At 42.5% G+C, this 60,966-nt stretch overlaps 3 protein-coding genes and 1 non-coding gene across 5 annotated transcripts; 3 read left to right on the plus strand and 1 right to left on the minus strand.

Moving 5' to 3' along the window:
* Positions 1 to 13,904: 13,904 nt before the first annotated feature.
* Positions 13,905 to 16,311, plus strand: LOC109903804 (40S ribosomal protein S27). 2 transcript variants are annotated; one of them, XM_020500763.2, is made up of 4 exons: positions 13,905 to 14,004; positions 14,746 to 14,854; positions 15,118 to 15,228; positions 16,056 to 16,311. In XM_020500763.2, the coding sequence occupies exons 1-4, from the start codon at positions 13,999 to 14,001 to the stop codon at positions 16,082 to 16,084; spliced, it is 255 nt and encodes an 84-aa protein (XP_020356352.1). In that variant the 5' UTR covers positions 13,905 to 13,998; the 3' UTR covers positions 16,085 to 16,311. The 2 variants fall into 2 exon arrangements, with proteins under 2 accessions (XP_020356352.1, XP_031644324.1); XM_031788464.1 differs by having other exon boundaries at positions 13,974 to 14,004; positions 14,721 to 14,854.
* On the plus strand, positions 15,673 to 15,805 carry LOC116353521 (small nucleolar RNA SNORA35). Its single transcript, XR_004202955.1, has one exon. It is a non-coding gene; the product is annotated as a small nucleolar RNA SNORA35 (small nucleolar RNA).
* On the minus strand, positions 16,193 to 26,799 carry LOC109904485 (small conductance calcium-activated potassium channel protein 2-like). The gene is made up of 9 exons (XM_020501714.2): positions 25,973 to 26,799; positions 25,364 to 25,459; positions 24,779 to 25,060; positions 23,909 to 24,030; positions 19,043 to 19,184; positions 18,297 to 18,407; positions 17,939 to 18,066; positions 17,615 to 17,684; positions 16,193 to 17,310 (listed from the first exon to the last, which is right to left on the minus strand). The coding sequence occupies exons 1-9, from the start codon at positions 26,786 to 26,788 to the stop codon at positions 17,080 to 17,082; spliced, it is 1,998 nt and encodes a 665-aa protein (XP_020357303.2). The 5' UTR covers positions 26,789 to 26,799; the 3' UTR covers positions 16,193 to 17,079.
* Positions 26,800 to 31,848: 5,049 nt separating this feature from the next.
* Positions 31,849 to 53,480, plus strand: LOC109903136 (neuronal acetylcholine receptor subunit alpha-7). The gene is made up of 10 exons (XM_020499765.2): positions 31,849 to 32,248; positions 34,477 to 34,616; positions 34,821 to 34,865; positions 35,524 to 35,633; positions 35,749 to 35,828; positions 45,776 to 45,943; positions 46,083 to 46,277; positions 48,039 to 48,125; positions 48,469 to 48,578; positions 52,000 to 53,480. Exons 1-10 carry the CDS (start codon positions 32,089 to 32,091, stop codon positions 52,729 to 52,731), a joined length of 1,827 nt encoding a protein of 608 aa, XP_020355354.1. The 5' UTR covers positions 31,849 to 32,088; the 3' UTR covers positions 52,732 to 53,480.
* Positions 53,481 to 60,966: the final 7,486 nt, after the last annotated feature.

Raw genomic sequence — 60,966 nt, forward strand, 5'->3', positions numbered from 1 at the left:
GAGTTCAGTGTGTCAAATCGGATGGCCTGTTGTCTGGAGCTCTGGCAGTCTCTATGGTTATGCCACAGGGTTAAATTCTCAGGCCGACTATTTTCTCTGTATACATCAATGATGTCGCTCTTGCTGCTGGTGATTCGCTGATCCACCTCCACGCAGGTGACACCATTTTGTATACTTCTGGCCCTTCTTTGGACACTGTGTTAACAAAACTCCAGACGAGCTTCAATGCCATACAACTCCTGGGGTATGGCCTCCAACTGCTCTTAAATGTAAGTAAAACTAAATGCATGCTCTTCAACCGATCGCTGCCTACACCTGCCCGCCCGTCTAGCATCACTACTCTAGATGGTTCTGACTTCTATGTGGACAACTACAAATACCTAGGTGTCTGGTTAGACTGTAAACTCTCATTCCAGACTCACATCAAGCATCTCCAATCCAAAGTTGAATCTAGAATCGGCTTCCTATTTTGCAACAAAGCATCCTTCACTCATGCTGCCAAACATACCCTCTTAAAACTGACTATCCTACCGATCCTTGACTTTAGCGATGTCATTTACAAAATAGCCTCCAACACTCTACTCAGCAAATTGGATGCAGTCTATCAGTGCCATCCGTTTTGTCACCAAAGCCCCATATACTACCCACCACTGCGACCTGTATGCTCACGTTGGCTGGCCCTCGCTTCATATTTGTCACTAAACCCACCAGATACAGGTCATCTATAAGTCTTTGCTAGGTAAAGCCCCGCCTTATCTCCGCTCACTGGTCACCATAGCAGCACCCACCTGTAGCATGCGCTCCAGCAGGTATATTTCACTGGTCACCCCCAAAGCCAACTCCTCCTTTTGGCCACCTTTCCTTCCTGTTCTCTCCTGCCAATGACTAGAACGAATTGCAAAAATCACTGAAGCTGGAGACTCATATCTCCCTCATTAACTTTAAGCATCAGCTGTCAGAGCAGCTTACAGATCATTGCATCTGTACATAGCCCATCTGTAAATAGCCCACCCAACTACCTCATTCCCATATTTTTTTTTTTGCTCCTTTGCAAAAAGGTATCTCTACTTGCACATTCATCTTCTGCTCATCTATCACTCCAGTGGTTAATTGCTAAATTGTAATTATTTCGCCACTATGGCCTATTTATTGCCTTACCTCCCTAATCTTACTTCATTTGCACACACTGTATATAGACTTTTTTACTGTGCTGTTGACAGTACGTTTGTTTATTCCATGTGTAACTCTGTTTTGTTTGTGTCACACTGCTTTGATTTATCTTGACCAGGTCGCAGTTGTAAATGAGAACTTGTTCTCAACTGGCCTACCTGGTTAAATAATGGTGAAATAAATAAATCAAATGAACTTTTTAGTGTATTTGCTATTTGCAGTGTATTTGCTTCACAGCTTTCTCCCTCTGTGTCATGTCCTTACAGAACACCAACAAACTCTTAACACTTCCCCAATCCCCAATCAACTCTTTTATCACAGCCGTATCACAGCCGTCAACCTTATCAGACTCATTGCCCCTACTCCCCCTTCCTTCCTAAACTTCAGAATAACTTTATGCTCCTCCTCACCTCCATGCCCCCCTCATGTCTTATCTTGCCCTTCTTCGACACATTGTACCTCTGAACTGCCTCTAGTGTTAGAAAATATGTTTCTCTCCTCAAACTTATTTTTCTGCCTCCTCTCTACCTCCATAGACCTCTCGCTCCCCTTCAAACCCCTACTCCCTTTCTCTCCACTTTCTTTTTCTTTTTCTTACTCCATCCTTTATTTGTACTACTATGCTCCATACTTGCTTCACTTTCTTTTCCATCACTATCTCCTACCATCTCTAACCCAGTCACAGCACAGCTGTGCCAAACCGTCACAACACCGAGTAAAGTTTGTCTGTTTTTCTTCAAATTCCCACTGCTCACACAATGTCGCCTCAAAAACCCGCCTCTCTATTCCACACAAAATAATTCAGTATTTCAGTCTATGATTGCCATGTGAGTGTATAAAATTCAGAAAGTAAATTGACACACATGTACCAAAAAACAACGTTTCTATATTTAAATCTAAAATATTGCCAGATTGGTTTTCATGCCATAAGGTGTTCATTATTGTAAATTGTAACATATCCCTTGATGGTATTTGTAAGTTCAACATTATTCATGGTTGTATTCAACCACACGGGTGTACTAATGAACTGTGATTTTTTTAAATGAAAACATGCCAGCCAGACAAGCCTGTGTATGAATCAAATGTATTTGCATATGAATGAGTGGAAATTAGCTGACTTTGTGATCTGAAAGGTAAGTGGCGTTAATGTGTGTGTGGGGGGGGTATCAAAATGATATAATTTTTTAACCCGATGCCTGTTTATTCATAAAAAGCAGAAGATGGAAAATAACAATTGCAATGGCTAGCCTATGCAAAACATTAGGAAAACAAAAGCTTATTAATAGGAATACATTTAGCCTAATTGGTAACAAATATGATGTGGGGAAAAGTCAGGATCCTAGTCAGGGTATTGTTTGTCAAATCCAAAATAAATATAGGTCTTCATGTGTATCAAATTTGTAGGCGATTGTGGGCTAAATCAGTGACAAACAGCCTGAAATGTTCAGGCTTCATCATGATCTGTGATCAAAACAGGCTGGGTTGTTTTCAGTTCCGTTTAGGCTAAGGTTATGCGTAAGAACGCAACTGCAAATGAATAGCCTGACTCAATGGGACTCTTGAATAAATACGTTTTTATCTGTTAAGCTGTTTGGTCTATGCATAGACCCATACCGATTCTATCTTCTTGGTATTTTGTGGTAGGCATAGCCTACCACTAATTTTCTAAATTGCAGAGCATTTAATAAACCATCCACAGATTTCTGTGATGTTGAGGCTGAGCAAGACCTTCGATGGGCTAGTAGGCTATGCAGATATGACTGTTATAGCCTAGATCGCTTTATAAAATCTGAACCGTTGTTTTTTCTAAGGCTAAGCAAACAAGGGGTAGCATATGCTTTATGCTACTCTCTATAACACAGGTTAGGCCTATGTCCTCACATACCACCCTCATTTCAAGCGCTGCTGTTAAACATAAGACATCTCCACAGAAATGTATAGCCTAAGGATTGCATGGTGACAGTGACTGTGTCTGTTAAACCTGGGAATCAAGGGGGAAAAAATAGGTACAATCATGACATCAGTGATTTTCAGGTTAGAGAAAGATGCCAGAGTTTCTGAAAAAATGTTTTTATATATTTTTATTTCAGTCTGAGCTCCGAATTTACTAGCCTAATAATTTTTGTATTGAGGTGATATGCCTATTTTAGCTAAATCTACAAATGAAATTGATTAGATTACTCTAGCAATTAAAAAAAATAAAAATCTAAATCATGTACATATAGACATTTAAGGCGATCACGGTGGATCTTTAATAATAAACTAAACATGAGACGCCTAACACATGTAGACGTTTTGAAGGCGTCGGTGCTAAGGTCGTTCATAATAAACTTACAAGTGAAGTGTCAGTGCTACGTTACGTGAACACGTCGTCCTTAGACTGTCAATGGACCCAAGTTTTTTTCCGATGTTAATTCACAGTATTTTATGGCGCTAGGAAGATGTTAGGTGACTTCGTGAGAGGTATCAGTAGATTTACAAGGCTTAATTCTGGTGCTTAACACCAGAATTAACCCCCATACAGGACCTTTGCCTTCCTAGCACACGTGACCTCCCTTTAACCAGTAAGCGCCACACAAAAAGCTAGAGGAAGTGGAGACACTTCAAGCTGAGGAGTAAGTTTCATACATCCCCATGTGCTACATTCACCTCTCAAATTTAATCAACAGCGACCCCAGTATTGAGCTTAGCGCAACTGTAGATCCGGCTCACAGCACCACTGTACGGGTTGTCAGAATTAATAGCTTGTACTGCTAAGACTGACTCCTTTTGAAGTTGCCATCATGGCCCTTCATTGGGCTGTGCATTGTATAGTTCTGCCCTGCTCCCTTGTGGGAGTTCGTTTCAGTTAGTTTCCTGTGTAAATCCATGGTTAATTTACAGTATAACTGTCATATTGTCAATGTGGCTTACTATTCTAATAGCAGTTTATTATGTTACGTCAATGTAATATTGTTTATTGCTATAACCTGACATTTACTAATTATAATTCCTCTTCATTCTGTACTTTCAGAAAACCACACAAACAGACATTTAGAACCCCCTGTGAATATAATTTCTAATGGACTTTTTCAACATTTTGTTATGTTACTGCCTTATTTTAAAATGTATTAAATAAATAAAAGTCCTTTACTGGACTTCCGAGTGGCGCAGTGGTCTAAGGCATCACTACATACTCTGGTTCGATTCCAGGCTGTATCACAACCAGCTGTGATTGGGAGTCCCATAGGGCAGTGTCAATGTAAATATTCCAGGTGGCCATTTGATTAATTGTTCAGCAGTCTTATGGCTTGGGGGTAGAAGCTGATTCTAGCCATCCCGGATCCGGGATCGTGAATACAGCCTCAAGCTCATTACCATAACGCAACGTTAACTATTCATGAAAATCGCAAATGAAATGAAATTAATATGCTAGCTCTCAAGCTTAGCCTTTTGTTAACAACACTGTCATCTCAGATTTTCAAAATATGTTTCTCAACCATAGCAAAACAAGCATTTGTGTAACAGCTAGCGCAGCTAGCGTAGCATTTAGCGTTAGCATCAGCAGGCAACATTTTCACAAAAACCAGAAAATCATTCAAATAAAATCATTTACCTTCGAAGAACTTCAGATGTTTTCAATGAGGAGACTCTCAGTTAGATAGCAAATGCTCAGTTTTTCCTGAAAGATTATTTGTTTAGGAGAAATCGCTCCGTTTGGTGCGTCACGTTTGGCTACCAAAAAAAAAACTAAAATTAACTCCATAATATCGACTGAAACATGGTAAACGTTGTTTAGAATCAATCCTCAAGTTGTTTTTCACATATCTCTTCATGATATATCATTCGTTGAAAGCCTCCTCTCTACTCTCAATCACTGGATGACTGCGTGCAGCTTGTAGATTACGCACCAATTTAGACAAAGGACACCGGGCGGACCCCTGGTAAATGTAGTCTCTTATGGCCAATCTTCCAATGATATGCCTACAAATACGTCACAATGCTGCAGACACCTTGGAGAAACGATAGAAAGGGCAGGCTCATTCCCGGCGCATTCACAGCCATATAAGGAGACAATGGAATACAGAGCCTCAAAAATTCTGCCCATTTCCTGGTTGAAGTTTCATCTTGATTTCGCCTGTAGCATGAGTTCCGTGGCACTCACAGATAATGTCTTTGCAGTTTTGGAAACGTTAGTGTTTTCTTTCCAAAGCTGTCAATTATATGCATAGTTGAGCATCTTTTAGTGACAAAATATTGCGCTTAAAACGGGCACGTTTTTTTATCCATAAATTAAAAGAGCGCCCCCTATATCCAAGAAGTTAAGGAGCCTTTTGGACCTAGACTTGAAGCTCCGGTACCGCTTGCCATGTGGTAGCTGAGAGAACAGTCTATGACTTGGGTGACTGGAGTCTTTGGCAATTTTTGGGGGCTTTCCTCTGACACTGCCTAGTATGTACAGTACCAGTCAAAAGTTTGGACACACCTGCTCATTCAAAACTATGAAATAACACATTTCAGACATCAAATATGAAATAACACATATGGAATAATGTAGTAACCAAAAAAGTGTTAAACAAATCTAAATATATTTCATAAATAGCTTCAAAGTAGCCACCCTTTGCTTTGATGACAGCTTTGTACACTCTTGGGTAGTCACATGGAATGCATTTCAATTAACAGGTGTGCCTTGTTAAAAGTACATTTGTGGAATTTCTTTCCTTCGTAATGCGTTTGAGAAGAAGATGGCCCTATTTGGTAAAAGACCAAGTCCATATTATGGCAAGAACAACTCAAATAAGCAAAGAGAAATGACAGTTCATCATTCATTTAAGACATGAAGGTCAGTCAATCTGGAAATTTTCAATAACTTTTAAAGTTTCTTCAAGTGCAGTCGCAAAAACCATCAAGCGCTATGATGAAACTGGATCTCATGAGGACCGCCACAGGAAAGGAAGACCCAGAGTTACCTCTGCTGCAGAGGATAAGTTCATTAGAGTTACCAGCCTCAGAAATTGCAGCCCAAATAAATGCTTCAGAGTTCAAGTAACAGACACATCCCAACATCCACTGTTCAATGTGAATCAGGCCTTCATGGTTGAATTGCTGCAAAGAAACCACTACTAAAGGACACGAATATGAAGTAGAGACTTGCTTGGGCCAAGAAGCACGAGCAATGGACATTAGACCTATGGAAATGTGTCATTTGGTCTGATGAGTCCAAATGTGATATTTTTGGTTCCAACCGCCGTGTCTTTGTAAGACGCAGAGCAGGTGAACGGATGATCTCCGCATGTGTGTTTCCCACGGTGAAAGATGGAAGAGTTGTGATGGTGTGGTGGTGTCCAAACTTTTGACTGGTACTGTAGGTCCTGGATGTCAGGAAGCTTGGCCCCAGGGATGTACTGGGCTGTACGTACTACCCTCTGTAGCGCCTTATGTTCGGAGGTAGAACTTTTTGAGGATCTGGGGACCCATGCCAAATCTTTTCAGTCTCCTGAGGGGGAAAGGTGTTGTCGTGCCCTCTTCGTGACTGTCTTGGTGTGTTTGGACCATCATAGTTTGTTGGTGATGTGGACACCAAGGAACTTGAAACTCTCGACCCGCTCCACTACAGCCCGGTCGATGTAAATGGGGGCCTGTTCGGCCCTCCTTTTCCTGTGGTCCACGATCAACTCCTTTGTCTTGCACACATTGAGGGAGAGGTTGTTGTCCTTGCACCACACTGCCATGTCTCTGACCTCCTCCCTATAGGCTCATTGTTGTCAGTGATCAGGCCTACCACTGTTGTGACGTTAGCAAACTTAATGAGGGTGTTAGAGTCGTGCTTGGCTACGCAGCTGTGGGTGAACAGGGAGTACAGGAGGGGACTAAGCACACACCCCTGAGAGGCCCCAGTGTTGAGGATCAGCGTGGCAGATGTGTTGTTGAGTTGATTTTATTTTTACAGGGACAGTGCACATTAATCAACATTTCAGTAAAAGTGCAGGTTTTAGCCAGCCGGCTCATTTTCAACCGCAGTCCCTGGGCAGGTTGCCTACCCTTACCTCCTGGGGGCGGCCTGTCAGGAAGTCCAGGATCCAGTTGCAGAGGGAGGTGTTTAGACCCAGGGTCCTTAGCTTAGTGATGAGCTTTGTGGGCACTATGGTGATGAACGCTGAGCTGTCGTCAACAGCATTCTCATTTAGGTGTTTCTTTTGTACAGGTGGGAAAGGGCAGTGTAGAGCGCGATTGATATTGCTTCATTTGTGTATCTCTTGGGGCGGTATGCGAATTGGAGTGGGATTTAGATTCTAGTTTTAGGAACAGAACACTGTATTGACAGATTCTAGTTTTAGGAACAGAACACTGTATTGAGATGTATTATATTGAAACGTTTCATCGATTTGAATTTATGCAGAATGTCGGCCAACAAAGTGTCAATACAATTGTCATTGATTGATTGACAGATTACACCCGTATTCAATTAAGGTAGATATTTAGCCGTTTCATCGATTTGATCATATGCAGAATGTCGGCCAACAAAGTGTTTATCTAACCTGCTATCCCGGTTTACCAAACACCAAATGAAAATATGGTTTTGGCTTAGTGTACAGACTTTACGTCTGTCCCCTCGCCCCAACCTGGGCGCGAACCAGGGACGCTCTGCACACATCAACAGTCAGCCTCGAAGCATCGTTACCCATCGCTCCACAAAATCCGCGGTCCTTGCAGAGCAAGGGGAACCACTACCAGCGTGCACCACCGCTAACTAGCTAGCCATTTCGCATCGGCTACATACACAAATGGTTGTATAATGCCTTCTGTGAATATATCATCAACATTTGTCATTTTTGTGTGATTAGGAAACATCTTGAGGATTTCAGAAATGCCTCATATGTTGATATATTGGATAGATGTAGAAAGAGATTACAGAAGACGGAAATGCAAAGTGTTCCACCACATAGATTTGCCGTTTTAATACATTTTCATATTTAGGGATGAACACAGAACAATCAGTGTCACAATCACTCATTGTGATGTATGATCACTCACAATCAGAGCCATGTACTCTCAGTGGAAAGTTTATTAGGTACACCCATCTAGTGGGTCTCCAGAACAGCCTGCATTCTTCGTGGCATGGAAACATTGCTCAAACCATTCCACACACCATTACACCACCGCCACCAGCCTGTACCGTTGACACCAGGCAGGATGGGGCCATGGATTCATGCTGCTTACGCCAAATTCTGACTCTGCCATCAGCATGCTGCTCCAGGAATCATGATTTGTCGGACCAGGCGATGCTTTTCCACTGCTCAATTGTCCAGTGTTGGTGATTGCATGCCCACTGGAGCCACATCTTGTTTTTAGGTGATAGGAGTTGAACCCAGTGTGGTCATCTGCTACAATAGCCCATCCGCCATTATTTGCCTGTTTGTGGCCCGCCTGGTAGCCTGCATGATTCTTACCATTCTCCTTCGACCTCTCATCAATGAGTAGTTTCGCCCATAGGACTGACGCTGACTGGATGTTTTTTATTTGTCACGCCATTCTCGGTAAACCCTAGACACTGTTGTGGATGAAAAGCTCAGGAGAGTGGACGTTTCTCAGATGCTGGAACCGGCGCGCCCAGCAACAACTATCATACCATGCTCAAAGTCGCTTAGGTCACTCGTTTCGCCCAATCTAACATTCAGTCGAACAGTATCTGAATGCCTCAATGTCTGTCTGGCTGCTTTATATAACATGGCTCACTGTCTATAGGAGCAAACCATTTTTGTGTACCTAATAAACTGGCCACTGAGTGTATATAAAGAGTTAGGCGCATAGCCATTGCTAAGTGATAATTAACGCTTCCGAGTTGTGCTGTTTATATCTGATAGTTTTCTAAACATATGAAGATGTCAGATATACAATTTGTTGACACTACAACACAGTAAAGACTTGGATATAAATCAATGAATTAAATTCACTGCTCTTTTTTGCTTGTTTACAGCGGTTCATTTCATAGGGAACTGTCGGCAGCACTCTATTGTTACATCACCAACATTTCAAGAATAAAGTTGTATATTTATTTATTTCACCTTTATTTAACCAGGTAGGCTAGTTGAGAACAAGTTCTCATTTGCAACTGCGACCTGGCCAAGATAAAGCGTAGCAATTCGACACATACAACAACACAGAGTTACACATGGAATAAACAAAACATACAGTCAATAATACAGTAGAAAATAAAAAGTCTATATACAGTGAGTGCAAATGAGGTAAGTTAAGGAAATAAATAGGCCATGGTGGCAAAGTAATTACAATATAGCAATTAAACACTGGAATGGTAGATCGGCAGAAGATGAATGTGCAGGTAGAGATACTGGGGTGCAAAGGAGCAAAATAAATAAATAAATTCCAGATGGGCTGTTTACAGATGGGCTATGTACAGGTGCAGTGATCTGTAAGCTGCTCTGACAGCTGGTGCTTAAAGCTAGTGAGGGAGATGTGAGTCTCCAGCTTCAGAGATTTTTGCAATTCGTTCCAGTCATGGGCAGCAGAGAACTGGAAGGAAAGACGACCAAAGGAGGAGTTGGTTTTGGGGGTGACCAGTGAGATATACCTGCTGAAGCGCGTGCTACGAGTGGGTGCTGCTACGGTGACCAGTGAGCTGAGATAAGGCGGGGCTTTACCTAGCAGAGACTTGTAGATAACCTGTAACCAGTGGGTTTGGCGATGAGTATGAAGCGAGGGCCAACCAACGAGAGCGTACAGGTCGCAATGGTGGGTAGTGTATGGGGCTTTGGTGACAAAACGGACGGCATTGTGATAGACTGCATCCAGTTCGTTGAGTAGAGTGTTGGAGGCTATTTTATAGATGACATCACCGAAGTCGAGGATTGGTAGGATGGTCAGTTTTACAAGGGTATGTTTGGCAGCATGAGTGAAGGATGCTTTGCTGTGATATAGGAAGCCGATTCTAGATTTAATTTTGGATTGGAGATGCTTAATGTGAGTCTGGAAGGAGAGTTTACAGTCTAACCAGACACCCAGGTATTTGTAGTTGTCCACGTATTCTAAGTCAGAGCCGTCCAGAGTAGTGATGCTGGACGGGCGAGCAGGTGCAGGCAGTCATCGATTGAATAGCATGCATTTAGTTTTACTTGCGTTTAAGAGCAGTTGGAGGCCACGGAAGGAGAGTTGTATGGCATTGAAGCTCGTCTGGAGGTTGGTTAACACAGTGTCCAAGGCGGGGCCAGAAGTATACAGAATGGTGTCGTCTGCGTAGAGGTGGATCAGAGAATCACCAGCAGCAAGAGCAACATCATTGATGCATACAGAAAATAAAGTCAACCAAAGAATTTAACCCTGTGGCACACCCATAGAGACTGTCAGAGGTCCAGACAACAGGCCCTCCGATTTGACACAATGAACTCTATCAGAGAAGTAGTTGGTAAACCAGGCGAGGCAATCATTTGAGAAACCAAGGCTGTCGAGTCTGCCAATAAGAATGTTATGATTGACAGCCGAAAGCCTTGGCCAGGTCGATGAATACGGTTGCACAGTAATGTCTCTTATCGATGGCGGTTATCATGTCGTTTAGAACCTTGAGCGTGGCTGAGGTGCACCATGACCAGGTCTGAAACCAGATTGCTTAGGTGCACCATGACCAGGTCTGAAACCAGATTGCTTAGCGGAGAAGGTATGGTGGGATTCTAAATGGTCAGTAATCTGTTTGTTAACTTGGCTTTCGAAGACCTTAGAAAGACAGGGTAGGATAGATATAGGTCTGTAGCAGTTTGGGTCTAGAATGTCACCCCCTTTGAAGAGGGGGATGACCGCGGCAGCTTTCCAATCTTTGGGAATCTCAGACAATACGAAAGAGAGGTTGAACAGGCTAGTAATAGGGGTTGCAACAATTTTGGCAGATAATTTTAGAAAGAGAGGATCCAGATTGTCTAGCCCGGCTGTTTTGTAGGGGTCCAGATTTTGCAGCTCTTTCAGAACATCAGCTATCTGGATTTGGGTGAAGGAAAAATGGTGGGGGCTTTGGCGGGTTGCTGTTGAGGGTGCCTGGCAGTTGACCGGGGTAGGGGTAGCCATGTGGAAAGCATGGCCAGCCGTAGAGAAACACTGGTGACAGTGTTTCCTAGCCTCAGAGCAGTGGGCAGCTGGGAGGAGGTGCTCTTATTCTCCATGGACTTTACAGTGTCCCAGAACTTTTTTGAATTAGTACTACAGTATATGGGCGCTAGCCATCCTAAAACCTGGCCTAACTCTCTCTATACACTGTATATGTCTCTGCTCACATCATTATTGGATTGTGATGTGTTCTGTAATCCATGCGACTGGGGATATGACATCTCTAGAGAAATCTGATAAAAGACAATACACCTGTTGGCTAAATATCTACCTTAATTGAATACGGGTGCAATCTGTCAATCAATCTATAGCGGTGTTCAAAAACCCATGCTAACATACTGTATACTACATGATATTAGTTCATTTTAGTTTTCTAAACGAACGGTATAATTTCAGTTGAGCATACTAGCCTGTCTACCGGAAGTTGATGCTGTTGCTATGCAACCTCTTGCTAGCTTGTTAGCATAACAAATTACTAGCTAGGCAATTTACGACTTTGAGTGTGTTATTAAATTCAATCTGGAGTGTCAGAGTGCACTTTGGACGTCCGTAAACCCATAGCTTTGTCAGATTGTCGGTTCATAAATTCAGATAGCACACTGGACGCTTTGGCCAATAAGTATGGTTGATCCGAGCGTTCAACGGCAGTCAAGCACTCAAGCTAACTGGCTAACGTTGGTTAGCTACTTCCAGACACAATTGAGAGAACACCTCACTCTGACCATTTTTCCTGCCCTAGGCATAGGTGGTCAGGCTGTTTTCATGTTATCCAGAGCGTTGGTGACATTAGCTGTGCTGCTGGCAACAATTTAATTAAGCTTTTTTATGCCAAGGTTTACTGACCATATATTCCGTTTACTGACCAGCCATATTCAACTGGTGTTGAGCGTTGGTAAATTCATCAGTTATTCGGCGCTCTGGCACTCAGACTAGAGTGCCATTAACTCCATTGAAAATCAAAACAACTATACATACCACTTAGCTAAGCATGATGTGAATAATCAAGTCAATAAAAGTTGGGTAGTTAGTTAGATAGCAGATAGTTAATATACTGCCTGGCAAGTTGGATGTATTAGTAGCCAACTAACATTAGGGGCGGCGGGCAGTCTAGTGGTTAGCGCATTGGGACAGCAACTGAAAGTTTGCTGGATCAAATCCCCGCCCTGTCATGGTAAAAATGTTATTTCACCCCTGAACAAGGCAGCTAAACCACTGTTCTCCAGTACGCTGTCATTGTAACTAAGAATTTGTTCTTAACTGACTTGCCTAGTTAAATAAATGTATATTTTTTATTATTTAGGTAACTAGTACATACTGCTGTGACGCTAGTGCGTAAGGATAGCGTCGCTAACACGTAACGTAACCTATTTGAAGAGTTATTTTATTACTTTTTTTTATTTATTTTTATTTTTTATTTATTTTATTTATTATTAACAACAAATCAATACATAAAGCACATGAGGGAACACAAGCATACATAGATTACAAATAATAGACAATCGAGCTAGGGGGTACAATATCACATTACAATTACACAAGGACCTTAAGGGACAAGCATATACTTACAATTCTAACAGCTTTTTTGTTAGTAGAGCATTTAACCGTCTTAAAATACAGTTCAATTTCTTTTTGTAGGGTACGAAAATGTGGTTTTCTGTTTGTAAATTTACATTTGTGTATATGAAATTTGGCCTAAAGAATAATGAAATTAATTACATAAAAATGATTCCGCTTATTTCTATTGTATGTAAAGAATCCAAACAGTACATCTCTCCACAATAGTGTAAAATCTTCATAAATGTGTTCAATTATAAACCTACTGATGTCTTGCCACAGTTTTCTTACATGCATACAATGCCAAAAAAGATGCACAACTGTTTCTGGGTGGTCATTACAAAAGGAGCAATTTGAGTTGATGTTTTCCTTAAACTTCTTCATATAGTGGTTGGCAGGATATTATTTATGAATAATTTTAAAGGAAATTTCCTTAATTTTGTTAACAAGTAGGTATGTTTGTGGCAACATCCAAACTTTTTTCCAACAGATATTATCAATAAATCCATTCCAATAAGGCATGACATAAGGTATAGATACAACATCCTGCTGAAACAAGGATCGTATCGCTCTGTTGTTGAATGGACCAAAAGAGAAACAAATCTTTCCTACTGATGAGTCAACAGGGTCAATAGAAGGTAGGCTCTGAGGGTCAGGTCTTGACATGTTCCTGAATAACATAGCAACACCTGAGGGAATGGAGTTATTTTATTACATTGCTTAACATTTTCTTAACATTTGTCATAACTAGTTTAAGAAATCAATTTGTATCCACTCTCGTTGGACTTCAGCTGCATATTTTCTGCCATTTTCTTAAACTCTGAAAACGTTGTGAAGCCACGCCCATTTCTGAAGAATTGTCTTATGGGCCTTAAAAGTACGGAAATAGTGTCTACCTCGTGTATACTTCGTATTTTTGCGAATTACGTATGACATCCTGGAACTTTTGGCATACTAACTATATCCATACTATGATCGATAACTATACTAGATACTCAATTCACGTCCGAAATAGTACGGTTAGTATGAGTATTCGAACACAGTTTACGTGTTTTGACCTTACAAATATGTCCACCAACCTCCTCTAATTCACTCACTTCCTGCCGGTGCACAAAATGAGTTTCAATATGAACCCCCTGTTTCCGGCAATGCCTCCTTTCCGGCAGCGGCTATTTCCTCGCCAACATGCCAGTGAGTACTGGAGCCTGACATAATTGCGAATTTAACCGTTCATATGGGGCTTTAGATGCCAATACTGGAGTCAGTAATGCATAATAATGCGAGTACTGACTGTTGTGTGTTTTAGCTCTGTCGGCCTATTCAGTGCCGAGGTGTTGCTATTACAATCATTCACATACTCGCGCATTGTGATACAAGATGGCGGCCTGCATATCGCAAACATGGAGAAAGAGTCACCTGAAAATGGAACATTGTCTAAATATATACGCGCAACAGCGGTCGCTGTTAAACATACAGTTGACGTGTGTACTAGTAGATTTATGTAGTGCCAGTTACTGCTCAAATCCCAAGTGAACATGTTATTATTTTGCCTCGGAACAAGGGTCAGCGTTGACTTTACGTAATCCAGTGAGCAAGAGTTGTGGTAGCTATAAGGTTTTGGATCGCAAATTCATTACAGTTCCTTGGCAGTATCACTCGCAGCAATTTTCCTATTTTGATGTCAATTTCAACAAAGCTTGAGTGGTTGATATGTGATTCGATTTCAATGTAATTCAACTGGCTGTGAGCCAACACCCATTGTGGGTTGTGTATCTGACATAACTATTGGCTGATACCGCGATGTAGCTTTCTCTGGATAGGGGGGTCTGCTATTGACAAATGTTAAATGCACGGTCTGTCACTTGTAAACAGTAGTCCTAACTAATCAAGCTAAATAACGTTTTAAGCTGTCTTTTGTCCACTCTTCTGCAGCTCGCAAAAGACTTGTTGCACCCATCCCCTGAGGAGGAGAAGAGGAGCCACAAGAAGAAGCGTCTCGTCCAGAGCCCTAACTCCTATTTTATGGATGTTAAGTGCCCAGGTAGATCCAGCTCTTTCCTTCATTGGACTCATGTTTGAAGGGGCCACCTTGTCTATCTGAATGCAGTAGCTAAATGATTCAGTACTTACAACATTGTATTCATTAGGAAGCAAATGGGGAGGGGCCTATTAGTATTTGTCCAATAAGAAACACTCGTTTCAGTTTCTTTGCTGCTATGTACACTATGAATACACCCCCAGACACTAATGATGTTGGTCTTCAGATTGTGTGTTTAATATTTTGTATTTTTCTGTTTCCCTCAGGATGCTACAAGATCACAACTGTGTTCAGCCACGCCCAGACGGTTGTGCTGTGTGTGGGTTGCTCCACAGTTCTATGTCAGCCCACTGGCGGCAAAGCACGTCTCACAGAGGGTCAGTAGTCTCAGCATTCTGTCTCCCCCTGGGTTTTCCAACTCATGTTGGAGAGTGGATAGTCTCTAATTTAATATCTGTGGAAAAACTCACAGTAGTAACAGTTAAGTACAGCATGTCAATATTTATTGATGTAGTTGGTCCTATTAAATTTTTAATTGTACCTTTATTTTACTAGGCAAGTCAGTTAAGAACAAATTCTTATTTTCAATGACGGCCTAGGAACAATGGGTTAACTGCCTGTTCAGGGGCAGAACGACAGATTTGTACCTTGTCAGCTCGGGGATTCGAACTTGCAACCTTTCGGTTACTAGTCCAACACACCACTACGCTACCCTATGTTAATGAATAGTAATTTGACTGGATGATATTGGCACAGATTAATTCAGACTTGTCACATTCACTGTAGATGTTAATGGCTCATATCTTTATCAAATGACCTAACTGCACTGTCAAGTGACTGGACTGCCACCCCAATGGTTGTACTGTCTCATTCCAGTGCCAGATGATACATCTCAGTTTGCAGAAGGGTAGGGCTAGACCACTGGCTCTCTCCTTTCGAAGGCTGAGAACAAGATGCAAGTTATGCTATGGTGCTACTTATTATTTAGGTGTTGCAGTACACTGGATTCCAACATTGCTTTAGCAGATCTTAAATTATTGTTTTGGCAGTGAATGCTTTCGTGCCATGTAGACTGTTTAGCACTAGATGCTGTAAATATGCAACCAAATGAATGAACACTGTCCCGCTACTCTCTAGTCATTCAGATTGTAGTGGTAATGGCCCCATTGTCTGTGGCCTGACTGTCCTTTTCTCTTTCCATCAGGGTGCTCATTCAGGAGGAAGCAGCATTAGTTGTACTCCCGATGCCCTGGTAGAGATGTAAGGGAGGGGTTGGACAGGTTGATTTCAGCGACTCCAGCCTTGACACAGCAGTCCCTGCATCCAAGAAACAGCGGATCGATCTAGAAGTGCCCATGACGTCTGGACGCCAGATGGGAGTACTCTGTGATAGTCCACTTTGTTGCTGTAACTCAACCCTCCAACCAGTCTCTTAATAAAATATTGTTTTGGCTAAAGAATTGGGGTGGTTTGAACTTTTGTTCCCTTTTCCATATTTGCCTATGATGGCATGGAAACACTGTTCTATAGCACAGTTGCCTGACTTCATTGCAGACGTATGCCAGAAATTACAACGCCGGGATCCGTATTTAAGATATCTGCTGAACACATGATTAAGCAATCTGATTCCCAATTGTACGACGTGGCACGCAACACCTGCGCATGTAGTTGGGCAGGAACTCGACCACTGGCATGTGTTCATAGCCTGTTACAGTAAAGCGAGTGTTTGTTTTTTCAAGAAAATACATAAGGAGCCATATGTAATTAACTGACTCGTGACAAGAAAGATGTAACTTTATTAATGTTTACTGTAAATTATACAATTCAGTAAAACAGATTTGGTTATTACTGGACATGGTTTTATACTGTACACCACATACTATCATGACAATACATTAGTTACGACGCGCAGAACATTCAGTGCACATGCTGGCTAACAACACATTTTTTGTTTAATTCAGAGAATGTTAAAATCAAGACTAGTATCACCAAGGTTTTTTTTGGGCCAGTATGGGTCACTTATCAGTACTGCATATAGTCTGGATGTTGGCTCATCGTAATTCAAATAAAAATATAATCCATCCCTTATTGCTTTGACACATTCTTTACGTACACTTTGAACAGTTATTCCTATAAAGTATCTTTTGAAGATCCTCGTCCCAACTTTTGCCCATCAATTTCTTTCTACCTTTCCCTGTAACAATACACATTGCATACCTCTTGCCATCTTACCTATCCTGTCCTGCCATGCTCCATGTCACTGCCTGCTCCTCTCTCTCCCTGAGCAGGTGGCGGATGGAAGCATTTTGTGTGGCGAGGGTGCTAGAGAGGAGGGGCATTAGGGTCCTAAAGCCTTCTCTCAGCTCCTCCACATTCTGCTGCAGACTGTTTGTGTGTTTTTCCAGGTCCCCTCGGCATCCACTCACCTCTGACAGCACGTCATACATCAGATTCTGCATCTACATGGGGGAAAAGGTGCAGAGTGGTCTGAGAATGTGATAATGTTTAGAAGATTGTCGATTGCTCCCTTCTCTAGAATATTGGTCATATTTGGTTGTTGCAACAGTAGTGGCCTAGCCTGGACTCAGATCTGTTTGTGCTACCATGTCAACTCCTCATCACTCATTTGGCATGACAGGGAGTTGACATGATAGCACAAACAGATCTGGGTCCAGGCTAGTAGTGGCCTCTAGAATATTGGTCATATTTGGTTGTTGCAACAGTAGTGGGTGAACCTAATGGGTAACCGTGCCTGTCTCTCACCTTGCAGAGATCCACCAGCGTGTTGGCCTGGTCAGCCAATTTCCTCCTTTCCATCTTCACATCACGCAGCCTGGGGTGAACACAGAGGAAGAAGATTTCTAACTTTCAGACATAATCACAGGACAGGTAAAACAAATTGAAAATATAATTCATGATAAACAGAGAATGACCATTTCTGTATTACAGTCGAGGCTTTCACAAGTTCTAGAGTTCTGACACCCCTGTGCATGTGGTGTAAAGTGTAACCTCATTGGCTTTTCAGAGGGGAATATCTAAGCTGATTGGTGGGTTACTTGGGGAAGTGTGTTTTGAATGGTGCTTTACCGGTGGATTGCCAGCAGCAGCTTCCTCTGGTGCATGCGCACTCTGCAGTGGTCCCTCTCCCTGGCCAGCTTGGTGTGTTTGTAGATCATCCAGGTCTCTCTCAGTACATTTGCTGCAGCAATTTTTATCTGGAAGAGAACAATTGCTTCCTTATCCAACACTCAGTTTTCAATGTGTGCATCCCAAATGGCACCCTTTTACCGGTGCACTATATAGGGAATAGGTTGCCATTTGTGAGACAGTCCATGATTCATACAACTTTACAGGTCAACGTTGAATGTCTCACATATGTTAAGTCAAGGTTCCAAAGACCACTATTGAATACATTCACATGTTAATTAAGTCAGGTGAGTTTTACCCCTTTTGTAAAGTGGGAATCCATCATGAAGTTGTGGACGTGTTTCTCTGCCCTGGTCAGCTCCAGTTTCCTGGCAACCACGGCAACCACCAGCACTGTGCAACCAGCCCCCTTGTGTGTGTATGACAGAGAGAGAAATAAACAAAACAAAAAAGGTTAAAGGCCCAGCGAAATCAAAATCTAGATGTTCCTGTTTTATTTCCACACTAGGAGTTGGAATAGAACTATGAAATTGTGAAAATTATGATAATGCCCTTTTAGTGTAGGAGCTATTTGAAAAGACCACCTGAAATATTAGCCTGTTTTGGTGGGATGGAGTTTTGGCCTACCCGGTGACACCACCAGGCGGTAAATGAGTTAATAGACCAATAAGAAAGAGATTTCCAAACCAATAACAGCTAGTTTTCAGTTTTCCCCTCCCCACTCAGACTACTGCCAGACAGTCCTAGCAAAATTCTTGCTTGGGATATTGGTCTTGCTAAGAAGTCATTTTTGTTAATTTTTCACTATTTTAATTGAGAACAATCACAGTAGGGTACTTTATTGTTAACCAGAAATGATTTGATATTGAGATAAAAATGGCTGCATTGGGTCTTTAAGGAAAATAACACAGTATGCTAATGACCACAATTACAATGATTCCCACCATCTTCTCTTTTAAAGATTTCATCAAATTATTCCAAGGCACCGGCAACAAGCCAACTCAGCTGTGCGATTGCCTTTCCTATTTCGCCGAAGCTGCTTACCATGATCCCAGTGAGTAGACAGATGCTGCGGCCACAGTAGGTGTGGGGAACAACATCCCCATAACCAATGGACAAGAAGGTGACCGAGACCATCCACAGGGCCTCCATGTAGTTACTGCTCAGGTCCTTATAGTTGTGGTGTCTAGAGGACAAGGGAGGGATGATGGTTCAGCTTTTCCTCTGTCTTGTCCACTCTTACCATATTAACATTTAACAAAAAACTTGTTTCTGTCTAGGAGTGTGATATTTGACTGTATTTTTGATATGACTGACTGAACTTATGATGGGCCCATCTGATATTAGTCACAGTACAGGTTGGTCCAAGTCATATACAGTGGGGCAAAAAAGTATTTAGTCAGCCACCAATTGTGCAAGTTCTCTCACTTAAAAAGATGAGAGAGGCCTGTAATTTTCATCATAGGTACACTTCAACTATGACAGACAAAATGAGAAAAAAAATCCAGAAAATCACATTGTAGGATTTTTAATGAATTTATTTGCAAATTATGGTGGAACAAGATATTTGTGGCGTGGTTGAAATACGATTTTTAATGACTCCAACCTAAGTGTATGTAAACTTCTGACTTCAACTGTATGTATTCATTTACTCAGTACTTTGTTGAATTACCTTTGGCAGAAATGACAGCCTCGAGTCTTCTTGGATATGACGCTACAAGCTTGGCGCACCTGTATTTGAGGAGCTTCTCCTATTGTTCTCTGCAGATCCTCTCAAGCTCTGTCCGGTTGGAAGGTGCACAGCTGCACAGCTATTTTCAGGTCTCTCCAGAGATGTTAGATCGGGTTCAAGTCTGGGCTCTGGCTGGGCCACTCAAGGACATTGTCTTGGCTGTGTGCTTAGTGTCGTTGTCCTGTTGGAAGGGGAACCTTCGCCCAAGTCTGAGGTCCTGAGCACTCTGGAGCAGGATTTCATCAAGGATCACTGTACTTTGCTCCGTTCATCTTTCCCTTCGATCCTGACTAGTCTCCCAATCCCTGCCACTGAAAACATCACCACAGCATGATGCTGCCACCACCATGCTTCACCGTAGGGATAGTATTGGGCAGGTGATGAGCCGTGACTGGTTGCCTCCAGATGTGACTCTTATTCCATTTTCTCTACATCTAAAGGCACAACCTAGAATCAAGCCAATGTCTTAAGTAGTTGAACATGTTATTACTCCAACCTCGTGAAAGTGACAAACTAACATGTTTTCATTTTTGTCAAAAACAACTTTGATTTGATGGCCTTTGTGAAATATATTTTCCATAACCACAAATATTGTATTTTCAGCCATTTGAAGCTGGTGTACAAAACCAAAATAAATAGTGCACATAGAACAGATCTACGGCTTCTTAGACTTGCTTACAATGATCATGACAGATCTATAACTTACATTTCTATATGAATTTGTTCGGGTTGCCCAAAAAGTTACATATTGCAGCTTTAACTCAAGAAGAATAAAAGAAGAATAAAGTTCTTTACCCAGTCAGATATAGTGTAGTGCAAGAGGAATTTAGTCAATAAATAGTTTGCTATCCCTTTTCTTTTCTTTCTGTTCTTTCTGTGCCAGCAAATGTATTTATTTATTAGAAATTTATCAGGATGAAATCTCTTGAGATGCACCATCTCGTTTTCAAGAATGTCCAAATCAAAAAACAAACAAACAATAGTTAGTAAGGATGGATCGAAATTTAAGGAATGGTAGCTGGAGGGTCATGCTTTTTCAATTTTGGTCAAGGGGAGGGTTTAGTATTTAATCTAGTCCAGGGGAGGGTCATGTAATTTCTAATTCATGAAAATGAGACATTTCTCAGTGTTTTAGAGTTAGTTGCTTACTAGGCTATACAGTGCATTTGGAGAGTATTCAGACCCCTTGACTTTTTCCTAATTTTGTTACGTTACAGCCTTATTCTAAAATTAATTTGTTTTATTTCCCCACATCAATCTACACACAATATCCCATAATAACAAAGCAAAAACTATTTTTTAGAAATGTTTGCAAATGTGGGGGGGAAGTATTTAGTCAGCCACCAATTGTGCAAGTTCTCCCACTTAAAAAGATGAGAGGCCTGTAATTTTCATCATAGGTACACTTAAACTATGACAGACAAAAAGAGAATAAAAAAATCCAGAAAATCACATTGTAGGATTTTTAGTCGATTTATTTGCAAATTATGGTGGAAAATAAGTATTTGGTTACCTACAAACAAGCAAGATTTCTGGCTCTCACAGACCTGTAACTTCTTCTTTAAGAGGCTCCTCTGTCCTCCACTCGTTACCTGTATTAATGGCACCTGTTTGAACTTTTTATCAATATAAAAGACACCTGTCTACAACCTCAAACAGTCACACTAAAACTTCACTATGGCCAAGACCAAAGAGCTGTCAAAGGACACCAAAATTGTAGACCTGCACCAGGCTGGGAAGACTGAATCTGCAATAGGTAAGCAGCTTGGTTTGAAGAAATCAACTGTGGGAGCAATTATTAGGAAATGGAAGACATACAAGATCACTGATAATCTCCCTCGATCTGGGGCTCCACGCAAGATCTCACCCCGTGGGGTCAAAATGTTCACAAGAACGGTGAGCAAAAATCCCAGAACCACATGGGGGGACCTAGTGAATGACCTGCCGAGAGCTGGGACCAAAGTACAAAGCCTACCATCAGTAACACACTACGCCGCCAGGGACTCAAACCCTGCAGTGCCAGACGTGTCCCCCCTGCTTAAGCCAGCACATGTCCAGGCCCATCTGAAGTTTGCTAGAGAGCATTTGGATGATCCAGAAGAAGATTGGCAGAATGTCATATGGTCAGATGAAACCAAAATATAACTTTTTGGTAAAAACTCAACTCGTTGTATTTGGAGGACAAAGAATGCTGAGTTGCATCCAAAGAACACCATACCTACTGTGAAGCATGGGGGTGGAAACATCATGCTTTGGGGCTGTTTTTCTGCAAAGGGACCAGGACGACTGATCCGTGTAAAGGAAAGAATGAATGGGGCCATGCATCGTGAGATTTTGAGTGAAAACCTCCTTCCATCAGCAAGGGCATTGTAGATGAAACATGGCTGGGTCTTTCAGCATGACAATGATCCCAAACACACTGCCTGGGCAACGAAGGAGTGGCTTCGTAAGAAGCATTTCAAGGTCCTGGAGTGGCCTTGCCAGTCTCCAGATCTCAAACCCATAGAAAATCTTTGGAGGGAGTTGAAAGTCCGTGTTGCCCAGTAACAGCCCCAAAACATCACTGCTCTAGAGGAGATCTGCATGGAGGAATGGGCCAAAATACCAGCAACAGTGTGTGAAAACCTTGTGAAGACTTACAGAAAACGTTTGACCTCTGTCATTGCCAACAAAGGGTATATAACAAAGTATTGAGATAAACTTTTGTTATTGACCAAATACTTGTTTTCCACCATAATTTGCAAATAAATTCATAAAAAATTATTATCTGGATTGCTCTCTCATTTTGTCTGTCATAGTTGAAGTGTACCTATGATGAAAATTACAGGCCCCTCTCATCTTTTTAGGTGGGAGAACTTGCACAATTCGTGGCTGACTAAATACTTTTTTGCCCCACTGTATTTAAAAAAAAATATGAAATATCACATTTACATTTGTTTTCAGACCGTTTACTCAGTACTTTGTTGAAGCACATTTGGCTGCAATTTAGCCTCGAGTCTTCTTGGGTATGATGCTACAAGCTACAAGATCTTCTCAAACTTTTCAGCTTGGATGGGGAGCATCGCAGCGTAGCTATTTTCAGGTCTCTCCAGAGATGTTCGATCTAGTTCAATTCTGGGCTCTGGCTGGGCCACTCAGGGACATTCAGAGACTTGTTCCGAAGCCACAACTGCGTTGTCTTGGCTGTGTGCTTAGTGTCATTGTCCTGTTGGAATGTGAACCTTCACCCAGGTCTGAGTTCCTGAGCGCTCTGGAGCAGGTTTTCATCAAGAAGCTCTCTGCTTCGTTCATCATTCTCTCAATCCCAACTTCTTTTAATTAAAAAAATAAATAAAAATTACCTTTATTTTACTAGGCAAGTCAGTTAAGAACAAATTCTTATTTTCAATGACGGCCTAGGAACAGTGGGTTAACTGCCTGTTCAGGGGCAGAACGACATATTTGTACCTTGTCAGCTCGGGGATTCGAACTTGCAACCAATAGACCCGGGAAAAGTCTATTGCATATTTCACTCCTCCTCAATCTCCTCATTTCCCTTCTTACAGGCTGACTACACCGCTAGCGTTGCAAAATAAATGTAGAAATCTATGTTATTCAATTATTGCACCCACACTGCCTGCGTGCGTTCCAACGAGTGTCTGCATTGCCAAGGGCTAAAATATAAGCAAGTTCTATTTCTGACGCAGATCGAGCTGCAAGTCCTGCCTCTCCCATCCCCTCATTGGTTTATAGAAGCAGGTACCCACGTGCCATCTCCTCATTGGTTATACCCACGTGGGTGACTGAAAGATGAACGAGGTCAGTGGCGAAAAAGCCTGGAAGGAGGAGAGAGAACTAGAAATGATTTGGTTGACCGTTTTATGTGTGAATTAATTGCCGGAGTATGCATTTCCGGTAAAATAACAACTCAATGTTTATATCCCAGGACAAATTAGCTAGCAACAGCAACTAGCTAAATAGGACAAATTAGCTAGCAAGTGCAAGCTAGCTAGCTAAATTGCCATACATGTTTAATGCTTTTTCGACCGGTCCCCCAATTAATATAATCGGTTCAGAGTTTGTTTTGATATTTTAACCTGTGTGTCCTGATCGTGTTTGGTGTGGGGGGACAAAATACATTTATGCACGATGGCACACGCACGCATGCAGCCGGTTCAGGTTCCATGTTAGTCACTCACCTCTCACAGACATGAAGGCCCCATGCAGCGATGAGCCACAGAGAGACGCTGAAGATCATCAACACAGTGCCAGGGTAGATGGTCATCAGTGCTTTGACCACAAAACGGCTGTTGAAGTGGATCTGGATACAAGTAATAATAATATTCATATCCACAGTAAGAATGGAGAGGTTTGCAAAGCCAAGCGGGAAGTTCAAGGTCATCAGTTTGATCAGAGTTTAAAAAGTAATAACAAGGGAAGGAATTACAGTGGGAGGATTTGGTAGAGACTCAGGAGAGTGGGAGAGGGAGGCGGGTTGCGGGACAAAGCAGAATGTAGTGTCACTGTCATAGTAGTGTCCCCAACAAACTCAAGTTGTACAAAAAAAAGTAAAATAATTACAAAAGCATTGTGGAGATACTGCACAATGGTTGTGTAAACATTTTTGTGCCTACAAAATCTCGACATCAGTAGTAAGTATCTTCTCATTCAAGTGGAATTTGGGATATGGCTTGAAAACGTACAGTATCTCAATCCAAGGATGGAAGGTGTAGCTTTACTTCTAATTATCACATATCGAGAAGATTTAAATACTTCTGGTTGTTATTAAATTGCCTTTTTTGTTAGCATGCTCAGCGAGCCAATGCTAAAGCAGACCATTGGATTCCATGAAAATGCAACACCTAGCAATGGGGTGAGTAGCTGCTGGAAGTGTTGTGGAATCCAATGGGCAGCTTTAGCATCGTATCGTGGTACTTGCTACTGAACTTCAAGTCAAATCCATTTTGGCTAATGTACAAACTGAGTGTGTACAAGTCCATTAAAGCAAGTAACTAAGATTTGAGGGAGAGGTTGCACCACTTGCATGGTGACCAATGTTGACCCCTGACCTTGTTGAGGGCGCCAATGCTGCGCGAGGCCGTGTCTGTGTAGAGTCGGCTGTGCAGCATCAAGGCACGACCCAGGAGGTAGAGTCGCAGGAACATGGGCAGAGCCAGCACAATCTCCAGCTCCGTCTCTGACAGCGTGGGGGACATGGCTTGCCATGACAATGGGAGACCCACCGGGAACGGATGCACCACCGCTACAAACAGCTCCAGGGCGATCAGAGTCACTCGTTCCATTGTCATGGCGATTCGCCAGTCCTCTGCTCCGTTATCGTGGATGTAGAGCTTTCAGTGATGAGAGTATGGGTACAAAACCATATCCGAGTTAGAGCATAGAGGCAGTACGGTGTCACTGAGAGTGTAGTCAAAGTGTAATAAATTATATAACGAGAGGTACCAGACAAGGTTGCCCTCTGTCACCATCTTCTTTCCAGGTTAGCAATAGAACCTCTACTATATTATAGTCTGGCATATAACAAAAAAATTGAAGAGTAGAATGACTTAAAATAATCAAAGCCAAGGGATCATAGCTTGTTTAAAATAGGGAGATATGGGCAGTATATTAAGTAGTCAGAGAGGTGAAATTACCTGCACCTCACAGATGTGGTAGGCAATGATCAGGCCCAGCAGGATAAGAGAAGACAGGCTGATAATAGACTTCATAGCCACGGAGTATATGGAGCTCTGTAGGGGAACACATGTAGTGGACTCACTCATCTTAACATACAGTACCCTTCAATTGGGCAAATATGCCTTCTTTTAACATACAGCTGGGATTCAATCATCATCAGTGCATTGTAGCACGCTTGACATTTAAAAGGTCATTTCAGATTGATACAATCTTCGCAAACATGGGAACATTAAAAGGCATGTTGTCCACAGCGCTCTACAGTACAACGTGCCTCAGACTGCATCTTGGCCACAGTAACCTTCAAATATGCCATCTTCAGTAACAAACACTGAAGACCTTCAAATACATTTCTCTTAGTTAGAACTCATTATTTCTCATTAATTACCCAGGTGTAAAAAAAATGTGATCTGTGCCTGGTTGAACTTGCCTGGCTTAGTTAACCTACAGAAAAGACCCAAAACTGCAAACCCCTCCCATCTGGCACTCCAGGCAGACTCAAGCAAATGCTCAAAGTATACAGAAAAAAAATTAAGCATTGGAACCCATATCTGTACCCCAAGACTCACCTTACTGTAGACGCTCCAGGAGAGCTCTGTCTCGGTGACCATGACCACCACTCCAAACATCCCCACAGCGAGCGCACAGTCATTCAGCCTCTGCCTCCTCTCAAACAACGCCCTTCGCCGGACCAGCCTATGACCGATGCTCTGGGTCTTCTTGTGAGGGCAGTCACGGGGACCATCCTTGAGCTCTGCACCACTGCTCTCCTCACCTCCACCATAGGTGCCCTTGGCCTCAGATTTGGTGTGATTCTTGTCAGAGCTGGATGTTTGATTGGAGTCCTTTGGCTGGTAGTCGTCTTTGGTTGTAATGATAATCTCAGGTAGACTCTGGCGGACTTGCATCTCCATTGATGTGGGCTCTAGCCTTTGACCTCCTTCACTGGGAGGCCCACTTTCTGTCTCCCTTAAGTCCATACGAGACATGCGGACTCTGTTGTAGGGTGACTGAGTGGATTTCATGTCCTGCTGGCGCCTCTGTGGGCTTGCCTTTTTGGCTTTACTACCCCAAATCCGTTCCTTGTGCCCAGCATTCTGTTCATTTCCTGCTGGCTTCTCGCCTCTCTTTTCCTTGCGCACCTCCTTCCCCCTAAACTTTTCCTTATCGTCTCCCCTTCGGGGTGAGGGTGGGACATATTGGCAGCCATTGTAATATTGGAGGGTGGGTGGTGACTGGGTTCCATCGAGCCACACTGAGTGATCTTCCCCTCTTTGACATGAGTGGTTCCTTCTGCACTGGTTGTCAAAAACAGAAGGGAGAGGGACCACTTTTGATTGAAGGAGGGGATGTTGATCCTCCTCATTCTGCATTGTCAAGTTCATAGAGGGAGAGGGCTCCATCTAGGGATTGATACATATTGAAATATTTTATGGGGTTTGGAAAGAGACAAAAGGGAGTTAATGCAGCCAGTCGGAGTGAAAACAGTACAAATGTGTAAGAGGGAAGCATATAAAAACACAAACTCTATTGTAAAAGAAATCTGAGGCGGAGTTGATATGCCTGCGGAATGCTAAGAGATTCACAGAAGACATTCATACTCTTCACAGTTCACATGTAAACATGAACACAAATCTTCCTCTGTGATAATGGTTGACAATATATTGACATTTCTCTATGGGGTTTCCATTGAAGATAATATGATAAGACAATGGAAACCTGGTGGAAAAACTTATCTAGAAACACTAGAATTTTTGAAGTTATTGCAGCACCTGGTAATCTTACCATGTCAATCATCAATATTCTTGCCAAATTACTATTAAAACCTAGTTGTTTCCGCTCAGTCTTACCTTTCCACGTATTTCAGGTACTTCCAAATAAGTTTTCAATTCCACCGTTGTTGGATAAAAATGCCCCTGTTCTTTTTAAATTCCTTAAATTGTCCTTTAGTCAATATCCTCAAAGTCAACACAAAGGAATTGAAGCATCAGTTAAATATATCTTGGATATTACCTAAAGATAATTAGGTGACAAAACTACAAAAATATATTCAGTTTCTCTAGTCTCTCAGAAATAACTTTCTATCAATCCAGCTCCCCTCCCACAGACACAAGTAAAGGTTATGAACTATAATCCATATAGCAGCATATGAACCATATGTCCATGGATATCAATTGTATTATGACTCCTTTATTTAATTATTTTCCACTTACGTTATGTCCATCATGACATATTAATTTAAACTAGGCTTATGACTGACTAAGATCCACAGTTTCAGTTGTCCCCCAGTTGCATGGCAAAGTATTTGTCATCTGACAGAATAATTCATCAAGTTTGTCAGTTCTTTCTCCTGTTTCTCCTTTTGTGTGTGTGTGTATGTGTTGAATAAGGGAAGAATAGTTGACATTTAGTTTTATTGAGTGATAAGAATTACTATTTTATTGGGTTTTATTTTTATTATGGTCATGGGAGCTTGCCAAGCTGGCAATTTGGATCATTTCCCATTTAATCTAAGAGAGTGCGTGATGGTCCTGTGTATGAATGCAGGGGAGGAGATTATAGAAATATGACAGATTAATCAAATTGGTTTGAGAGTCAGAGATCTGATACTTACGGGCTAATGAAATATGTCACCCTTTAGCCTGACAATGTGAAGAGGGAAATGGTCTTGGAATTAAAGTCATAACAATGACATTCACCAACATTTAATTCCATCTATTAATACTTGACAGATGGGGCTCCAGTTAACAGAGGAGGTCAAGGAGGGTTGGAGAGAGGAGGATAAAGACAGGTATTGTAAAATCAAAATACAACACATACTCAAATCGAGATAGTAGCCTACTAGAAGTATGCAATGAGACAGGTGAAAGGCATTCGTCAAAAATAATCAGGAAAAGGCTACTTTGAAAATGCCGCAGATACAGTTGAAGTCAGAAGTTTACATACACCTTAGCCAAATACATTTAAACTCAGTTTTTCACAATTCCTGACATTTAATCCTAGTAAAAATTCCCAGTCTTAGGTCAGTTAGGATCACCACTTTATTTTAAGAATGTGAAATGTCAGAATAATAGTAGAGAGAATGATTCACTTCAGCTATTATTTCTTTCATCACATTCCCAGTGGGTCAGAAGTTCACATACACTCAATTAGTATTTGGTAGCATTGCCTTTAAATTGTTTCACTTGGGTCAAACATTTTGGGTAGCCTTCCCACGGAGCTGGTGTAGCTGAGTCAGGTTTGTAGGCCTTCCTGCTCGCACACGCTTTTTCAGTTCTGCCCACACATTTTCTATACGATTGAGGTCAGGGCTTTGTTATGGCCACTCCAATACCTTGACTTTGTTGTCCTTAAGCCATTTTGCCACAACTTTGGAAGTATGCTTGGGGTCATTGTCCATTTGGAAGAACCATTAGCGACCAAGCTTTAACTTAACTGATGTGTTGAGATGTTGCTTCAATATATCCACATAATTGTCCTCCTCATGATGCCATCTATTTTGTGAAGTGCACCATTCGCTCCGGCAGCAAAGCACCCCCACAGCATGATGCTGCCACCCCTGGGCTTCACGGTTGGAATGGTGTTCTTCGGCTTGCAAGCCTCCCCCTTTTTTCTCCAAACATAACGATGGTCATTATGACCAAACAGTTCTATTTTTGTTTCATCAGACCAGAGGACATTTCTCCAAAAAGTACGATCTTTGTCCCTATGTGCTGTTGCAAACTGGAATCTGGCTTTTTTATTGGTGGTTTTGGAGCGGTGGCTTCTTCCTTGCTGAGTGACCTTTAAGGTTATGTCGATATAGGACTCGTTTTACTGTGGATATAGATACTTTTGTACCTGTTTCCTCCAGGATCTTCACAAGGTCCTTTGCTGTCGTTTTGTGACTGAGAATTTTTGCACCAAAGTACGTTCATCTCTAGGAGACAGAACACTTCTCCTTCCTTAGACATATGACGGCTGCGTGGTCCCATGGTGTTTATACTTGCGTACTATTGTTTGTACAGATGAACGTGGCACCTTCAGGCGTTTGGAAATTTCTCCCAAGGATGAACCAGACTTGTGGAGGTTTACAGTTTATTTCTGAGGTCTTGGCTGATTTCTTTTTATTTTCCATGATCTCAAGCAAAGAGGCACTGAGTTTGAAGGTAGGCCTTGAAATACATCCACAGGTACACCTCCAATTGACTCAAATGATGTCAATTAGCCTATCAGAAGCTTCTAAAGCCATGATATAATTTTCTGGAATTTTCCATGCTGTTTAAAGGCAAAGTCAGCTTAGTGTATGCAAACTTCTGATCCACTGGAATTGTGATACAGTGAATTAATCTGTCTGTAAACAATTGTTGGAAAAATGACTTGTGTCATGCACAAAGTAGATGTCCTAACAGACTTGTCAAAACTATAGTTTGTTAAAAATAAATTTGTGGAGTGGTTGAAAAACAAGTTTTAATGACTCCAACCTAAGTGTATGTAAACTTTCGACTTCAACTGTATAATAATATACTTTTTATTAATAATACCCTATTAAATGGGAGTCGTCAACGTAGTATAATGCCCTAATCCAATCAAGAGAGTATTTAAAAAAACACAGTACAATGACTAATTGTGTGCGTCCCCAAACGGCACCCTATTCCCTGTATTGTGCACTATTTTGACCAGAGCCCTATGGGCCCTGGTGAAACGTAGTGCACTACATTGGGGAATTGGGGTGCAATTTGAGACGTAGTCATGGTTCCATTGTGAGAGGCCGGGTAGCACTCAATGGGATTAACTATTCTTCCATAGTGAAATCATCACCAGCAGCATCCACGTAATCTTCATAATGAAAATTATTTTATTTATTCAGCTTCCATATCAATTCTTTTTTTTGATGAGCAATTGTTTTACAAAAGCCACTACTCATTGTTTTCATATTCTTTATCATTCTCTTGATCTTCTCCTCCTCCTCATTACCCTCCTGCTCTCCTCTCCCCTCACCTCATTACAGGTTGGTGAGAAATATTTATCTTTACCCTGAATGTAGTTCTTGTACAAACCACCAGATGTCGCCCACACCCTAGTGGCTGACACGCATATTTTTACGAGGCATCATGGTTTTGATTTTGGCACAATACAATAGTGCGTAATAGGACAGGCACCATATTTGACACCATATTTGAATCAGACTTTAGTTAATTCTGTACACATTCTAATGATGGAGGTATGTAGATTCAACATGAATCTTCTTACATAGCCTATTACAGGAAAGGAAATATTTGACAACATCAGGGATACAAGGTATATTGAAAGCAGGTGCTTCCACACAGGTGTGGTTCCTAAGTTAATTAAGCAATTTAAATGTAAACATCCCAAAAATGCCCTGTTGCCCAATATTTTTGGATGCCATGGCTAGAAGAAGAGATCTCAGTAACTTTGAAAGAGGGGTCTCAAAAGAGCATAGGGGGTTTAAAGGGTGTGTGTGTGTGTATGTCTCAGCCATCAGATCTCAACCCAATTGAAACACTTACGGGAGATTCTGGAGGGGTGCCTGAGACAGCGTTTTCCACCACCAAAACACCAAATTATGGTTTTATTTTGTGGAAGAATGGTGTCGTATGGTTTAAGACACTTGTAGAATCTATACCAAGGTGCATCGAAGCTGTTCTGGTGGCTCGTCATGGCCCAACGCCCTATTATGTTGGTGTTTCCTTTATTTTGGCAGTTACCTGTATATCCTTGTTGTTTCATGCTTGGTGCAGTTTTCTTTACTTAACCGATACCGATGCTTTCCTCCCCCCATTCTACAGGCCATTCATCATTGTGTGCACCCATGCGTGAATATGTGCCTCTAGGGCACAGGAGAGGCCTGACAACTCCCCATAAGCCATGGATAGCGAAAGGCAGCAGAAGTAATAGGATATTCTATTCTACAGTCCCTATCTTTCTCCCTCTTTCTTTCCCCCTCGGTTTCTCTCCTCTTCCCTGCATCAGCACTACATGAGGACGAGTGGAGTCCAACTATGCACATTACTGGGCCCCCATGCAGAGCCCAGCACTTTCTCAATTATACAAGTCCATCCCTCCTGCTGATTCAACTCCCCCTGTCCCCCTCATTGACAGAGCTACCTCCCCACCCCACCACACCACACACAACTCAGCCAAATCACTCACCTATCTATCACCTCGCTCACTCACACAGGCTAGTTCTCCTCTCCATCAGTTCTCTGCTCCAGTAGACTGTGTATATCACTGTGCAGCACAGACAAATCTGGAGATTGGACCCAAGAGGAATGTTTGTACACACACACGGAACTAATGGAATATATACAAATAGTCAATTAAGATGTTGACACAAATCAATCAGGTCGGACTATTTTTCTCAAAAAGGTCAGTTGAGGCTCCCCCTCTCTTTTTCCACTCTTCCACATCACTTATTTCCTCTCACGGTTTCCTTCTAGACTCCACCTCCCAGGGAAGCAGAGGGACACAGTAAGGGAGGGAGGATAAGGAGAGTGAGCAACAGAGAAAGAGAGAGGGGGGGGGGGCTGGCTTGTGTAGAATCAGTTGTTTTTTTCCTCCACTCATTCACTGCATTTTTCCAGACGGCGTGTGCAAACTTAGGCTCCGTACCTCACTGCCTGCCACCCATATCTCTGTCTTTCTCTCTCTGATTCAATTATTCATTCCTTCTGATGCTTTGTGGATGCAAATCAGGGATATTCCAGCCTCTGAATCCAACCCTCCTGTCCGTGCCTCTTCTCCTCTTATCCCTGTCTCAGCTGCACTCTTCTCCGATTCCTATCCATTAGAAATGTGGTGCTCTGTGGTTCTGGTTGTCTGTGGATTCTCTGCTTTGGTCCAGGGTAGGTCTGCCTCTCTATCTACTCTCTCTGACTACATTGAAAGATTAGAGTTACAAAGCCAGAGGGAAAGACTAGGAAAATATCACTGTAAAGGAGGAGAGAACGAATGAGAAGTGTCGGTGTATTTGTGTGTGAGTTTGTTGTGTTCGGTCAGTGTTTGTGCTCTTGTTTTATGTTTGTCTGTGTGTACATGCCTACCTGTGTGCATAGTTAATACAGTAGTCTACATCTGTTATTCAGAGCCTGATGTGACGTGGTGCTCAATATAAAATACATGTTTATCGCGGGGACAGACATAAAAAGAAAGAGAGTCGGTTTATAAATTGAGAGAGATGGGGATAAATGCTTTACTAGGGAAGGATTTTATGCTGCAATCGTAAATGTAAAAACCTTGATCCCTCACTCTCTCCCCTCTATTTTCTCCAAATCTCTGTTGACAGAAAGTGCAGTATTTATAGGATTGAACCAGCAGGGAACAGACAACTGTCAGTGGTGTTCACGTCAATTGAATGGTGTTATTTCAATTGAACACCATTATAGATCTGGTTCGATCTTGCTCCCTTGTTATGCTGTTATGGACATGTTTCTGTAGCAGAGAGAGTAGATGCGCTGTAAGCAGAGGAAGATATAGGTTACTAAGGGAAATGAAAGGTATTACTACAGTATATCAGAGGCTGCTTACCCTGGAATTAGATAAAGAGACAGTGAACTTTCCTCTCAGTGCAAAATCGTAAATCATTTCCAGACCGCAACCTTTTGTAGAGATTCTTGATACTTTCCCGGTGATACCCGATTCTCCTTTGGCTATTGACACACAGTGGTAAAGGATAATAGCGACAGCTAGAAGTACACCGACCACTGAAAGCGCTCTTAACGTCCGTTTGTACACCAAATGGATCTGAAATGACACACAACAGCAACACACATATCGGGAGAACATAACAGCTACGGTTATGGGCCTATGATGTTAAAAGCTAACTGCAAATACAGCTGCCAAAACCATACACAACAGCTACAAGCTGACAAAAGATGCTAAGTCGACCTCAAAAAATATTTAATACCCACAGACTTGAGTTAGAAGCATACACAGCAGTAATACATCATAACGCACGTTCTAATGCAGTGCAAGATGGTGGTCCTACAGTAGTTGAATGCACAGGAGGCTGCTGAGGGGAGGACGGCTCATAATAATGGCTGGAATGGAGTCAATGGAATCAAACGGATGGAAACCATGTTTGATGTGTTCTATACCATTCCATGAATTCCATTCCCACCGTTACGTTCAGCTCGTCCTCCTAATCTGAGTAATAAAACAGAAACTCATCGAAGATATAATCGTCAGTAAAATTCTACATTTCTAAATGAGTCACGCAACACTTTCTTGAAACAAATCCTTAGCCTGCCTTATTTAATGATTCACACTACATACATTTTTAGTGCTTCAGGGGTTTTACACAAAACTGCTTTATTATTCATTAATTAGGTGTGCTTGCTGAAAGCAAAGCACAACTTTAGAAACTGTTCATACTTATTATTATTCTCCTTCCGCTCCCATAAAAGCTACCAATACCAAAACAACTTTACAACGTGCAGGCTGACTGTCCGCAGTGTGCTTGAAAGAAACTTGTTGATACTACTGATACTTTTCACACCACAACAACATTTGCATGAATCCCAATGCATTTAAATGGCCATGCATTTCAATGGCCACAACGTAAAAGTTTGCATCGTTCAAACTTTAAAATGTGCTGACCAGTCTGGAATGGTGTGCTTGTCAACAGCTTTTTGATACCATTTACAATTTTTGAACTATAACTGTTTCAAATGTGCATAAAACTCAATAAGCTTGAATGGGAAGTATTTGGATACGCAACCGTTAAAGCTACCAACACCAAAACTACTTTATAGCATGCAGACTGGTCCTGTTACTGTTGCTCGAAAAAAAACATTTCGATACTAATGAGACTTTTCCCACTACAACCATATTTGCATAAATCTAAATGCATTTCAGGAGCCATAGACTTGAATGGGAAAAATTCCGGTTCGCTACTACAGTAGTCTTCAACCGTTTAAGCTAGAAATGCCATTCAAACTTTAAAACGTGCAGACCAGTCTGGAATAGGTTACTTGTATACAGCTTTTTGATACCTTCTATTTATGTCACCTCTCTTCTGAAATCCCCTGCTCTCCTTTTCCTTCCATCTCCCTCTCCTCCGTTCTTCTCTCAGTGTCGGTGCAGGGCCCTCACCAGAGGACCCTGTTGAAGAACCTACTGAAGGACTACAATCGTATGGAGAGGCCGGTGGGCAACGATTCACACTCCCTCACCGTCTTCTTCTCTATCAGTCTGATGCAGATCATGGATGTGGTAGGGATCAATGTTCAGATTACATTTACGTTATTGTATCGGTCTGTGCCTTCGTCAATACCTGTGCCCACCTGCCTGTCTGTAAAAGTAAATCATCCACTGCACCTATTTTTATTTTTTATACACAATTCTTTGAGTTAAGTCTCTCAATATACACTAGGTCCTCAGAATAAGAATTTACTTAAAAAGATTCACATCTTACAGGATGAGAAGAATCAGGTCGTCACCACTAACATCTGGCTTCGGATGGTAAGCACGGCACAGCTTCAAGTAAGAGTATACAGCTGTCGAAGTGAGAGTAAATGTATCTCAGGGGACCTTCTGTTATATACTAAGTGAACAAAACATTAAGGACACCTGCTCTTGACATGACATAGACTGACCAGGTGAAATAAGGTATTCCCTTATTGTTGTCACTTGTTAAATCAACTTCAATCAGTGTAGATGAAGGTGAGGAGAGGATTTTTAAGATTTGAGACATGGATTGTGTATGTGTGCCATTCAGACGGTGATTGGGCAAGACACAAGATTTAAGTGCCTTTGAACATGGTATGGTAGTAAGTGCCAGGCATACCGGTTTGTATCAAGAACTGCAACGCTGCTGGGTTTTTCATGATCAACAGTTTCCCATGAATATCAAGTGGTCCACCACCCAAAGGACGTCCAGCCAACTTGACACAATTGTGGGAAGCATTGGAGTTAACATGGGTCAGCAGCCCTGTGGAATGCTTTCGACACCTTGTAGAGTCCATGCCCCAATGAATTGAGGTTGTTCCGAGGGCAAAAGTAGGGGGTGCAACTCAATATTAGGAAGGTGTCCTTAATGTTTAGTACACTCAGTGTATATTCTGTTCACGTTGAAATCAATTGCCTTGTCCAATATATCCAGTTTGAGTCTGTCTTCCAGAGCTGGTTTGATCATTATCTTCAGTGGAACCAATCTGAATACCCTGGAGTGAAAAACCTTCGGTTCACAACTGACCAGGTGTGGACGCCAGACATTCTCCTCTATAACAGGTAATACACCTATAGCCATATCACGTCGTCATGCATCACATTTACATGCATGCGTTTTCTGCTTTAAACACTACAGTTTAGAGTTCGATCCACCCTTTCCTTTCTCCTTTCTCAGTGCAGACGATGACTTTGACTCTACCTTTAAGACCAATGTGCTGGTTAACTCCAGTGGCTTCGCAGAGTATCTCCCTCCAGGTGAGTCTCTTTTTCTCTTTCCCACTCTGTTTATATATATATATATATATATATATATATATATATATATATACAGTTGAAGTCGGAAGTTTACATACACTTAGGTTGGAGTCATTAAAACTTGTTTTTCAACCACTCCACAAATTTCTTGTTAACAAACTATAGTTTTGGTAAATTGGTTAGGACATCTACTTTGTGCATGACACAAGTAATTTTACCAACAATTGTTTACAGACAGATTCTTTCACTTCTAATTCACTGTATCACAATTTTAGTGGGTCAGAAGTTTACATACACTAAGTTGACTGTGCCTTTAAAAAATTATGGCATGGCTTTAAAAGCTTCTGATTGGCTAATTGACATAATTTGAGTAAATTGGAGGTGTACCTGTGGATGTATTTCAAGGCCTACCTTCAAACTCAGTACCTCTTTCCTTGAAATCAAAAGAAATCACCCAAGACCTCAGAAAGAAAATTGTAGACCTCCACAAGTCTGGTTCATCCTTGGGAGCAATTTCCAAATGCCTAAAGGTACCACGTTCATCTGTACAAACAATAGTACGCATGTATAAACACCATGGGATCATGCCGCCGTCATACCGCTCAGGAAGGACACGCATTCTGTCTCCTAGAGATGAACGTACATTGGTGCGAAAAGTGCAAATCAATCCCAGAACAACAGCAAAGGATCTTGTGAAGATGCTGGAGGAAACAGGTACAAAAGTATCTATATCCACAGTAAAACGAGTCCTATATCGGCATAACCTGAAAGGCCGCTCAGCAAGGAAGAAGTCACTGCTCCAAAACGCCATAAAAAAAGCCACTACATGGGGACAAAGATCGTACTTTTTGGAGAAATGTCCTCTGGTCTGATGAAACAAAAATAGAACTGTTTGGCCATAATGACCATCGTTGTGTTTGGAGAAAAAAGGGGGAGGCTTGCAAGCCGAAGAACACCATCCCAACCGTGAAGCACGGGGGTGGCAGCATCATGTTGTGGGGAAGCTTTGCTGCAAGAGGGACTGGTGCACTTCACAAAATAGATGGCATCATGAGGTAGGAAAATTATGTGGACATATTGAAGCAACATCTCAAGACATCAGTCAGGAAGTTAAAGCTTGGTCACAAATGGGTCTTCCAAATGGACAATGACCCCAAGCATACTTCCAAAGTTGTGGCAAAATGGCTTAATGACAACAAAGTCAAGGTAGGCCAATCCAAAGCCCTGACCTCAATCCCATAGAACATTTGTGGGCAGAACTGAAAAAGCGTGTGCGAGCAAGGAGGCCTACAAACCTGACTCAGTTACACCAGCTCTGTCAGGAGGAATGAGCCAAAATTCACCCAACTTATTGTGGGAAGCTTGTGGAAGGCTACCCAAAACGTTTCACCCAAGTTAAACATTTTAAAGGCAACGCTACCAAATACTAATTAATTGTATGTAAACTTCTGACCAACTGGGAATGTGATGAAAGAAATAGAAGCTGAAATAAATCATTCTCTCAACTATAATTCTGACATTTCACATTCTTCAAATAAAGTGGTGATCCTAACTGACCTAATACAGGGGATTTTTACTTGGATTAAATGTCAGGAATTGTGAAAAACTGAGTTTAAATGTATTTGGCTAAGGTGTATGTGAACTTCTGACTTCAACTGTATGTATATATATATATATATATATATATACACTGCTCCAAAAAATAAAGGGAACACTTAAACAACACAATGTAACTCCAAGTCAATCACACTTCTGTGAAATCAAACTGTCCACTTAGGAAGTGTAACAGTATAACTTTATACCGTCCCCTCGCCCATACCCGGGCGCGAACCAGGGACCCTCTGCACACATCAACAACAGCCACCCACGAAGCATCGTTACCCATCGCTCCACAAAAGCCGCGGCCCTTGCAGAGCAAGGTGAACTACTACTTCAAGGTCTCAGAGCAAGTGACGTCACCGATTGAAACGCTATTTAGCGCGAACCACCGCTAACTAAGCTAGCGTATCACATCCGTTACAGAAGCAAGACTGATTGACAATAAATTTCACATGCTGTTGTGCAAATGGAATAGACAACAGGTGGAAATTCTAGGTAATTAGCAAGACACCCCCAATAAAGGAGTGGTTCTGCAGGTGATAACCACAGACCACTTCTCAGTTCCTATGCTTCCTGGCTGATGTTTTAGTCACTTTTGAATGCTGGCGGTGCTTTCACTCTAGTGGTAGCATGAGACGGAGTCTACAACCCACACAAGTGGCTCAGGTAGTGCAGCTCATCCAGGATGGCACATCAATGCGAGCTGTGGCAAGAAGGTTTGCTGTGTCTGTCAGCGTAGTGTCCAGAGCATGGAGGCGATACCAGGAGACAGGCCAGTACATCAGGAGACGTGGAGGAGGCTGCAGGAGGGCAACAACCCAGCAGTAGGACCGCTACCTCCGCCTTTGTGCAAGGAGGAGCAGGAGGAGCACTGCCAGAGCCCTGCAAAATGACCTCCAGCAGGCCACAAATGTGCATGTGTCTGCTCAAACGGTCAGAAACAGACTCCATGAGGGTGGTATGAGGGCCCGACGTCCACAGGTGGGGGTTGAGCTTACAGCCCAACCCCGTGCAGGACGTTTGGCATTTGCCAGAGAACACCAAGATTGGCAAATTCGCCACTGGCGCCCTGTGGTCAATAAAAACGTGGTCAGATGAAGCAAATGCCAAACTACAGGAATGTTTTGCTATCACAGTCTGGAACATGTTCCGGGAGTCTTCCGATGGCATTGAGGAGTACACCACATCAGTCACTGGCTTTATCAATAAGTGCATTGAGGACGTCGTCCCCACAGTGACTGTACGTACATACCACAACATGCAAACTATTACAGACTACAAAGGGAAGCACAGCCACAAGCTGCCCAGTGACACGTGCCTACCAGACAAGCTAAACCATTTCTATGCTCACTTCGAGGAAAGCAACACTGAGGCATGCATGAGAGCATCAGCTGTTCCGGACGACTGTGCGATCACACTCTCAGTAGCCGACATGAGTAAGACCTTTAAACAGGTCAACATACACAAGGCTGCGGGGCCACACGGATTAGCAGGACGTGTGCTCCGGGCATGTGCTGACCAACTGGCAGGTGTCTTCACTGACATTTTCAACATGTCCCTGATTGAGTCTGTAATACCAACATGTTTCAAGCAGACCACCATAGTCCCTGTGCCAAAGAACACAAAGGCAACCTGCCTAAATGACTACAGACCCCTAGCACTCACGTCCATAGCCATGAAGTGCTTTGAAAGGTTGGTAATGGCTCACATCAACACCATTATCCCAGAAACCATTCCAATTTGCATACCACCCAAACAGATCCATAGATGATGCAATCTCTATTGTACTCCACACTACCCTTTCCCACCTGGACAAAAGGAACACTTATGTGAAATGCTATTCATTGACAACAGCTTAGCGTTCAACACCATAGTACCCTCAAAGCTCATCACTAAGCTAAGGATCCTGGGACCAAACACCTCCCTCTGCAACTGGATCCTGGACTTCCTGACGGGCCGCCCCCAGGTGGTGAGGGTAGGTAGCAACACATCTGCCACGCTGATCCTCAACACTGGAGCTCCCCAAGGGTGTGTGCTCAGTCCCCTCCTGTACTCCCTGTTCACCCACGACTGCATGGCCAGGCACGACTCCAACACCATCATTAAATTTGCAGATGACACAACAGTGGTAGGCCTGATCACCGACAATGACGAGACAGCCTATAGGGAGGAGGTCAGAGACCTGGCCATGTGGTGCCAGAATAACAACCCCCCTCAACCTCCCTCAACGTAAACAAGACTAAGGAGATGAGTGTGGACTACAAGAAAAGGAGGACCGAGCACACCCCCATTCTCATCGACGGGGCTGTAGTGGAGCAGGTTGAGATCTTCAAGTTCCTTGGTGTCCACATCAACAACAAAGTAGAATGGTCCAAACACACCAAGACAGTTGTGAAGAGCCTATTTGTGAAGAGCCTATCCCCCCCCCCCCCTGTTTATCATATATGCATAGTCACTTTAACCATATCTACATGTACATACCACCTTAATCAGCCTGACTAACCGGTGTCTATGTAGCCTGGCTACTTTTATCGCCTCGCTTCTGTATATAGCCTGTCTTTTTACTGTTGTTTTATTTCTTTACTTCTTTACTACTTACCTATTGTTCACCTAATACCTTTTTTTGCACTATTGGTTAGAGCCTGTAAGTAAGCATTTCACTGTAAGGTCTACTACACCTGTTGTATTCGGCGCACGTGACAAATAAACTTTGATTTGATGGCGGCCAGTCAGAAAGTCCAGGACCCAATTGCACAGGGCGGGGTTGAGACCTAGGGTCATCAGCTTGATTATGAGCTTGGAGGGTACTATGGTGTTGAATGTTGAGCTGTAGTTAATGAACAGCATTCTTAGATAGGTATTCCTCTTGTCCAGATGGGATAGGGCAGTGTGCAGTGTGATGGCGATTGCATTGTCTGTGGACCTGTTGGGGCGGTATGCAAACTGAAGTGGGTCTAGGGTGGCCGGTCAGGTGGAGGTGATATGATCCTTGACTAGCCTCTCAAAGTACTTCATGATGACCGAAGTGAGTGCTATGGGGAGGTTGTCATTTAGTTCAGTTATCTTTGCCTTCTTGGGTACAGGAACAATGGTGGCCATCTTGAAGCATGTGGGGACAGCAGACTGGGATAGGGAGCGATTGAATATGTCTGTAAACACACCAGCCAGCTGGTCTGCGCATAGTCTGAGGACACGGTTAGGGATGCTGTCTGGGCCAGCAGCCCTGCGAGGGTTAACACATTTAAATGTTTTACTCACGTTGGCCATGGAGGAGAGGGAGGGGGTGGGGTGCAGTACTTGTAAGCAGGCCGCGACGGTGGCACTGTATTATCCTCAAAGCGGGAAAAGCAGGCGTTCAGTTTGTCTGGAAGCGTGACGTTGGTGTCCGTGACGTGGCTGGTTTTCTTTTTGTAGTCCGTGATTTCCTGTAGACCCCGCCACATACGTCTTGTGTCTGAGCCGTTGAATTGCAACTCCACTTTGTCCCTGTACCGGCATTTAGCTTGTTTGATTGCCTTGCGGAGGGAATAACTACACTGTTTATATTCAGCCATTATCCCATTCCCACCTCTTTCCATGGTGAAATGCGGTGGTTCGCACTTTCAGTTTTGCGCGAATGCCACCATCGATCCACGGTTTCTGGTTAGGGTAGGTTTTAATAGTCACAGTGGGTCCACATCTCCAATACACTTACTGAGTCAGCATATAGATTGACGTTGTTCTCTGAGGCTGACTGGACTATATCCCAGTCCGCGTGATCAAAACAATCTTGAAGCGTGGATTCTAATTGGACAGACCAGCACTGAATGGCTCAAGTCACTGGTACATCCTGTTTGAGTTTCTGCCTATAAGACAGTAGAAGCAAGATGACGTAGTGGTGGGATTTGCGCAAGGGAGGGCATGCATCACGGAACTTAGAGTAGCAGTGATCGAGTGCATTACCTCCGCGAGTAGAGCAATCAATATGCTGATAGAATTTAGGTAGCCTGGTTCTCAAATTTGCTTTGTTAATATCCCCAGCTACAATAAATGCAGTCTCAGGATATATGGTCTCCAGTTTACATAGAGTCCAGTGAAGTTCCTTGAGGGGGAATGTACAAAGCTGTGACGATAACTGACGAGAATTCTCTTGGGAGGTAATATGGCCGGCATTTGATTGTAAGGAATTCTAGTTCGGATGAGAAGAAGGACTTCAATTCCTGTATGTTGTTATGATTACACCATGAGACGTTAATTATGACGCATACACCCCCACCCTTCCTCTTCCCAGAGAGGTGTTCATTTCTGTTGGTGCGATGCATGGAGAAGCCCGGTGGCTGAACCGATTTCGACAACATATCCCGAGAGCTATGTTTCCGTGAAACAGATAATGTTACAATCTCTGATGTCTCTCTGGAAGGCAACCCTTGCTCGAATTTCATCTACCTTGTTGTCAAGAGACTGGACATTGGCGAGTAGTATACTTGGGAGCGGTGGGGGAAGTGCACATCTACGGAATCTGAACAGGAGGCCGCTCTGTCTGCCCCTTTTGCGGTGCTGTTGTTTTGGGTCGGTTTCTGGGATTAGATCCATTGTCCTGGGTGGTGGTCAAACAGAGAATCCGCTTCGGAAAAGTCGTATTCCTGGTTGTAATGTTGGTAAGTTGACATTGCTCTTATATCCAATAGTTCTTCCCAGCTCTATGTAATAAGACTTAAAATTTCCTGGAGTAACAATGTAAGAAATAATACATAAAAAAACAAAATACTGCATAGTTTCCTAAGGACTCGAAGAGAGGCGACCATCTCTGTCGGCGCCATCTTGCGGAGATGGCGCCGACATCACTGTATTTCACTGTAAGGTCTACCTACACCTGCTGTATTTGGCATGTGACAATTACAATTTGATTTGATTTAGTTGGAACAAAAATGTGCAGTACTCTAGTAACAGGGTTGCCTACCCCTGCCCTACATAGTGCACTACTTTTGACCAGACCCCAAAAGTAGTGCACTATAAAGGAAATAGTGTTTGTCCCAAACGGCAGCATAAGGGAAAGGAAGGAAATTGGTTTTTAAAGGCTGGGGTGATCCATCTTGTTTCCTGTGTAGAGATTGTCCAGAGTTTTAAGATATATTTTTCGACAAGTTGCAGTTTGAGGATATTTTGTGTCAAGGAATGTTGCTTGTCAGATCAGCTTTTAGAGTAACCTAATTGTTAGCTTAGAGGATCTGTTACAGGGCTGCAGGAGAGCAGTGAATTGAAAATGGAGGTAAGTGTAGCTTTTAGCTAATCAGTTTAGTTTTAGATTTAATCAATTTAGAGAAAATAATGAGTTATTACAATGGCCTTGCCACAGAGCAAAGAGGTGCAGTTGTAAGGAAATTGAGTTTTGGAGAGTTGTAAGTTGTGTTTTGGACTGTTCATTGTTGACAATTTCCTTGTCACATGCCTTTATGGCTCAGTGTGAAACTATATATCAAATCAAATTGTATTTGCCACATGCGCTGAATACAACAAGTGTAGACCTTACCGCGAAATGCTTACTTACATGCTTACTTACAAGCCCTGAACCAACAATGCAGTTTTTTTTGTAAGTAAGAAAATATTTGCAAAAAAAATAAAAAGTTAAATAAACAAAATTACATAAAAAATATAAAAAATGAACAATAACAAGGCTATATACAGGGGGTACAGGATCGAGTCAATGTGCGGGGGTGCAGATTAGTCGAGGTAATATGTACATGTAGGTAGGGGTAAAGTGACTATGCATAGATAATAAACAGCGAGTAGCAGCAACAGAATAAAAAAAGGGGGTCAATGCAAATAGTCCAGATAGCCAATTGATTAACTGTTCAGCTGTCTTATGGCTTGGGGGTAGAAGCTATTAAGGAGCCTTTTGGACCTAGATGTGGTGCTACAGTACCACTTTCCGTGCGGTAGCAGAGAGAACAGTCCATGACTTTGGTGGCTAGAGTCTTTGACAATTTTTAGGGCCTTCCTCTGACACCGCTTTGTATAGAGGTCCTGAATGGCAGGAAGCTTGGCCGTATGCATTACCCTCTGTAGCGCCTTGCGGTCGGATGCCGAGCAGTTGCCACACCAAGCGGTGATGCGGTCGGATGCTGAACAGTTGCCATACCAAGCAGAGTATGCAATTGAGATTCTCCCAATGAGTACTGTATACTTCAGGAGAAAGGGGATATATTGGGAGGCACCCAGAGAGAGCCATATATATTGGTACGCACCCAGAGAGTGCCATCTAACCACTAGGTTACCTGGGGCAACAGGTAGCCTAGTGGTTAGAGCATTGGGCCAGTAACCCAAAGGTTGCTGGATATAATTGCCGAGCTGACAAGGTAAAAATCTGTCATTCTGCCCCTGAACAAGACAGTTAACCCACTGTTCCCCGGTAGGCCGTCATTGTCATTAAGAATTTGTTCTTAACTGACTTGCCTAGTTAAATTACATTTATTAAAAACATAGAAAGAGAAAATACTGATCTCTACCCTGGAGATGACATTATGTGTGATTCCCCCCCAAAATAAATCTTGTATTAGACATTTTATGTTTATGTGATGACTACGTTTTATAATCAATACTGGATTTAATTTAGTATTGGTTTGATCGTCAACTTCTGGTTGCATTTTCGGAAAATCAGCTAACCCATTCAAATTGCTTTTCTAACCACCTGGTTGTCCCTTATTTGCATGTCTTGTGTCTCATAATTAATGTTTTTGAGTGCTGTTTGGCTACTATGGCATTTTGGTTTTGTGCTCTACTGGAAAACTCAATAGGGTTGATTTGTCATTTCAGTAATTGCTTTGCTTAAGTTTGCCAGCAATCTAAACTGTGTAGTACTTGGTGTGTCATCTCTGTGTTTCCCCTTGTGTTCATCAATAATGTAGTACTTTGTGTGTGTTTCTGTATAATGAAAATGTTGACTGCAGAGTAGAGATCAGTGTCACTCTCTATATCGCACTATATCTCCGTTCTCCTGAAGTGTACTCATTGGGAGAATATCGCATCCTCTCTCCTCACCTAATTTTCAAAACCCATTGGATGAGAAAGCCAGAGGTCCCGCCCATCTGACCTTCTCCTCCAATGGGTTTTGAGAAGGAGGCGAGGAGAGAGGACCCGAGGAGTGTGCAATTGAGATTCTCCCCCTCACTACTTCCCAAAAATCTTAAAGTATTAGATTGGTGGAGAAAGTCTAGCAAGCCAGGACCGTCTCCTAAAGTTGATTCAACTGCGGGATCGGGGCACCACCAGTACAGAGCTTGCTCAGGAATGGCAGCAGGGAGGTGTGAGTGCATCTGCACGCACAGTGAGACAAAGTCTTTTGGAGGATGGCCTGGTGTCAAGAAGGGCAGCAAAGAAGCCACTTCTCTCCAGAAAAAACATCAGGGACAGACTGATATTCTGCAAAAGGTACAGGGATTGGACTGCTGAGGACTGGGGTAAAGTAATTTTCTCTGATGAATCCCCTTTCCGATTGTTTGGGGCATCCGGAAAAAAGCTTGTTCAGAGAAGACAAGGTGAGCGCTACCATCAGTCCTGTGTCATGCCAACAGTAAAGCATCCTGAGACCATTCATGTGTGGTGTTGCTTCTCAGCCAAGGGAGTGGGCTCACTCACAATTTTGCCTAAGAACACAGCCATGAATAAAGAATGGTACCAACACATCCTCTGAGAGCAACTTCTCCCAACCATCCAGGAACAGTTTGGTGCCTTTTCCAGCATAATGGAGCACCTTGCCATAAGGCAAAAGTGATAACTAAGTGGCCGGGGAACAAAACATTGATATTTTGGGTCCATGGCCAGGAAACTCCCCAGACCTTAATCCCATTGAGAACTTGTGGTCAATCCTCAAGAGGCGGGTGGACAAACAAAAACCCACAAATTCTGACAAACACCAAGCATTGATTATGCAAGAATGGGCTGCCATCAGTCAGGAGGTGGCCCAGAAGTTAATTGACAGCATGCCAGGGCAGATTGCAGAGGTCTTAAAGAAGAAGGGTCAACACTGCAAATATTGACTCTTTGCATCAACTTCATTTAATTGTCAATAAAAGCCTTTGACACTTATGAAATACTTGTAATTATACTTCAGTATTCCATAGTAACATCTGACAAAAATATCTAAAGACACTGAAGCAGCAAACTTTGTGGAAATTAATATTTGTGTCATTCTCAAAACTTTTAGCCATGACTGTATATGCAAAGTACATATTTTCTTAAAGAGTATATGTGGACAAAAAGTCAAATGTCTCTCATTCTCTCTTCAAATCGCCCTGTGCACAGGAATGTGTCTATATTTCTTATACTTTACTCTTTGCCTCCCTTTTAATCACTCTTTCCACGTCTGTTAGGGATTTTCATGAGCACATGTAACGTGGACGTACGTTGGTTCCCCTTCGACATCCAAAAGTGTGAGATGAAGTTTGGCTCGTGGACGTACGATGGCTGGCTGATGGACCTACAAATGAATGAGGCCGACATCTCCGGGTACATGTCCAACGGGGAGTGGGACCTAGTGGGTCAGTGGAGTTGGAATCGCCCTCCTAAATTTCTGTTATCAATTTCTCAACTTCATTGTCAACTCAACTTCAACTTTTATTTAAAAAAAAAATATATATATATATATTCTCTCCTTTACTCTTTTTTTCCTCTCTCAAGGAGTGCCAGGTACTCGTAGCGAGGTGTTCTATGACTGTTGTAAGGAGCCCTACCCTGACGTGACGTTCGTTGTGACCATCCGCCGGCGCACTCTCTACTACGCTCTAAACTTGCTCATCCCCTGTGTGCTGTTATCCTCCATGACCCTGCTCATCTTCTTACTGCCTGCCGACTCTGGAGAGAAGATCTCTCTGGGTGAGCAGAGAGGAGAACATGATCCAAGAGTGATAGAATAGACTAACCTTATTTTCCTAGAAGGAACACAGAGAGGAGAGGATGAGAGGATGGTGGACAGCAGCATGGAGAGGAGGAAATGCATTAGAGAGTATAGGGCGGAATAAGAAAAGGACGTGGGGGAATAATGGTGACGGGGAAGAAAAGATGACAGGGGAGGGAGAGTAGATTGATTCTAGAAAAAAAAATTGTAAAAAAGTGGAGGAAAACAAAGAAGACCTAGAAGAACTTTGGGGATGTGAAACGTTTTAAGCTAATTTGAGGATGCATTACGCTGCATTGTATTACACACCACAGCCAATTAACATATTGATGTAATTAAGCCCAGGAATTGATTAGGGAGTGAGAGCATACACACAGCCTTCTAGGAATTCAGCTTGACACCATGCTTGGTGAACAGGTTTTAAGGAATTAAGTGCCAAGATACAACATAGCCTGGTATCAGCCAGACTGTACAACACAAGCTATGTACCGAATACCTATCGTAGTGTGGAGAGGCTGTTTTCTTAACTCTAAATCGAGTCTCATGATAAGGGTAGAAATGCTCCCAGTTTTGTGCTTTGGCACCGATTGGTTATTACCCCCCCAAAAATGACCCGAGGGGCATTGAAAACTCTTGCTATTTGGATTTGAAAACGAGCAGTTGTAAAGCAAGGGGTCAGCGCTCACAGCCTATTTGTGTGTGGGGGTGTTACAGCGAGAGAGATGTAGGAGTGGAACAAACCAGTGTAAAAGCAGAGCAACCTTCATTATTGAGGCTCTATCTGCATCCCAAATGGCATCTCATTCCCTTTATAGTCTACTACTTTTGACCAGGGCTCTGGCCAAAAGAAGTCCACTGTATGGGGAATAGGGTGGCATTTGAAACGCATTGATTGTGCCAACAACATCAAAGGAGCCTCCCCAGCCGCTCACGTAAGGAGGACGTGGGAGTTTGGTATCAACCAGGCTAGCCAAGATAAGCATATTGCTTAAATGAAAGCCACTGTCCATTTCTTACTGTGACATTCCTAAAAGTGATTTTCTGATTTCCTCTCAACCCTTGAAGGGACATTTGTTTTTTATCTATAGAGCGAACAGGACTGACTCACTTGACAGATGTTTGTTTTATCGGCTTGCTTCTGGACGGTACCAGTTATGCCAAGAAAGCACTTGTAAAATGTGGGTTTAAAAAAAAGTGGGACAGAGGTAATGGGAGGAGATGAAGATTAAATCTGATGAATGAAGATGGAGAAGGGAGGGAGTTGGGGGGGACAGAGACAGCTGGGGTAGATGGATTGCTAATATAGGGTAAGCATATGTGTGGGTTAGAAGTAAGGCTTTACTAAGGGAAATTGAAGAAGAGGAATGTAGTAAAGTAATTTCACTTTGGGTACATTACTCTGTCACACTTTGCAATTTGCATCAGATTGAACCAAATCGAATCATAGTCAATTGAAATGAATAACCATTGGCTTGATTGGTAGAGACCATAAAGTATTTGTCAAACGAGATGCCTATAAGAAAGTTTATCTTTACAAATGTGGATTTCTGTAGGCCTGTCCGGGATCAAAACTGATTGAGGCAATGATGTTAATAAATGTGTGAGAAGCGTGGGGAAGTAGTGTGTGTTATAGTTGTACTGAGTATTTCAAAACCCAAGAGCCTGGTCAGTTATGGAGATGGTGCTCAGCATCCACTCACTGTTTTATACATTTTTAATATCTTCCTCTCTCTTTTCAGGTATCACTGTGCTGCTCTCTCTCACTGTCTTCATGTTGCTGGTGGCAGAGATCATGCCAGCCACTTCAGATTCCATCCCTCTCATAGGTGTGTGTGTTCTTATATGCGTGTTAGAGTCTAGAATGTGTGTGTATGTGCACTTGAAATAATTGTCCCAAATGTTTGTCAGGCCCTGGTGATCTAACCATCTGGTTGTCCTTAAATGTAATTGGCTAAATAAATCTGAAAGATTCGCTGCTGGAAATTATGTACGGTGAGCACCCTGTAGCCAGACAGATGGCTACTAAAACACAAATGCAGTCCACTGAAGCCCAAGAAAAATGCCAAGTCATGATCAGCAAGAACCACTGTTAGCATTGTTATTACAAATGGCTTCCTCTCTCTACTCTAATTGTTTTGTCTCTTTCCTCCTTTTTTGCCCACCTTTCAGGACAGTACTTTGCCAGTACTATGATCATTGTTGGGATGTCAGTCATAGCTACAACGGTGGTGCTGCAGTATCATCACCATGACCCAAACGGAGGACAGATGCCCAAATGGGTAAGGCCAGAGCTCATGCAGTGTACTCCAGCCAAAGACAGTTACATTTGAGTCATTTAGCAGACGTTCTTATCCAGAAAAACATACAGGAGCAATTAGGGTTAAGTGCCTTGCTCAAGGGCAAAGACAGATTTTTTTTTACCTAGTCGGCTCGGGGATTCGAACCAGAGACCTTTTGGTTACTGGCCCAACGCTCTTAACCGCTAGCCTACCACCAGTCATTACTAACTATTTAGCATTTCCCATGGGAAAACACGTCACGCTTCGCTCTATGCGCTCACCCACCAATCCCTCCGTGGCTGGTCTCCTGGTATATCACAATGCTACAACTATACTCATCACTAGTGGGACAAGCCAATTTGCTTTAAACAATTTGCTTCAAACAATGTATAAACATACATTTTTATGCAGTATAAAGAACTTGCATTGTGGTTTATCATTGATAAACAGTTCAATTAAAAAACAGAATGATGTGATGTGCAACTATTTGTCATTTTAAAGTATTTTTTTTTATGGTTGCAAAGGCGAAAGGCGCAAATGCCACCGCATTTCAAAAATGCCTGATGCAATACCCTGCCTCCATGCTACCTTCTACCCCTTAATTGCTACCCTCTTTATCTGCCCTTCACTCCAACTGTATGGGACTATTCTTTCAATGCCTCTTTCTATAGTTTTCTCCATCTTTTCATCCTCCAATCTCTAATTTTCACATCACTCTGTATTTGTCCTTCTAAACTACTTATACTAACAAATCACTATACATCTCCTCACTCCTTTGCAGTCTGTCCAAGTTCAGATCAACAGTACCATACCTTTCGGTTGGACACAATAATACATTGGGTCTGTAGGCTTGTGTCTGACGTAGTTTCTAGCCTTATCTCAGTCTCTCACTTTGTGCAATACCTTGAAGCTTTTCCAAATGCATCTCTCAGCTTCCCCTGTTTGGCAGATACGGCATTTACAGATTTATTGATGTCATCAACTCAGAGAATGGGTTTTAGTGAAGGAGAATGGATGGGTTGAAGATGCTTTATAGATTGGTGCAATCTGCAAGGTCTTCCCACTGATAAATGGCCCACTTTGGGTAGTCAGCTGGTCAATTAGCAACGTAAATGATGGGGGTTCAGAGAAGGGCATCGAACGGCAATGTTAATAATTGCACAACAACAACAGACACTATAGAGGCCCACAGTGGAGGTGTCATAATACCCATAAAACCTAGCGGTCAAATGGGGAAATGGTTCCAATCATTTTTCCAATTGGGGCGTTTTGATAATCATGTAAATCTCTCTCGGAGTTGACTTTTATCAATATATTCACGGCTCTATTTACTCTCAGATTCGAAAAAGCTATTTAGCGTCAAAATACAGTGCATTCGGAAAGTATTCAGACCACTTCACTTTTTCCACATTTTGTTACGTTACAGCCTTATTCTAAAATGGACTAGAATAAAAAAAAATCCTCATCAATCTACACACAATACCCCACAATGACAAAGTGAAAACCGGACTCTCAGACCATGAGAAACAAGATTCTCTGGTCTGATGAAACCAAAATGGCAGTCTTTTGCCTGAATGCTAATCTTCACATCTGGAGGAAACCTAGCACCATCCCTATGATGAAGCATGGTGGTGGCAGACTCATTCTGTGTGCAGGGACTGGGAGACTAGTCAGGTTTGAGGGAAAGATTGATCGCAATGTACAGAGAGATCCTTGATGAAAACCTGCTCCAGAGCGCTCAGGACCTCAGATTGGGGTAAAGGTTCACATTCCAATAGGACAACTACCCTAAGCACACAGCTAAGACAATGCAAGTGGCTTCAGGACAAGTCTCTGAATGTCCTTGAGTGGCCCAGCCAGAGTCCGGACTTGAACCTGATCGAACATCTCTGGAGAGACCTGAAAAAAGCTGTGCAGCGACCCTCCCCATCCAACCTGACCAAGCTTGAGAGGATCTGCAGAGAAGAATAGGAGAAATTCCCGACATACAGGTGTGCCAAGCTTGTAGCGTCATACCAAAGAAGACTTGGGCTGTTATCGCTGCCAAAGGTGCTTCAACAAAGTACTGAGTAAAGGGTCTGAATACATATATTTACCGTTTTTTATTGTCTAAAATCCTGTTTTTACCTTGTCATTATGGGGTATTGTGTGTATACTGATTAAAATTGTGTTTTTTCTCATCAATTTTAGAATAACGCTGTAACGTAACAAACTATGGAAAAAGTGAAGGGGTCTGAATACTTTCCGAATGCACTGTAGACATCATGCAATACTACAAATTCTAACAAGCTCCTGCACATCATCTCAATCTGACACCTTTGCTAACAGGTAGTGTGTCAATTTAACACTTGCACAAGACAATTCACAGAATTGTCAATTTAAAGAAATGTTGCCAATTTTATCAATATTACATTTAGATAGTTAAACCAAGATAGCAGCGCAGACCAGAAGCAGTGGACTTGTGTGTGTTTGTGTCCTCAAAAGTTGCAGTGGGCAGATGATCTGCTGTAACTCATTCAGAACGAAGATCGGCATTTCATCTTTTTTTCCTAGCCTCTTTCCACTTGTGGAAGTATTATATGCACATTGATAGCTTGCTCAAAACATCTTCATCAACTGATTTAACATGCGAGGAGAAATTGCTAGTGAAATGATAAAGCGATGAAGAGCAAGAGAGAATACATGCTAAAGTATTACTTTGAAGTTTAGTGATTGGTTCACCCAAATGAGTGTCGTCCCAAAGCTGGGACTTGTTGAACGTCCCGGTTTTCACAGAGCCGTATGCAGAATTTTTAAAGAAAATACCTCAACAATGACTATTTCTCTTGGCGGGTTTTAATCTACAGCGTTTTTGACCCCCTACCGCTTTCAGATATAAAGAAAAGATGGTATAAAGACAGATTTTTGTCTAGATATAAAAGGGATAAAAGACACCTAAGGGGGAGACAAATGGCGGTGTCTAACTTTAATTCCATGGTTAGAATTTAAATGAAGCTTTATATAAAGGTTTCCTGCCTTAGGTGATTTTCTCATTCTTGTGCTCATGAAAGTAAGCGTTGAATACAAAAGGTCAAGTTGAACATACCAGCATCTGCACACACCACCCACTGTGTCAAGCTTTTACCAGCTGAAAGGTTTTCCCCTAGAGTATTGTCAAGTGCACTACCCTTTTTAGGTGTAGGTGTATTCCTCACTAGATGTGTTTACCTCCCTTGCTATGCATCTACACTGAGTGTACAAAACATTAAGAACACCTTCCTAATATTGAGTTGAAGTGGATTTAACAAGTGACATCAATACAGGATCATAGCTTTCACCTGGTCAGTCTGTCATGGAAAGAGCAGGTGTTCTCAATGTTTTGTACACTCAGTGTATATTATAACATCCTTCTCTGATTGATTCTCCTTTCTCTTCCTTTCAGGTTAATGTGGTCCTACTGCAGTGGGTAGCATGGTTCCTACGTATGAAGCGCCCAGGGGAGAGTGATGACCCAGAGCGACCACCCTGCGCCCCCCACCTACGGCGCTGCTCCTCAAGCTCCCAGAGCGGTAGCATCCCTAACCCTCCAGACCCCACACTCCACCAACTCCACCCCCAGAACCTGGCCCCTCTCCAGGCTGGCCCCCAGCACTTGGGTCATCCCCATCTTCACGCCCAGTCCAGCGCCAACAACAATGGAAACCTGCTCTACATTGGCTTCCAGAATCTGGACGACCCCCCACTGCTCCCAGATCACATCCAGAATTACAGCATCTCGGCCGGGCCTCCTCGAGTAGCAGGCAGTCCCCCTCCCCATCTGCCCCCTCCATTCTGCAGCCCTCCGCCACCCCCCACCCCCAACGCGGACACCGTGGGCTGCCCTAGCACCATTTCCAGTGGCGGAGTCTTCGGAATGGGGGGTGGAGGACAGTACTCAGCAGGGCGTATAGGCGACCCCCAGCTCCAGGCTATTCTGGAGGAAGTGCGTTACATGGCGGACCGCTTCCGTGAGCAGGATGAGACAGAGAGCGTGGCCGACCAGTGGAAGTTTGCGGCAGCAGTCATCGACCGGCTCTGCCTGGTGGCCTTCAGTGTGTTCAACATCATCTGCACCATCGCCATCCTCATGTCCGCTCCCAACTTTGTGGAGGCCGCCTCCAAGGACTTCTTCTGAGGAAGAAGAGGATGGGGCAGAGGAGGAGGAGATATTAAGAGTGAGGGGAGAAGTAGGGGAGAAAGAGCAGGATGTGGAATGATTTGGGGCTCAGTCTAAGAGGGCTATTGTCGGGGACAACAGACCCTCGTGTCAAGATGAGGGGGGTTCTTTGGAGATGTCTACAGTACATCTCAAGATGGTCTATTGAAGTCTATCAAGGACGTCTGATGAAATGGAACAGGATGGGGAGGGATGAGTTTATGGGAGAAGAATCAAAAAAGGGATGGTTCAAGGACTGTAGAGGGTGAAGTCAATTGTATTGAACTATAAGGCTTTCTCAAAGACCTATAAGAAGTGAAGGTGAGCAGGATGGGCAATAAGAAAAGTGGAATATGGGATAATTCAACCTGAGATTGGGAAGATTGCAGTCCCTACAGAGAGAGACAGAGAGGAACATACAGATATATAGGGCTGTTTGATTTACTGGCAGAGAGAAGATAACCCTTCACTCTCAAGTCCCAGAAAAGGCAAAGAAAGACGGCATCATTTACTGAAAGGGGGGACCGGGAAGGAGGGGGAGAGACTGACTTTTACAAGGAGAGACAACAAGGAATGAGTGTGTGAACAGACAGAGGTATTCTATGTTGACAGCGAAGGAGGGAAGGTCCAACAAACTAATCTGGGCAGTGTTAATGTGAACACTTAGATCTCCAGGATAAAACAGAAGAACACATCAGATGAGAGGAATAAAAATTAATCTCATCTTTCATTCTGTCTCATTTGTTTCATGGGCATCAAATTGCAAGGTCTTAAATAACATGGGGTATTTTTCGATCGATTGAAGCACTAAATGAAGTCCCACTTCCTTCCCCAGGCCTGATCTGTCAGTGGGTTGCCAGTGTCTACCAATCTCCTTCAGTGTGCAGCGCTGCTTGTGATTGGGCAACTGCATTAGTGCGTAATCGTCAGTGTAATTGTCAGTAATTGTGTTACAGTGGAGGGTTGATCCAATAATGACCCATCAAAAAGTCACTTAATAGAATTTGGCAGGTCCTAATAGAGAAGGCTCATCTCATTGGCTCCAAAGTGAAAGGTTAAAAGGAAAATACCACTCAAAAACTTTTAAGTGGTCTTTTGGTATTATCTTTAATTAGTCTACTGTTGACATATGCAAAACATTTTGAGACTGTCAGCAGTCAAGTTTTGAAGATATAGGATTTTCAAGAAGCAATGTCACATCATCATGATGTGGCAAGTGACACTGCTTCTTGAAAGTCCAATTTGTTGAAAAGTCGACTGCTGACATGCAAAAACATTCGTTGCTGTATTAACAGTAGAAAACAATACCATAATATAGTTTGAGTATTTTTCCTATAATATACTGTTATGTGAGGAACGTGAAGGAAAGAGTGAGCCTCAAACCTCAAGATGAACACACAAATGACTTGATTTAAATGACACAATTGTAATTTTTATATTACACAATATGGTTGATCATTTATAGGAGTTTTCGATATTTTAATTATTTCCAAATTCAACGTATAGCTACTAAAATATATTTCCCACAGTTATTTTTAAGACCACAGAGCTCCTGGAAGATCTCACATCTCTCGCTCCATTTCTTTCTCTCTATAAACTGACAGATCTCTTCCCTTCAGGGAAAACTTAAAGTTGGGAGTAGGCGGACTGACTATCTCTGGCACAAACACAAGTCTAGAAATATTTCTCATCCCCAAATAAAATATATATATATTTTTACTATCCTTGCCTTCCTTTCCTCAATGGACACCGGTGCTGTAATACATAAGAGACAAATGACAGAGGGGCAGAGAAAGTGCTGACACGCAGCGGACAGGGTTTTAATTGATCACGTCCAGGAAGAGAGGGAAGGGAAGGAGAGTTAACGGAGGAGAGAGGTCATGCTCGGTAATTCTCTGAATTTATGAGAGAGGACCAGGGGGATAGCCGCTCGACAAAGCATAACACAGTCACACAGTCGAGTACCCCCCCCCCCCCCCCCCAACAGTACAGATGTTTATTGTAACCCAGGGCAAACACACCTGATTCAACTTGTCAACTAATCATCAAACCCTCAATGAGTTGAATGAGCTGTGTTTGTCAAGGGCAACAACGAAACTGTGTACTGTTGGGGGTACTCGAGGACCGGGGTTGGGAAACACTGCAGTACACCACAATGCAAAATATGTGGTATATTACAGTGCGGGTCACCTAAGCGTTATTTTGGGGTCACCTAATGCCAAACAGGGTAAACTTAAAACGACTAAAACCAGATATAAAGTATGTAAAGAACATAAAGGGATGTAGATATTTTTTTATAATATAAACTTTGAGAACTAATAAATCACCCAAATAAAAGCTAGACAGTCAGGGAGAATTGAACATTTAAAAACCAATTAATTTAGCAGTATTCATTTTGAGCAAAAGAACAGCATTATCCATGTCAAAAATACATTTCATGCAGGAAATTAAACTGAGCAAAAATATAAACGCAACATGCAACAAAATGTCAATGATTTTACTGAGTTACAGTTCATTTAAGGACATCAGTCAATTTAAATAAATACATTAGGTCCCGAATCTATGGATTTCACATGACTGGGCAACGGCGCAGCCATGGGTGGGAGGGCATAGGCCCACCCAATCAGAATGAGTTTTTCCCCACAAAAGGGCTTTAATACAGACAGAAATACTCCTCAGTTAATTCAGCTGTCCAGGTGGCTGGTCTCAGATGATCCCACAGGTGAAGAAGCTGGATGTGGAGGTCCTGGGCAGGCATGGTTACACGTGGTCTGCGGTTGTGAGGCCGTTCTGCCAAATTCTCAAAAATGATGTTGGAGGTGGCTTATGATAGATAGAGAAATTCTAATTAAATTCTCTGGCAACAGCTCTGGTGGATATATCCTGCTGTCAGCATGCCAATTGCACGCTCCCTCAAAACCTGAAGAATCTGTGGCATGGTGTGTGACAAAACTACACATTTTAGAGTGGCCTTTTATTTCCCCCGCACAAGGTGCACCTGTTCATTCAGCTTCTTGATATTCCACACCTGTCAGGTGGATGGATTATCTTTGGGAAAAGTGAAATGCTCATGAACAGGGATGTAAATACAGTTGCATATGGAACATTTCCGGGGTCTTTTATTTCAGCTCATGAAACATGGGACCAACACGTTACATTTTTATTCAGTATATACAGTTGTGGCCGAAAGTTTTGAGAATGACACAAATATTAATTTCCACAAAGTTTGCTACTTCAGTGTCTAGATATTTTTGTCAGATCTTACTATGGAATACTGAAGTATAATCATAAGCATTTCATAAGTGTCAAAGGCTTTTATTGACAATTACATGAAGTTGATGCAAAGAGTCAATATTTGCAGTGTTTTACCCTTCTTTTTCAAGACCTCGGCTATCCGCCCTGGCATGCTGTCAATTAACTTCTGGGCCACCTCCTGACTGATGGCAGCCCATTCTTGCATAATCAATGCTTGGAGTTTGTCAGAATTTGTGGGTTTTTGTTTGTCCACCCCCCTCTTGAGGATTGAGCACAAGTTCTCAATGGGATTAAGGTCCGGGGAGTTTCCTGGCCATGGACCCAAAATATTGATGTTTTGTACCGAGCCACTTAGTTATCACTTTTGCCTTACGGCAAGAGGTGCTCCAAGCTGGAAAAGGCATTGTTTGTCACCAAACTGTTCCTGGATGGTTGGGAGAAGTTGCTCTCGGAGGATGTGTTGGTACCATTCATTATTCATGGCTGTGTTCTTAGGCAAAATTGTGAGTGAGCCCACTCCCTTGGCTGAGAAGCAACCCCACACATGAATGGTCTCAGGATGCTTTACTGTTGGCATGACACAGGACTGATGGTAGCGCTCACCTTGTCTTCTCCGGACAAGCTTTTTTCCGGGATGCCCCAAACAATCGGAAAGGGGATTAATCAGAGAAAATTACTTGACACCAGGCCATCCTCTAAAAGTCTTTGCCTCACTGTGCGTGCAGATGCACTCACACCTGCCGGCCTCCATTCCTGAGCAAGCTCTGTACTGGTGGTGCCCCGATCCCGCAGCTGAAACAACTTTAGGAGACGGTCCTGGCGCTTGCTGGACTTTCTTGGGCGCCCTGAAGCCTTCTTCACAACAATTGAACCGCTGTCCTTAAAGTTCTTGATGATCCGATAAATGGTTGATTTAGGTGCAATCTTACTGGCAGCAATATCCTTGCCGGTGAAGCCCTTTTTTGCAGTTCACTATTATTCTACAATGTAGAAAATTAGTTAAGAGATCAAAATTATGACATAACACATATAGAATCATGTTGTAACCAACAAAAGCGTTAAACAAATCAAAATATATTTTATATTAGAGATTCTTCAAATAGCCAACCGTTGCCTTGACAGCTTTGCACACTCTTGGCATTATCTCAAACAGCTTCATGAGGTAGTCACCTGGAATGCATTTCAATTAACAGGCGTGCCTTGTTAAAAGTTCATTTGTGGAATTTCTTACCTTAATGAGTTTGAGGCAATCAGTTGTGTAGTGACAAGGGGGGTATACAGAATATGGTCTTATAGCAAATAGGACTAAGTCCATACTATGGCAAGAACAGCTCAAATAAGCAAAAATAAACGACAGTTCATTAATTTAAGACATGAAGGTCAGGCAATACGGAACATTTCAAGAACTTTGAAAGTTTCTTCAAGTGCAGTCGCAAAAACCATCAAGCGCTATGATGAAACTCGCTCTCATGAGGACTGCCACAGGAAAGGAAGACCCAGAGTTACCTCTGCTGCAGAGAATAAGTTCATTAGAGTTACCAGCCTCAGAAATTGCAGCCCAAATAAATGCTTCATAGAGTTCAAGTAACAGACACATCAACATAAACTGATCAGAGGAGACTGTGAATCAGGCCTTCATGGTCGATTGCTGCAAAGAAACCACTACTGAAGGACACCAATAATAAGAAGAGACTTGCTTGGGCCAAGAAACAGGAGTAATGGACATTAGAACGGACTAAATCTGTCCTTTGGTGGTGACTCCAAATTTGAGATTTTTTGTTGTTACTACCGCCTTGCCTTTGTGAGACGCAGTGTGGGTGAACGGATGATCTCTGCATGTGTGGTTCCCACCGTAATGCATGGAGGTGGTGGTGTTATGGTGTTGGGGTGCTTTGCTGGTGACATGTCTGTGATTTATTTAGAATTCAAGGCACACTTAACCAACATGGCTACCACAACATTCTGCAGCGATACGCCATCCCATCTGGTTTGGGCTTAGTGGGACTATCATTTGTTCTTCAACAGGACAATGAGCCAACACACCTCCCGGCTGTGTAAGGTCTATATTACCAAGGAGAATGAGGGAGTGCTGCATCAGATGACCTGGCCTCCACAATCCCCCGACCTCAACCAAATTGAGATGGTTTGGGATGAGTCAGACTGCAGAGTGAAGGAAAAGCAGCCAACAAGTGCTCAGCATATGTGGGAACACCTTCAAGATTGTTGGAAATGCATTCCAGCTGGTTGAGAGAATGCCAAGAGTGTGCAAAGCAAAGGGTGGCTATTTGAAGAATCTCAAATATATTTTGATTTGTTTAACATTTTTGGTTACTACATGATTCCATGTGTTATTTCATAGTTTTGATGTCGTCACTATTATTCTACAATGTAGAACATAGTGAAAATAAAGAAAAACCTTTGAATGAGAAGGTGTCCTGAAACTTTTGACCGGTAGTGTGTGTACATCTCCCTCTCTCTCAGGGTGTGTGGTCAGTGTTTGAGCTTCAGTGTGTCAGACAGATGGAGGGGCTATACTTATAGCAGCTGTTCTTGTACTGTAGGCCTGTCTGACTGGGTAATTCTCTTTTCGATCCTCTCACTTTCCCTCTTTCAGAGGCTCTTGGGTTGGCAATGTGCAGTGTTGGCACTCAGCTCTCAAATGTACTGGGTTCACTCAGATGGAAAAAGAAGAGAGTAGATAAGGGGAGTGTGTGTGTCCCGTGCTGTTATTTGTGTGTGTAGAGGAATGCATGTGTGCATGCTTCGAATCAACCAGTTCTCGCTCATTCTCTCTCTCTCAGTTAATGAGCAAGTGCGTAGCCAATGCACTCTCCACACCGAGAGACATTTCTCCAGGCGGCCAATTGAAGAGTACCCGGCTGGAAACATTACCCCTCAGACTGTTTGAGTATGTGTGAATGGGCACTGCAATTTTTCATTAAAATATACATTACTTGCAAAGGCAGAATGAAAACCTACAGCTCAATTTGAGACAAACACATTCCTGCGGCAGACATACACCTGTTAATACTGAACACACTACAAACACACCATTTACATAGCACAAAAACATCCATCACACACCGAATAAATACACAAGGCTTGTAGGTCCACATCCTTATTTTTTTTTAAATACAGCCTCTCAGAACCCCCCCACCCCTACAGTTTGCTCTGTTGTTTCCCTCGGACCATATTCCCGATGTGCAGATGATCAATACCTTTTAATTACCGTTCGGCCGGGAGCGCTGGTCGATAGAGCTGATGTGAAGCAGAGTGAGAGAGACAGAAAGAAAAGAGAGAGAAGAGAGAGTGAGAGGCAGAGACCTGCTCTGGACCGTGATTGATGCCCGTACCCGCCTGGTCCCACCTGGGGACTGCCTTGATTAAAGATACGTCCCAAATGGTACCCTACATCCTATTTGGGCCCATATGGCTCTGGTCAAAAGCAGTGCACCAGAGAACAGAGTGCCATTCAGGACGTAGACTAAGCCTGCCAAGCCACATTCACTCACCATGCTGACTGTCATTCAGCTGTCCCAAACCTCTGCGGTCACAAGATTAAGTGGTCAGCTGGTTGTGGGCGTTTAGTGGGCCAATGAGGGTATTCTAGTCTGGCCGTAAATCAAGGTTGGACAGTTTGAGGTGGACCGAAACATGGGTCAGTTGACTTTTATACTGGGTCTTTATTGATTAAGTCCGGAACATCATTCTTTAAGTAGAAATGGACTTGGAGATAGAGAGAGTCACCTGGAACAGCTAGGTTGGTCAGGGTTCAAAGTGCACGTGGGTTGAATTGAATTGTAGCTCAGACTTCCATGATCAATGGGGAAAAGAGAATTAACATTAATTCATGAACAATGTTGAACTCCGACTAAAGACAAAAGTACCTTTATCACTAGTGTGAGTAACTGACATTTTCATTATTAAATAAGTAATTGATGTCTGCTCAATTATTTCAAATCAAATCTATTTATATAGCCCTTCGTACATCAGCTGATATCTCAAAGTGCTGTACAGAAACCCAGGCTAAAACCACAAACAGCATGCAATGCAGGTGTAGAAGCACGGGAGAGATTAGAGAGATTAGATGATAATATACACAACTGAAATATTTAATCAAAGTAACGTGAATAAATGGTGATAAGTAAGGGGAAGACACTACCATCTTGGGACTTTTATTAATTGTTTTATTCTGTGTTACAGCATTCAACCCACATGATGCATGATGATATATATATATATATTTTTACAATTGTTTATACCAACCTCAAAAAGCACTAATCGCTCAGCACTATTAATCACTGCAAACCTAAAAATGTACTATCAGGTAAATGGTAGCTATGTAATTCCCTATATAGTGCGCTACTTTTAACGAGGGCCCATTTAGGCTCTGGTCAAAAGTAGTGCAAAATGGCTGTTTAGACACCCAACCCAATTCTGATCTTTTGCCTAATTATTGTCAAAAGATCAGAATTGGCCAGTCTGTGTAAACACAGCCCTTGTAGGGATTAGTTTGCCTTTTGGCACTCAGCCGGGGACTTTATTGGGGCCCATTACCACTGAGGTGCCAGGTTTGACATACAGCTGCAGCCTCTCGAAGATTAGAGCAGTCAGCAGTGTAGCTCTAATCAATTGGCCCCAGAGCCCTATATAAATTTACCTGGACAAACCGAATTCCTCTACCATAATGAGAAATCTAAATAAGCCATTTGTTAAGGCTAAGGGGGAGCGAGCGATTAAGGATCACATGAGCAATTCTGGATCATTTGTGTAACTAACTCCATTTCATCTGTGCTTGTGCTAGGCCTAACAAGCTGCCTTAAGTCATAGTGTCATCACAGAAACATGGTAATGTATGACTGACTGACAGCACAATGACGGTATAATAAAGACCTTTGCAGGGAGTGCCCATCGAAACTTTAACGTTTTGTCAGTGTTCCCTACTACAGGTTTTTTAGG

Source organism: Oncorhynchus kisutch, linkage group LG14, assembly GCF_002021735.2.
Source record: "Oncorhynchus kisutch isolate 150728-3 linkage group LG14, Okis_V2, whole genome shotgun sequence".
Taxonomy (NCBI): domain Eukaryota; kingdom Metazoa; phylum Chordata; class Actinopteri; order Salmoniformes; family Salmonidae; genus Oncorhynchus; species Oncorhynchus kisutch.

What these genes read in the sequence shown, in the direction of transcription:
- LOC109904485 (XM_020501714.2), bottom strand. Translation starts at nt 26,788, where the DNA reads ATGAACTTGACAATGCAGAATGAGGAGGATCAACATCCCCTCCTTCAA. An exon ending in GTCTACTCACTGGGATCATG is followed by an intron (nt 18,408 to 19,042) that starts GTAAGCAGCTTC and finishes TACACACACAAG; the next exon opens with GGGGCTGGTTGCACAGTGCT. An exon ending in CGCTGGTGGATCTCTGCAAG is followed by an intron (nt 17,311 to 17,614) that starts GTGAGAGACAGG and finishes TCCCCCATGTAG; the next exon opens with ATGCAGAATCTGATGTATGA.
- LOC109903136 (XM_020499765.2), top strand. Translation starts at nt 32,089, where the DNA reads ATGCAAATCAGGGATATTCCAGCCTCTGAATCCAACCCTCCTGTCCGT. An exon ending in TGGAGAGAAGATCTCTCTGG is followed by an intron (nt 46,278 to 48,038) that starts GTGAGCAGAGAG and finishes CTCTCTTTTCAG; the next exon opens with GTATCACTGTGCTGCTCTCT. An exon ending in AGATTCCATCCCTCTCATAG is followed by an intron (nt 48,126 to 48,468) that starts GTGTGTGTGTTC and finishes CCCACCTTTCAG; the next exon opens with GACAGTACTTTGCCAGTACT.
- LOC109903804 (XM_020500763.2), top strand. An exon ending in TATGGATGTTAAGTGCCCAG is followed by an intron (nt 14,855 to 15,117) that starts GTAGATCCAGCT and finishes TGTTTCCCTCAG; the next exon opens with GATGCTACAAGATCACAACT. An exon ending in CAAAGCACGTCTCACAGAGG is followed by an intron (nt 15,229 to 16,055) that starts GTCAGTAGTCTC and finishes TCTTTCCATCAG; the next exon opens with GGTGCTCATTCAGGAGGAAG.